The 72,089-nt window shown below is 41.0% G+C and overlaps 2 protein-coding genes across 2 annotated transcripts in view; one reads left to right on the forward strand and one right to left on the reverse strand.

Annotated features, from left to right (window-relative positions):
* Positions 1–264: 264 nt before the first annotated feature.
* Positions 265–56,399, forward strand: ABHD3 (abhydrolase domain containing 3, phospholipase). Its single transcript, XM_052660482.1, has 9 exons — positions 265–500; positions 984–1,147; positions 2,321–2,503; positions 21,703–21,748; positions 43,746–43,858; positions 50,360–50,533; positions 52,878–52,926; positions 53,006–53,171; positions 55,660–56,399. Exons 1-9 carry the CDS (start codon positions 339–341, stop codon positions 55,836–55,838), a joined length of 1,236 nt encoding a protein of 411 aa, XP_052516442.1. The 5' UTR covers positions 265–338; the 3' UTR covers positions 55,839–56,399.
* A 12,551-nt stretch (positions 56,400–68,950) lies between these two features.
* Positions 68,951–72,089, reverse strand: part of SNRPD1 (small nuclear ribonucleoprotein D1 polypeptide) — a 7,429-nt gene continuing 4,290 nt past the window's right edge. The window contains exons 3-5 of the mRNA XM_052660495.1: positions 71,455–71,646; positions 69,275–69,365; positions 68,951–69,118 (exon numbers count right to left, since the gene is read on the reverse strand). Of these exons, the coding sequence (XP_052516455.1) occupies positions 69,289–69,365; positions 71,455–71,646 (269 nt within the window). The 3' untranslated portion in view covers positions 68,951–69,118; positions 69,275–69,288. The remainder of the gene's footprint in view (positions 69,119–69,274; positions 69,366–71,454; positions 71,647–72,089) is intronic.

Here is a 72,089-nt window from a genome sequence, read left to right on the forward strand (position 1 = left end):
CCACTCCCACCCCTACTCCGGGGGTTCGCTCGCCCTGACGGCGACTTGGTCCGGAGACGCCTCCTCCGCCCTCACGGTGGCCCGGCTTGGCACTGCTCCTCTGGAAGCTTCCTGAGTGGCAGGCGGTGGGGGCGGCCCTGGGGAAACCGGGGCGGAGCCGGCGGCGGCCGAGGGGCCGGGCTACGCCTCCGGGGGCTGATCGACCGCGCCCGCTAGCGGAAGCCGCGCTTAGCCCGGCTGGAGCCGCTCGCGTAGAAGGTCCGAGGCAGCGCCGCGCCCGCTGTCGCCGGCTAGCTGGCCTCCCGCCCCAAGACCCGCTCCCCCGCGGTCCCCGCGCCATGCAGCGCCTAGCCATGGACTTGCGGATGCTCTCCCGGGAGCTCTCGCACTACCTGGAGCATCAAGTCCGGGTGGGTTTCTTCGGTTCAGGCGTGGGCTTCTCCCTGATCCTGGGCTTCAGCGTCGCTTACGCCTGCTACTACCTGAGCAGCATTGCCAAGGTGAGCCGGGGGATGGCGCGGGCGCCTTGGCGCAGGGCCGCGGGCAGCTTTGCCTGGAGTGACAAGAGCAGGCGAAGCCGGAGGTGCCGCTGGCAAGCCAAGGGCGAGTGGCCAGGGCCGTCCGGGGGGCCCCTTTCCCTGGCATCTGATGGATGCCCTCCGAGAGCGCGGGACCCTGCTGACCTCAGCGCGGGTGGCGCTACCCGGTCACCTTTCGCTAACCCGGCGGAGCTGCCCCCGAGATGCTCTCTTAACATTTTTCAGGGTGACGCCCGGGCGTCAACTCTCGCCTTTCCCTAGAGAGGTTTAATAAACCGCTCTTAGGTTCGTTGTGTTTGAAGAACTTGCATCAGGCTTCCAAGAAGGATATTAATCAGACGGGTCTCGCGCGCTGGGGGACTAGTCTGCGCTTGTTACTGGTTTTCGGTCGGCAGAAACTTTGCTCTGTTCTGGGCCCTTCACTGATACTGGCTCTCCCCACAGAAGCCCCAGTTAGTGACGGGGGGTGAGAGTTTCAGCCGCTTCCTTCAGGACCACTGTCCCGTGGTGACAGAAACCTACTACCCAACCGTCTGGTGCTGGGAGAGTCGAGGACAGACGCTGCTGAGACCTTTCATCACTTCCAAGCCCCTGGTGCAGTACAGGAAGTATGTAAATTTCCATTTTTCAGTTATTTCTTCAAAGTCACAGTGTTTTGCATACTTTCAGTGTTTGGTTCATAGAACCTCTGGCTTAGAAAGTATATAGAAGAGCAAGGAGGGATGAAGGTGGAAGGTACGTGTGCCACACACGCGCAACCGCAGGAAGATATTCACGTGTCACCTTTCATCACTGTGCGGGGGGAGGTGCTTTGGTGTAAACGGTTTATTTCTAAGATGACAGAGGTGCTTGGGACTTATCTTTTCCCAATTTGCTCTGCATCTGGCTCTGAGAACCTAGATTCTTTGATGATGTACATTGAGCTGGTGGTGGGGGTGAGATGGATGCCACTTAATTTGGACTTTCTGTGATGGACCCCAGTAAAATGCTTATCATATTGATAAGCAAATGGGTTTCAATGACAATGTCCTTAAGGTGTTAAAAGATGTGGTCCAGAATATATCAGTAAGCAGGAGATTTAAATGATGCCTATTATTAATTTTCCTGAGTCATCTATTCCTTTCTGGAATTTCTTTTGTTGCCTGGAACTTGCACCATTTATTTGGGAAAATTCTTCAAGGTTGTAGATACTGTGTGAGAAGTACTTGAAACCTTTAAGAAGCCAGTTTTGTAATATGCACTATAAGGAGACTGCATTATAGAATGAAGACAGCAAGAGCAGTGACCAGATCAGCAGTTTACTTATTCATCATTTCCCTGTTGAATTATTTGGGTGACCTCAATCAAATAGGGGTTAAATGCTGGGTATTTCAGAGTAATGAGGAAATGATTAAAATAAGTATGTGAAGTAGTCCGAAGTTCATTTTTATATACTACCTTTTACTGATCTTGCTGAAAATACTTATTGTACTAATTTCGTGACATCCATGCAATGGAAGAAAGTGATGTGTGTGTTAGCGGATGCAGAAAAAAGTTAAGATGACTAAATAATGTCAGGTATATATACGAAATTAAGAACTAACACTAAGACATGACTTGCGGGACTTCCTTGGTTGTCCAGAATTTAAGACTCTGCCCTTCCAATGCAGGGGTTGTGAGTTTGATCGATCCCTGGTCAGGGAACTAAGATCCCACATGCCATGTGGTGTGGCCAAAAAAGAAAAAAAAAAAAAAAGACTCGAAACACTAAAGGAGTATATCTTTTGTATTATTTCTTTCAGTGAACTTATTAAAACTGCAGATGGAGGACAGATCTCCCTGGACTGGTTTGATAATGATAACAGTAAGCGTTATATGGATGCCAGCACCCGGCCTACTGTCTTATTGTTGCCTGGCCTCACTGGAACAAGCAAGGAATCCTATATCCTTCATATGATCCACCTCAGTGAAGAACTAGGATACAGGTACCCATGAATGATTTCTTTTGTTTTTCACTTAATTCATTTTAAATGAGGCTTCACTGTGTCTACGTTTGTTTCTGAAATACTTGTTATTTCTTTCATGGATTAAGTAATCCCCTAAATTATTATTTTTCCCTGCTTCCTCCTTTCCCTCTTTTTTCAGGAAAATGCATAACTGAATCATTTCACAGAAAATAGCACTTCATCACTGAGTAACAGATTTTGGCCAAACAAATGAATGAAATTAGAATCACCTAGGAATTATAGGATCTAGGCCTGAGAAGCAGTAGGTCACAGTGAAGGGATTGCTGGGAGAACAGTGATTACAGACCCCTAAGAGACCACACAGGGGCCCTCATGTCAAACTTCATATTTGAACCCTGGATCCACTAATCTTCTCTCATCAGATCAGATACCAAGTGGTACAAAATATTCAGAATCAGCTTGTAGGTCATCCTTATTTTTCCAAAGGTGATCTGTGCCATTTCTGTCCACCTGAGTTTGCAGGTGCACAAGGCCAGGGCCTAGTTAATGATGGTGCAGCATTTTTAAGTAATTATTATTCAACTCAGTCACCAGATACTATTTAATTTTTCCGAGCAACTTAGCAACTTTAAGTTTCTGGTTCAGCTCTAAAATTTTAAAGCAGAGTCATGTGAAAGGTAGTGCTTTTTTGAGCCTTTGTCTTTTTCCACCAATGGTAATTATGGTTGTGGAATGCTGTGAGTTGCGGTTAAAGTAGAGTTGTTATCTTTTCTTAAACTTAGAAGACTTGTTTGTGTAAAAAACTGATGTTGACTTTATATTAATAAAAACATTTTCATATAAAGAAGAAAATGCAAAAAAAAAGAAGAAAATACCATAATAGCTGATTCAATTTTAATAAGTTGACTCTGATTTTTTTAATATATAAAGCTGATTTTGTTCATGAGGTGACAGTCTCTTGGAAGCTTTAAGATGGTATTCCAGAATTATGGTTCCAGTTAAATTTGTACTCAGAAATAGCAGGAATTTTATTATTATCCCATGTTTAAGCACCATTTAGTTAGTTCTGATTGATTCCAGTTATCTTGCTGAAACTTAGTCATGCTGAAAAAGTACAGATCATAAAGCTTTTTGTACATATTTAAATTGCTAATTCTATACTTTGCCTGAACTGTCTCCCAAGATTTAGAAAGTGCGTTTAAAAACAGTGACTTTTTAAAAACGGTTTACATCAAAAAAATCTTTGAAGAAAAAAAAAGGGGGGGGTACTTCTCTGGCACCTTAGTGGTTAAAACTTTGCCTTCCAATGCAGGGAGTGGGGTTTGATCCCTAATTGTGATGCTAAGATCCAACATGCCTTTTGGTCAAAAAACCAAAACATAAAAAGAAGTAATATTGTAACAAACTCAATAAAGACATTTTAAAAATGGGCCACATCAAAAAATAATCTTTAAAAAATGAAAACAATGTAATTGTAGGGAGATGGGGAGGAAGAGGAATGGACTGGGAATTTGGGGTTAATAGATACAAACTATTGCGTTTAGAATGGATAAACAACAAGGTCCTACTGTATAGCACAGGGAACTATATCCAGTCTCCTAAGACTGAGCAACTTCACTTTCACTTTTCACTTTCATGCATTGGAGAAGGAAATGGCAACCCACTCCAGTGTTCTTGCCTGGAGAATCCTAGGGTCGGGGGAGCCTGGTGCGCTGCCGTCTATGGGGTCGCACAGAGTCAGACACCACTGAAGTGACTTAGCAACAGCAGCAAGGTAAACCATAATGGAAAGAAAATAAGAATGTATACATGTATGTATAACTATATACATAAATAAACAAAACACAATGTAGTAAAAACTCAAAGACTGAATCTCATCAGCTGTAGAGTTGCCCGTAGGTGTGGCTTTTTCCATCACTTGTGAAAGTTTACAAATTTTATTACCATGGCTATCATTACACTGTGCTTCAAAGCTGTGAAAGTGAAAAAGTGAAGTTGCTCAGTTGTGTCTGACTCTTTGCCACCCCATGGACTGTAGCCTACCAGGCTCTTCCATCCATGGAATTTTCAAGAGTACTGGAGTGGGCTGCCATTTCCTTCTCCAGGGGATCTTCCCAACCCAGGGATCAAACCCGGGTCTCCTGCACTACAGACAGACATTTTAGGAAGGTTCTAGTTTCCTTAAGGGCTAAAATCTCTTCTACTGATTCAGAAATTTTATTGAGACTGTACAATAAAGAAGGCTTTACATTGTGAGGGGAAACAAAGAGTTATGGGCAATTGCCCTTATCACAAGGAGCCTAGAGAGCAACAGGCTAGACCAGTTCACTGTTGGCTGCTTGAAGACACAGCTTATTTGGGTTTCAGGAACTCTAATGCTGATCACACTGGATTAAAGGTAGCAGAATGTATGAATAAGCAATGACCAGTAAACTTTTCAATAGCCTTTGAGCCCAACCTCATTTGTTTTTAACTGCAAGGAATCTCTGACCCTACGTTGAGAGGGCTAGCTTTTGTTGTATAACAAATTATCCCCAAACATAGTAGCTAAAAACAGCAGCATTTCTACTCACAATTCTGTGCATCAACAGTTTGGGCTGAGCTCAGTTGGGTGGTTCTTCTGGCCTTGGGTGGAATGATTCATGCATTTGTGGTCAGCAGCCAGGGCAGCTCTGGGCTTGGGAGTCAGCTGTAGCAATGGTTCATGTCAGCTCCGTGTGATCTTTCACCCTCCATCAGGCTCACCAGTGTTCACTGGGTGGCAGAGGGTCCCGAGAGTCCAAAAGTCAGACCTCCCTGATGGTCCAGTGGTTAAGAATCTTCATGCCAATGTAGGGGACATGGGTTTAAAGAAGATCCCACATGCTGTAGGGCAACTAAGCCTGTGCACCACAGCTACTGAGCCCTTGCTCTACAGCCTGTGCTCTGCAACAAGAGAAGCCACAGCAATGGAAAGCCTGCAAACCACAATGCAGAGTAGCCCCCACTCGCCACAACTAGAGAAAGCCCATGCTCAGTAATGAAGACCCAGCACAGCCAAAATAAATAAATAAATAAAATTTAAAAAAATTTTTTTAAAGAATCTAAAGTGACAGCTGCAAGTCTTCTTCAGGCCCATTCCCTGGTGGTGGCTCAGACAGTGAAGAATCTGCCTGCAGTGCAGGAGACCCAGGTTCAGTCCCTGAATGAGAAAGATCCTCTGCAGAAGGGAATGGTAACCCACTGCAGTATTCTTGTCTGGAGAATTCTATGGACAGAGGAGCCTGGCGGGTGATAGTCCATGGGGTCACAAAGAGTCAGACATGACTGAGCAACCAACACTACGGTTTAAGCACTCTCACAATATTGTTTCTGCCAGATTGTATTCCAAACAAGTCATGTGGTCAGCCTTAAGTCAGCAGGTAAGAATTTAGACTCCACCTCCTATTAAGTATGTTTGCAATCTATTGGAGACAGTCAGGTGGTTTCAGTGCCGCTGACAGTAAAAAAAAAATGGATCCTGTGCTTTGGTACAAGTCTAGACTGAGTTCTTAGGTTGCAAAACAGATCTAAGTCACTGATGATCCCTTGCATGGGATGAAGTAGATAACAGAGCTTGGGGAAAGGTGTGTGATATGCGGGAAGTGCATGGGCTTTAAAGCCAGGTCTGGGTTCAAATGTTGGAACTGCCACTTGCTGAGGGACCCTGGGCAACTAATTTTTAGCTTCCCCAATATAGCTTCTCACTTACTACAGAGCTGAAACGAATTAGGTTGTAGCAGGTGGTTTCATGCCTTGAACAAAGTAGATCTGTAGCTATGTTTGTCTTCCTTCGTGAGCTTTCTATTCCCTGAGCAGAGTAGAACAGTTTTTTTTTTTTTTAAATAGTGTAAAGAGCAAGTATGAGCAAACCTGCTTCTTGGGAAACATCTAGTTTCCTCACAGGAATGTTTGTACATTATGATAATGTTTCTTATACAGTAGAGTTGCATGAGCACCCCAATATCATCAGGAGGGTGCATGTGCCTTCAAGCCTCAATTACTATCTTACAAAAAGTTCAAGTTTATAGGGAGGGTTGTGCATTCTGTCAGGTCACCAGGGAATCATTGGTGTTTCACTGGTGAGATATGATTTAGAGACAACTTACCTCCTCTCATGTGGACAACTGGGAAACCTAAAAATTTACTGTTACTCTTAAGTAGATGTCTTTTCCTGTACCCCAAAACTAACAAAGAGGCAGAACTTTGCTGTTAAAGTCCAGTAATTCAAAATTAATAATGAAAGGAAACTAAGCTGAGGGTCGTTTAAGGTAATGGTGAGCAAAGGAGGGCAAAGGTAAATGAAACTGAATGGGGAATACTTGGCCTGCCTTCACTGGCAGAGTGCACCATGTACTAGCTGAATTAACTTGCCTCTGGGAGGAGAAGAGAATTTGCTGAGTTGGACAACTCCAGTCATTCTTCCAAATTGTATCAATTAGAAAAGTCCTTCATCTCCCAGAGAGCAAATAAGGTAAGAAGACCAGGAGGCCAAGAGTGTGTTTAGAGAGAAGCCCTCACAGAAACCAGAGTACTGGAGAAAAAATTATTCCCTGTAATAAGTTATAATCATATAATTGATAAAGTAGCTGGAAATCTCATTCATTTCTCTAAGATTTCTTTAAAAAGAAATTCTATTCAATAACACAGCCTAAGAGGTATTATTTTATATACAAGGATAATATCCTGTTTTCTTAAATCTTTTTCCCATTCTCTGAATTAAGTTCCAACACTTTCCCAGTGGCTCAGTGGTAAAGAATCTGCCTGCTAATGCAGGAGGCATAGGACACTCGGGTTCGATCCCTGGGTTGGGAAGAGCCCCAGGAGGAGAAAAGGGCAACCTACTCCAGTATTCTTGCCAGGAAAATCCCATGGACAGAGGAGCCTGGTGGGTTATAGTCCATGGGGTCTCAAAGAGTCAGACATGATTGAAACAAACACTATACTGTATACTACTTCAAGTAAGGTCAGAGAGAAAAATGGTAACTCTAAGAGCATCTTAATCATCTTCTATTGAGACCATTCATCTATTTTATGCCACCCCCAACTAATATTTAAAAAGAGTGACCTGTCTAGAATTGTGTAATAATAAGTTCATTGACATCTAGGTCAGTTATTAAGTATTTTGGCACAATCAAGTACAGTATCAGAACCTCTGTTCCCAAAGAGCATAAACACAGTCTAGTGGAACTGACAGAGAATATTCAGTAATGAGGAAGAAATTCATTAGAGAGGACCAGGATTGGCTTCAAGTGACAGAAAACTCAAAATGACAGTGACTTAAACAAGATACAGGTTTATTTCTCTCTCATGTGAAAATATAAGAAGGTGGACTGAGATTCTGTAGCATCAGAAGAGCAAGTTTTGGGACTTCCCTGGTGGGCCAGTGGCTAAGACTCTTCACTCCCAAGGAGGGGGCCCAGGTTCAATCTCTGGCCAGGGAACTAGATCGCACATGCTGCAACTGAGACCTGGCTCAGTCGAATAAATAAATACTTTAAATAAATAAATAAATACTTTTTGGAAAAAAGTAAGTTTCTTTTCTCATGTCGCTTCATAACTTATGGCTGCTTCAGCTCCAGCTGTCACATCTGCATTCCAACCCCCAAGAAGAAGAAAAAAGGGAGACTAGAGAAAGCACCATCTTTTTTTAAGGATGCTTTGCAACAAATGTGCTTGTCAGTTTTGCCTTCCTCACATGGGTCTGCTCTTTCTTAGCTGGAAAGGATGTTTGAGAGTAAAATTTTTATTTGAAGCAGCTATGTACCCAGAGGAAACTTGGGGACTCTTACTGAGGAAGAAGGGGAGGGTGGATATTGAGAGATTCCCTGACAGTCTCCAGCACTGACTGATCAGAGCGTTGAAAGTGCCAGGATTCTGTACTACCAGGAAGCAAGCGAGACATTTTATAGAGGGAAGAAATAGGTCAGCATGGTTGGAGGCAACTGAAAGGGCCAGGAGAATGAGGGTGGATAAAGCACAATTTGAGAAGATGTAGCAGGGACGGAGGAGCCTGGTAGGCTGCCATCTATGGGGTCGCACAGAGTCGGACACGACTGAAGCGACTTAGCAGCAGCAGCAGCAGCAGCAGGGCAGGAGGAAGGAAGCCCAGCTGCTGGGCAAAAAAGGCCTCAGGAGACAAGAGCAAGAGTGAGTCACACATTTGTTTGTTTGTTTGGCCAAATGGCTTACAGGAGCCTAGTTCCCTGACCAAAGGATTTAACCTGGGTCCCCTGCAATGGAAGTGTGGAGTCCTAACCCCTGCACTGCCAGGGAATTCCTGGGTCACACAGTTAAATTTTGACAGAGAAATGAGGGAAACAGCAGAAGAGGACAAAAGGATCAATTGAGGAATTAGTCAAGATTGCAGGCTTATGTTTCAAAAAATTCCCTTCTTGCCACGCTTAAAAAAATACTCACAGGGGCTTCCCTGGTATCTTAGTTGTGAAGAATCCTCTTGCCAATGCAGGAGACCCAGGTTCGATCCCTGACCCAGGAAGGTCCCACATGCTGTGGAACAGCTAAGCCCTTGCACTGCAGCTACTGAAACCAGTGTGCCCTAGAGCCTGTGTTCAGCAACAAGAGAAACCAGAGCAAGGCAAAGCCCTCACAGTGCAGACAGAGAGTAGCCCCAGCTCACTGCTTCCGTGGTGGTAAAGAATCTGACTGAAATGCAGGTGACCTGAGCTCAAAAGCCTGGATCTGGAAGGTCCCCTGGAGAAGGTAATGGCTACCCGCTCCAATATTCTTGCCTGGAGAATTCCATGGACAGAGGAGACGGGCGGACCATAGTCCATGGAGTTGCAAAGAGTTGGACACAACTGAACACCTAACACACCAGCTCACTGCAACTTGAGAAAAGCCCACCCCCGCAGCAATGAAGACCCAGCACAGCCAAAAAGAAAGAAATCTTTTAAAAAATCAAAACAGAACATTAAAACAATACAGAAAGCACTGATTTTCTTCTGTGGTTTGACAGGACTGATATCTCCTGTCCTTCATGGCAGAGCCCACTATTGAGAGCAAGGATGTCAGTGTCCATCATTTATCTTTCTGAGATATTTAAAGTGGGTGATGACTTATTTTTTAAATTTTAGGATGATTAATAGATGTATGAAGTTGACAAAGAAGTAAAGGTCAAGTGTATCAAAATGCTTCAGCAAATGTCTTTTCAACATGAAAGTAATGCAGAAATACAAACAATTCCAGTGTCAACCTTTGACCATCAATAACTCTTTTACCTATTGGAAAGAAGAAAATTAGAGATATTTATGCTTCCTAGTTTAAAACTTACCATTATTGTAACTCTTAGAGCTATAAATGTTTCAGGAAGAATAAATACACATCACATGCAGAGAACTCAAAATTTCTTGACAACGCCACACAGTTGCTAATACAGATATATCAACCTAATATCTATGTTGTCTCCTTTTATCACTTTTTGTATTTTCTCTGTCTTTTTAATTTTCTCTCTTTGCTACTGTAGATTATTTTAGCCTAAGAGGTACTCCTTTATTCTCCTTTCCGTTAAAGTGGGAGATGATTTTCAAGAGGTTAAAATTTGACTAATTGTAAATGTTCCTTCACTTTCCAGTTTGGAGTTTGGGCTTGCGCATTTTTTTATGTAGAGGAAGTAGCACCAGTGGAGGCTAGATGGTTAGCTTTCCCTGAAGCATTAAGAGCACAGTGGAGGGCTGTCCGAAGACTCTTCCTGAGGGAGGAAGGAAGAGGAGAATGAACTATCGAAAAACAGGCACAAAAACGAAAGGATGAGCTTTGACTACTAGTCAAAGCTCTGGTTTTTCCAGTAGTCATGTACGAATGTGAGAATTGGACCATAAAGAAGGCTGACTGCCAAAGAATTGATGCTTTCGAACTGTGGTGCTGGCGAAGACTCTTGAGAGTCCCTTGGACTGCAAGGAAATCAAACCAGTCAATCCTAAAGGGAATCAACCCTGATTATTCATTGGAAGAACTGATGCTGAAGCTGAAGCTCCGGTACTTTGGCCACCTGCTGCAGAGAGCCAGCTCATTGGAAAACACCCTGATACTGGGAAGGATTTCAGGCAGGAGAAGAGAGTGACAGAGGATGAGATGATTGGATGGCATCACCAACTCAGTGAACCTGAGTTTGCACGAATTCATGGTTTTGAGCTTTTGAGTTTTGAGCAAATTCAAGGAGATGGTGAAGGACAGGGAAGCCTGGCATGCTGCAGTCATGAGAGTTGAGTTGGACACAGCTGCAGTCGTAAGAGTTGGACACAGCTTAGTGACTGAACAACAGTCTAAAAGCAGTATCTTAGATAAGACATCATTTTAAATTAACATCAGAATGTTTTTTATCTGAAAGTATGTTTATGATTTGTTGTTAAAATAATTTCATTTTTGAAGTTTTGAGAATGAGTCAGTTAACTTGATTATTCATGAGACTGACTAGGTGAGATAATGCTAAATGTTAGAAAGCACTGAATGAGGTACTTAGCTTATTTAATGGCATTTCTGGGAAGGGGTATGGTGGATGCCAACAAGTGATCCTGTTCTCTAGGGAACTCGCTGTTAGATGTTCCACTATAAAATGATACCTTAATTAACAAACTTTCAGGGACAAAGCTCTTTTTATCAGAGCTGACATGCACTCAAAGGGTACTCTGTGTTCAGAGCACCCATCTTTTTGGAAAAAGAGACTTTAATGTTACTAGCTTAGATAGCATGGGGCAGCATAGTGAGCTGTTTAATTGGATCACCAAGTCAAATCTGCCTGCATTCAGATTCCAGCCTTGTCACATACTACCCCTGTTTCCATGGACGAATTATTCAGTTACTCTGTGCCTCAATTTTCTCATCTGTAAAGACACCTATACTTCATAGGGTTATAAGGATTGCATGTAATATATATGAAGAACCTTGGCCCATGATGAACATTTGTTAAAGCACTAAGCTAGGAAAGTTAAAGAAGTGAATCAGGCCATGGTCTGGTTTAGAAAAGACCCTTGGACTTCCCTGGTGATCAAGTGGTTAAGACTCTGAGCTTCCAATGCAGAGGGCATTGGGGTGGGTTCCATCACTGGTCAGGGAATTAAGATCCCACATGCCTCACATTCTTTTAGTCTGGCCAAGGAGCATCATTCTTTTAGTCTGTTCAGATGGAAATGAGGTACTTACCTGTTATCAGCTGAGAAACCATCCTAGGAGGGCCCAGAGACAGCAGGGCCAGGCAGTGGGCAGAACAGGGAGAAGGAAGGTGAGACCTGGCTAAGGTGGAGCAGCCGTTGGAATCTACGTTGTAGAACACATACATGTCTGATTCAGTTTGGGGAGATAAAGTTGCCAGCAGTGAGCTGTGATGTAGAGTAATTCCTGTTAGTTCATTACTATTATTTATTTTATTTTTTATTAAAATATTATTATTATTATTGATGTAGAACTCTTTTGCTCTTAAATAGGATTTTCTGTAGGTTAGTTCAACTGGGTCTTAAGTTAACAGAAATACCAAAGAGACCCAGCTGGAATTCTAATTAGTAAGATAAAATATGAGAATGTCAGAAAACAACTGAGTAAATGTTAGGGAAAATGGGAGCACTAATGGGGAAAAAAGATTCCAATAAGACATTTTCAGAGATTGTTGAAAGAGAACTCTTGACACTGATGGTATAATAAGGTTTTCAGCTTCCTCACATCAAAGATAACTGACGTTTTCCCCTTGTGGCCCTGGTTTTGAAATATTTAGCCTAATAAATTGCGTTTAGTTAAATGTTAACTTGTTGGTCTCTTTTTGTTTTAAATTCACGAGGGCACTTAGAGCTTGTGATCAGCAAGAAATAATTAGAATTGCTATTTTTGTTTACCATAATTAAATTTAGCTTTGTTGAGTGCCTGCCACATAATAGGTGCTCACTCATTCATTCATTTCAGTCGCTCAGCCGTGTCCGACTCTTTGCGACCCCATGAATCACAGCACGCCAAGCCTCCCTGTCCATCGCCAACTCCCGGAGTTCACTCAAACTCATGTCCATCAAGTCGGTGATGCCATCCAGCCCTCTCATCCTCTGTCGTCCCCTTCTCCTCCTGCCCCCAATCCCTCCCAGCATCAGAGTCTTTTCCAATGAGTCAGCTCTTCGTATGAAGTGGCCAAAGTACTGGAGTTTCAGCTTTAGCATCATTCCTTCCAAAGAAGACCCAAGGCTGATCTCCTTTAGAATGGACTGGTTGGATCTCCTTGCAGTCCAAGGGACTCTCAAGACTCTTCTCCAACACCACAGTTCAAAAGCATCAATTCTTTGGCGCTCAGCTTTCTTCACAGTCCAACTCTCACATCCATACATGACTACTGGAAAAACCATAGCCTTGAGTAGATGGACCCTTGTTGGCAAAGTAACGTCTCTGCTTTTTAATAGGTGCTATACACAAGTTATTTTATTTAATATGAACTCAACTCCAAGATATATATTACTAACCCCATTTTACCAACCAAAAGCAGAACTATGGTATTAGTAATTTCACCAGAATTAAACAGTGTGACAGGGTTAAGTTTCCACTGTGCAGCCTTGCTGCAGAAAGATACATGACTTCTGTTCAGTTCAGTTCAGTCACTCAGTGTGTCTGATTCTTTGCGACCCCATGGACTGCAGCTTGCCAGGCTTCCCAGTCCATCACCAACTGACTTCTGTGAGGCTCTTTGAAATCTTGGTCATTTTTGAAATCTCTCCTTTACTACATTTTCACATCCTTGGATATCTCAGGCTCCCAACTTGGGAACAATTAGCTCCTCAAGTCCCATGATTTTTGCTTATAGACTAGATAATGTAGACCTGTAATATCACAGGACTCAATTTTATCAGGAAACTAAAGACACGACAGGCAAATAAGTCATGTTTCCTACTCAGAGAATAGATTTTATAGGGAAAGAGTTGAAACAAGAGAATGAGAGAATGAGGCTCATGATTTATGAATTAGCTTTCACTGTTCTCCATTACCATGTGATGATCAGGAGCTGGGCATTAATGTGGTCATTAATATATTCTTGTTAATTGTGTGTTTGATTTCTGATGCTTCATATTCTAGACGAAAGTATATGAATTATATTTATCTGTCTTGATGTCTTTCTGATCTTAGTGATGTTGGAAATATTCAGGTATTATCATTTTTTAATGAGAATGTATTACGCTATTGGATGTAGTGTTATACAAATGTAAATTGGGTTAAGATAGTTGATTAGGTTATACAAATGTGAATTAGGCTAAGATAGTTGTTAATGTTTTTCATATACTTTATATATCTTTACTAATTTTTTTGTCTTGCTGATGTGAGGATGTTAAAATCAATATGATTATGGATTTTCTATTTCTCCATTTAATTCCATTGATTTTTATGTCATGTATTTGGAACCTCTGTTATCAGTCACGTGTACATTTATGATTGTTAATCTTCCTGTGAATGAACTCTTACATCATTATGATATGTCTTTCTTTGTCTCTGGTTATAACATCCATCTGATATTACTGTATCCACTCTGTCCTACTCAGGCTTATCATTTATGTGATATATCTTTTTTTATACTTTAACTTTCAAAGTATCTGTGTTTATTTTCAAGTGCATTGCTTGTAGATAGCATATAGTTGGGTCTTGAAGGTTTTTATCCAGTCTGACAACATCTACCTTTTAATTAAAGCTTTTAAGTCCAATCACATTTAATGTCTTTATTGATATGCTAGATGTTGAGTTTACTGTTTTACTGTTTAACATTTTACTGTTTTATGATTTTTGATTCCCTCCTTCCCCTGTCACTTTTCTCTCTCTTTTTGAGTCTATGAATTGTGTCTTTTAAAATCAAATTTGTAAAAATTTTGGCCATTATTTCTTTAAATTTTCTGTCCTATTCTCTCCTCTCCTTCTGGCTCCAAAATTACAGGCATGTTTGATCTTTTGATAATGTCCCCCAAATCAATGAAATTTTATTCATTTTTTTCCAATCTTTTTTTTTTTTCCTCTCTCATCTTGAGATTGGAAGTGCAGTTTGCAAATCCAGTGAGTATTTTTTATTTCAGTATTGTATTTTTTTAACCTAGGCTTTCCATTTTTGATAGGTTTTATTGTTCTTCTGATATTTCCTTTAAAAGAAAATTCATTACAAGCTAATTTTCATCTATGTCCTTGAGGATAGTTATAAAAACAGCTTGAAATCCACACCTATTGATTCTAACACCTTGGGCTGTCTCAGCTTCAGTTACATTGATTATCTTATCTCTTGAGTTGGGCCACATTTGTCTGTTTCTTCACAGTATAGTAATTGTGGATTTTGTTCCCATTGTACAGACTCTGGATTCTGTTAAGTATTTCTAAAGAGTTTCTATACATTTTCTAATGACTGATTTTTGTTCTTCAGGCAGATAATTTGGGTAAATTCAAACTTCAAACTCTGCCCCATCTGCAGCAGACAGCAGCTGAGGTCTCTGTCCAGGTTTTCATCCTTACCTGGACTGCTTGGGGCCCATGTCACAGAAAACTCAGTCAGAGCTGTGCACCCCGTGTTTTTATCGAGAATTTAGGCCTCTGCCTCTGTATCTCTCTCTTTTCTGAGGTTTCCTCCCTCATTTTCTCTTATAGTTGCAGCAGATTCTGTTTTCTGATTTTCAAGCCCATGAAACTGAACATTTTTATTTGACCTTTATCTATTACTGGATAATACCAGCTGGTGCCTCCCCTCAGGCAAAAAGCTGTGAACGAGACTTACCCAATGCCATTTTTTTTCTTCCAAGTGTCAAGTCCCATTTAGTTTCTGCCTGCTTTGGGTGTTCTCCATTGCCTTTATAATTTAGCAAGCATTTAGTTATTATTCTATGGAAGGGCTGGCCTTGCAGGATCTACCATGACATTTCTGGAAGCAGAACTTCCTTGTCATTTTTCCTTAGCCTGGCAATCTGCACCCTAAGCCTATTTTGATCCTAACTTTTTTTTTTTTAATTTTCTTTAGTTTCTATCATTAGCCTAGTATCATGTTTCAACTAACATGATCTATTTTCTCATCCCTTAGAAACTTTTATACATTCCTACATAGCGGCTCAGATGGTTAAGAATCTGCCTGTGATGCGGGAGACTTGGTCTTCCCGATCCCTAGGTCGGGAAGATCCCCTAGAGAAGGGAATGGTAACCAACTCCAGTATTCTTGCCTGGAGAATACCATGGACAGAGGAGCCTGGAGGGCTACAGTCCTTGGGGTCACAGTTTGACATGACTGAGCAGCTAATACTTTCACTTTTTCTTCCTGAGGCCAGGAACCTTATATTTTTATTTTGTTTTTCTCCTACAAGCACTAACTGAATCTTTAATTCAGTAACTAGTCTGTTCAATAAATTTTTGAATGAATGAGTCATTCCAATATTAATATTCATGTAAAATGCCTAGAAGATGATCTAGCACATAGTAAACACTGATAAATATTATCTGTTGTTATTATCTGAAATCAAAATAGTGATCCCTTAATATTCTTCTCACTCCAGCCTTTGCTGATTATTCTTTTCATTCATAGACTCAAAGACTCGTGGAATCTTAGAACTGAAAAATAAAGTTGTATGATAAAAATTCCTTTGTTCTTGTGGATCACTGGGCTTGAGCAGATTCAAGGCTATCTGACCCATTTCTTTGTAACAGTGGTTCTCAATCAAGTGGTTCTCAATAGCCCTTCTACAAAGAAGTACTTGATCCAAAATGCCCATAGTGCCCAACGTTGAGAAATCCTGCCTTGTGGGTAGCTCTCTGCCTCTTACTTAACCTTCTTTAAGAGCTTTCCTAGTTAATGTGGTCTGTTGTCATAGAAAATTCTCAATTCCAGATTTTATTTATTTAGTGTCTCCTCTTTATTTGTATTTTACCTGTTTTAAGAAGAAAATTTAAATAGTTAAAATGCATAGGAAAAATAAGTTTTACAGAAAAATTTCCCTCATATACATACCCTTTAAAATTACTTGGAGGGAACTTCTCTGGTGATCCAGTGGCTAAGACTCCATACTCCCAATGCAGGGGGCTCGGGTTTGAACCCTGGTCAGGGAACTTGATCCCAGATGCCACATCTAAGAGTTTGAATGGATCTTGCATGTTGCAACTAAGACCTGGTGAAGTCAAATAAATAAAACTTAAAAAAAAATAAATAGATAAATAGTTTGGGAGAAATTGTGAAAATAATTTGGATAGAGCAGTTATAAAGTTAACAGGGGCCTATCAAATGTCTTAGGAAGAGTAGTTGTATTTCAACCAGTTCTTTTCATTTTGCTAAAGTGTCCCCTGACAATGATGAAGGCAGAAAAGGGGTTAAATGAGAGCAGCTAACTGATTGTCACCAATTGGATGGGAGAAGGGAGCCATGTGGAAGCCTTCAGGCTTCCTGCCTCCAAAGCTGCTCTGTCTTATCCTCCTGTATCTCTCTGCCTCATTCCCAAGGCTAGAGGTAGACACTGTGGTGAACGCATAGCTTAATCCATAGAAGTACATACAGATGATTGAACAGGGTCAAGAACAAAGGCCTGTGGAAGGGTCAGTACACTTTCTCCTCTAGCGAGAGGTATTGGAGCTGTGAGCCACTGTTCAGAGTTGCCTAAAAGAAAGTGCAGACATCTCTGTCTGCAGTTTGGAAGAAAATCCCAGGTGCGTAGGCTGCTCTTTCCTGAGTGTGCAGACCATCGCTTTCTTTCTCCTCACTGGCTCTGTCCCCTTCTCTCAGGGGATATCTTACCCCGGAAGCCATTTTTTATCCTGAAGTGGTGTTTGCATGCTGAAAGTGGTTCTTTTCTCAATGACAGAAAGCTTCAAGGTCATAATTAAATTTAGCTCCAATTCCTGTGTTACTTAGGTGCTTATGCAATAAATACAGGTGGCTGTCTTGCCATTCTTTTTTAGCAAAGATTAACTGACCGTGCAGCACTTTAACTTTCCTGCATGTTTTTGTAGTATATTTAAAATCTTTCTCTGATTAATCAATAAAATTTAATATTTCTAGCCTTGTCTCAAATCAGAGTTCTGAGATTTTAAATAATTTGTCTTCTTTAAGTTCAGTTCAGTCGCTCAGTCATGTCTGACTCTTTGAGACCCCATGGACTGCAGCACGCCAGGCTTCCCTTCCATCACCAACTCCTGGAGTTGACTCAAACTCATGTCCATTGAGTCAGTGATGCCATCCAACCTTCTCATCCTCTGTCGTGCCCTTCTCCTCCCACCTTTGATCTTTCCCAGGATCAGAGTATTTTCAAATGAGTCAGTTCTTCGCATCATATGGCCAAAGAGTTGGAGTTTCAGCTTCAGCATCAGCCCTTCCAATGAATATTCAGGACTAATTTCCTTTAGAATGGACTAGTTGGATCTCCTTGCTGTCCAAGGGACTCTCAAGAGTCTTCTCCAACAACACAGTTCAAAAGCATCAGTTCTTCAGCGCTCAGCCTTCTTCACAGTCCAACTCTCACATCCATACATGACTACTGGAAAAAACCATCGCCTTGACTAGACGGACCTTAGTCGGCAAAGTAATGTCTCTGCTTTTCAATATGCTGTCTAGGTTGATCATAACTTTTCTTCCAAGGAGTAAGCATCTTTTAATTTAATGGCTGCAGTCACCATCTACAGTGATTTTGGAGCCCCCCAAAATAAAGTCTGACACTGTTTCCATTATTTCCCCATCTACTTGCCATGAAGTGATGGGACCAGATGCCATGATCTTCGTTTTCTGAATGTTGAGTTTTAAGCCAACTTTTTCACTCTCCTCTTTCACTTTCATCAAGAGGCAAATCTGAGGTTATTGATATTTCTCCCAGCAATCTTGATTCCAGCTTGTGCTTCATCCAGTCTGGCATTTCTCATGATGTACTCTGCATATAAGTTAAATAAGCAGGGTGACAATATACAGCCTTGACATACTCCTTTTCCGATTTGGAACCAGTGTTGCTTCCTGACCTGCATACAGATTTCTTAAGAGGCAGGTCAGGTGGTCTGATATTCCCATCTCTTTCAGAATTTTCCACAGTTTGTTGTGATCCACACAGTCAAAGGCTTTGGTAGAGTCGATAAAGCAGAAATAGATGTTTTTCTGAAACTGTCTTGCTTTTTTGATGATCCAGTGGATGTTGGCAATTTGATTTCTGGTTCCTCTGCCTTTTCTAAAACCAGCTTGAACATCTAGAAGTTCACGGTTCACACATTGTTGAAGCCTGGCTTGGAGAATTTTGAGCATTACTTTGCTAGCATGTGAGATGAGTGCAATTGTGTGATAGTTTGAGCATTCTTCGGGATTGCCTTTCTTAGGAATTGGAATGAAAACTGACCTTTTCTAGTCCTTTGGCCACTGCTGAGTTTTCTAAATTTGCTGGCATATTGAATGCAGCACTTTCACAGCATCATCTTTTAGGATTTGAAATAGCTCAACTGAAATTCCATCACCTCCACTAGCTTTGTTTGTAGTGATGCTTCCTAAGGCCCACTTAACTTCACGTTCCAGGATGTCTGGCTCTAGGTGAGTGATCACACCATCGTGATTATCTGGGTCATGAACATCTTTTTTATGTAGTTCTTCTGTGTATTCTTGCCACCTCTTTTAATAACTTCTGCTTGTGTTAGGTCCATACCATTTCAGTCCTTTATTGTACCTATCTTTGCATGAAATGTTCCCTTGGTATCTCTAATTTTCTTAAAGAGATCTCTGCTGCTGCCAAGTCGCTTCAGTCATGTCCGACTCTATGCGACCCCATAGACGGCAGCCCATGACGCTCCCCTGTCCCTGGGATTCTCCAGGCAAGAACACTGGAGTGGGTTGCCATTTCCTTCTTCAATGCATGAAAGTGAAAAGTGGAAGTGAGGTCGCTCAGTCGTGTCCGACTCTTAGCGACTCCATGGACTGCGGCCAACCAGGCTCCTCCGTCCATGGGATTTTCCAGGCAAGAGTGCTGGAGTGGGGTGCCATTGCCTTCTTCAAGAAGGTCACTAGAAGCTGTTATAACCCGTCTTTCTCAGTCATCATAGCCAGGGAGCTATTGGTTATAAATAAGTAGTTTGGTAGGTCCATACCATTTCTGTCCTTTATTGAGCCCATCTTTGCATGAAATGTTCCCTTGGTATCTCTAATTTTCTTGACGAGATCTCTAGTCTTTCCCATTCTGTTGTTTTCCACTATTTCTTTGCAATGTTCACTGAGGAAAGCTTTCTTATCTCTACTTCCTATTCTTTGGAAGTCTGCATTCAAATGGGTATATCTTTCCTTTTCTCCTCTGCCTTTTGCTTCTCTTCTTTTCATAGCTGTTTGTAAGGCCTCCTCAGACAACCATGTTGCCTTTTTGCATTTCTTTTTCTTGGGGATGGTCTTAATCACTGCTTCCTGTACAGTGTCACAAACCTACGTCCATAGTTCTTCAGGTACTCTATCAGATAGAATCCCCTGAATCTATTTGTCAGTTCCTCTGTATAATCATAAGGGATTTGATTTAGGTCATATCTGAATAGTCTAGTGGTTTTCCCTACTGTCTTCAATTTAGGTCTGAATTTGGCAATAAGGAGTTCATGATCTGAGCCACAGTCAGCTTCTGGTCTTGCTTTTGCTGACTGTATAGAGCTTCTCCATCTTTGACTGCAAAGAATATAATCAATCTGATTTCGATATTGACCATCTGGTGATGTCCGTATGGGGAGTCTTCTCTTGTGTTGTTGGAGGAGGGTATTTGCTATGACCAGTGGGTTTTCTTGGCAAAACTCTGTTAGTAGGGCCTTTTAGTAGGGGCTCTTCTTTCAGTAGGGCATAATAAAGCTGTCTATATGACCTTTCAGATGCGAGAAAGAATTCCTTTGCAAAAACATCCTGAAGTAAAATCTAACCCCCTACCCGGTCCATCCAAGTCATGAATATTTATTAGTGAATATTCAATTCATTGGTGCTAGAACCCATACGGTGATCAACAGTACCTTGAAAGAAGGCAATTAGAGTATATACACAATTGTTCTGTATATTCTTAATTATAGGCTTTTTGTATTTGTTTCTTCTGTGTTAAATACATCATGAAAACAAAGATAGTAAATGCTTTAAACAGACAAAAGGGATGTAGGGTTAAATTAGAACCTTAAATAATCTTGATTGATTAGTTAAGTAGATAGACAAAAAGAAAATGAATTTTAATTGACATGAATATAGATTCACTAAGCCAAAGAGAACCTATGCAGATACAAGTCAGGATTTTGTGTGAGGATGGCAAAAATACATATCTGGGGTTATGGTTGATGGAAAGTCTTGTCAGTGCAGAATGACTGTGTAAAGGTAGCGTGGTGTGGCAACTATCGTTGCTACTAATTAGCTAATGGTCTTTGTATAGTTACTGTCAGCCGGTGCTACTCTGAAGCCCTTCACTTATGACCACTGACCCAGGACAGGCAAACAGGATTGTAGTACACAGAGCTATTCTTTCCTCCCCTAGGTCAGCCGAACACCAAGCAGTAGCGTAGTGGGGTCCCAGCCTTCCAGCTCAGGTGCCATGTCCCTCGCAGTTCTACCTGTCATGATGTTTTCACTGCAGGTAAAATTCCAATCTCTCTATTTGCTGGGCTTTGAGGGGACAAGAGCTATTTCTCAGGATAGGAATAGATGCTCATTCCCTAGTGGATCAGATGGTAAAGAATCTGCCTTCAGTGCAGGAGATGTGGGTTCAATCCCTGGGTCAGGAAGATCCCCTGGAGGAGGAATTGGCAACCCACTCCAGTATTCTTGCCTGGAGAATCCCATGGACAGAGGAGCCTGGCGGGCTACAGTCCATGTGGTCACAAAGAGTCAGACACGACTGAGTGACTAACACTTTTATGTTACAAATAGAATAGTTAGAAGACATTTTTTAATTTGAAGCAAAAACATTTAAGTTTGACTTGTATTCAGAATTGTTTTAATAATACTTATTGGAGGCCTACACATCTACATAGGAAGAAGTTGTAAAGATTCTGCTTTTGGTAGGAAAATTTAGTACCACTTTGATATATAGTTTTCTGGTTTGAATCCATATGTTGACTTTAGAGAACTAGAAATGTATTTTAGTGCATTTAATGACATTATCAAGCGTCCTTGTTTCTTTGGAATAGATTTCTAAGAACCTTTTAGTGCTCTAATACAGGCCCAAGAAGAGGATGTTAATATTATATTGTTAAGATCATGCATAAAAAATAACAAAAATTATTTTCTTGGTTTTTAGATATGTGGTTTTTAACAACAGAGGAGTAGCTGGGGAGAATCTCTTGGTAAGTAAATTTAAAATGACAGCAGCTTAATTTTTAAAGAAATCCAGTTTTATAACAAAAGATATTCTTTTTGATTTAAGATAACTTATTATATCAATAATACAAGTTCATTGTGGAAAAATACGGGTAAGGGGAGAAAAAAGAAACTTGTAAAACCCATAATTATACAACCAGGGGAATCCTCTTAGCCTGTGTCCATCCAGATCTTATATTTAAATTTTTAAATGTTATATATTTCTATTTTTTTAAATAAGGCTTTATTTTGTAACTTAACTTTTTATACTTACTGTAGGTTAGCATCAACAAATATTTATCAACATCATTTTTAATGAAAAACACATTTTCTTTAAAAATTAACTAGTGCCAAAAAAAATTAACCAGTAGAGTAATACTTGATTTACATAAGAAATTTACTATTATTGTAAAACAGACTGACTGCATGTTATATGCTTATTTGCCTGCCAAAGTTTACATAGAAGAGATATTATTTTAAATCAGTTTTTTTCCCCCTTTTCTAACCCCTAAGCTTTTGCTAGGGTAGAATTTCTTGCATCTCTTGGAAAATCATCACTATCTGGTGTTTTACCTGTGAGTTGGAATGAGAAATATTACACTCACTGAAATTTTCTTGAAGCTTTTCGACTGTTAGTCCCTCACCACTTCAACAGGTCAAAGGCAATTCTATCAGAATAGAAAGAACCTTTTTTTTGAGTCATTGATAGAGATTGATATTAAGACTATAAATAATTGTCATGCTTTAAATAAACATTTATGATCATGTTACTATGTTGGTACATTATGAGAATTTGTGAGGAGAAAAGAGCTCTTGCACTTTGCTTGATAAATCCTGGAGGGGATTAAGATCAACCTGATTGCAAAAGCTAAAGTTATAAAGTGTTTACAGTCTTACTCCAGTTCCTTGTGAAGGTGAAGATCCCGCTTTCCTTATTTGGTCCAACCCTGTAGGAATCTCATAGGTAAGTTTGTAGGTACTCTGAAAGGAAAGATTTGAATGTGTCACTGGCTCTGGACCAAGCAAGTCATTTCTGAACAGCTATGTGTCCTTCCAGATGCTTAGAGGACACAAAGCTGGGAAAGGCATGGTCTTAGGCTCTCAAGAAAATAACGCGCTGAAAAGTAAAGGCCATTTGGTCCCATAAAATGAGAACAAAGGATCTGTTTGTTCAGCAAAGCTGTGTTGTATGCCTATTAAGTCAGATACCTGTACAAGGCCATAGTGAGGAGTGCACACATTATTACACACAGCCCTAGCCCTTTTTTAGGAAACTTGAGTTGCAACAGAGGGTACATAAGTTGCAAGAGATATATAAAAATACACATAGTACAGTGCTAATTGTGACCAGAAAAAGGTATATTAAGGCTACAGAGATTAGAGGGAAGGAGTAACTAACTCCTGGGGGAGGTGGGAGAACATAACATTGGAGGTGGGTTTGAGCTGGATCTTGAAGGTTATGGTATTGAACCAGCAGAGAGGAGAGAGAAGTTTTCTCAGCATCAAGAACGAGATGGTAAAGAGCGTGGACAGCAAGTCCTTATTCGTGGAGGGATAACTATGGTGATCATTTTCTCTAATGTTTATTGAGTCCTTAGAGTATATCAGTTATGTCTTTTCCTATTGATGTTCAGCCTGTGATTTAGAAACAACCCTGTGATTTAGGTGAGCATAGCCACATGATCCCCATTTTCTAGATGAAGAAAATAAGGCACAAGCAGGCTAAGAATGTGCCCTCACCAAGAAATTCAGAGCCAGGATTCAGACCAGGTAGGCTGACTGTGTGCTTACGTTCTTGACGTTTGTGCTGTGCTCCTTCTTATTGCTCAAGGAGTGCTAGGAATTCTCCCAGAAAGGGAGGGCCAGATTTTGAAGAATCATGTGGAGGACCCCAAGGAACCTACTGTTGAACCGTTGACTCTTTCTGAAGTTTCTTTATGGATGTATAATTGACATATAAAATAACTTAGTTATGTTTTAGAAAGAAAACCACAGCAGAAAAGTGATGGAGGGGAAGGAGGCTTGAAGGCTTGGCAATTACTAAAGATCTATTCAGAGAGTGAGGCGCTTCCCTGGTGGCTCAGTGGTTAAGAATCTGCCTGCCAGTGCAGGAGATGCAGGTTCGATCCTTGGGTCGGAAAGATCCCCTGGAGAAGGGAATGGCAACCCACTCCAGTATTCTTGCCTGGGAAATCTCATGGACAGAGGAGCCTGCTGGGCTACAGTCCATAGGGTTGCAAAAGAGTTGGACAGCAAACAGCAAACGTCAAGAACATAAGCAAATAGTCAGCCTACCTGGTCTGAGCGACCAAACAACAACCATCCAGGGTGTAAATGTAGAGGTAGGGGGAGAGAACAGAAATGAGGGGTTTTTCTGGGGCAGAAAGAATAGTATTCATTGTATTGTGGGAAGTGGAGAGAAGGGAGTCAACGTCAGCATGTCTAGTTTTGCTGAACTATAAAAGGCTAATTTGGTGAAGGGTAATATTTGCTGGAATAGGAAATGTAGGACAGTTTACAACATTTTGGTGTTATCGAAATACCAAGTTCAGTTTTAGATGTTGGGGATGCTTTGATGTCATCCGGGTGGAAATTTCTCGTAAACACTCAGATGTACTAGACTGGCTGTCAGAAGAGACATACAGGCTGGAGAAAGGCATCATGGATTATGGGTATACAGTGGAACCAGGAGGTCAGGAGTAGATGAGATTGCTTAGGAACCGTTGGTCTAGCAAAGGATAGAGTCTTCGAATACAACAGACAGGAAGGAGGAGAGAAAAAGATGAAGAGGAGGGAGCCTGGGAAGACTTCTGCCCTGAGCATTTACATTTAATTGGAAATTTACTTTGAAAGAAGGCAGCAACCCAGTAACTTTGAGCCATAAATTTGCACCTACATGCTCAGTCATGTTCGACTCTGCCTGCCAGGTTCCTCTGTCCCTGGGATTTTCCTGGCAAGAATGCTGGAGTGGGTTGCCATTTCCTCCAGGGGATCTGCCCAACCCAGGGACCAAACCTGAGTCTCCTGCATTGCAGACAGATTCTTTACCTCTGAACCACTGGGAAAGCCCCATAAACTTGCATAGATTTTTTAAAAAGTCTCCACAAGAATACTTCGGGAGATTTTACAAAGGGACAGTAATTAGACAATTTTTTTTTTTTTTTACTTGTAAATAACTCACTGAGTTCTAAGCAGGACAACAACAACAGGATAAGAGAAGCTTGGTCTCTGGCGTCTTTTACAGTGCCTTGGTTAATTCTGATGAACTGATACCCCCAGCAAATATCTGTATCCTAAACACTAATTCAATCTAGCTTTAAAAAGAATAGGATATCAAATGACTTAAATATAATGACTAAGATCATGGCATCTGGTCCCATCATTTCATGGCAAATAGAAAGGGAAAAAGTGGAAGCAGTGACAGATTTTATTTTCTTGGGTTCCAAAATCACTGCGGATGGTGACTGCAGGCATGAAATTAAAAGATGCTTGTTCCTTGGAAGAAAAGCTATAACAAGCCTAGACAGTGTATTAAAAAGCAGATACATCACTTTGCTGATGAAGTTCATATAGTCAAAGCTATGGTTTTTCCAGTAGTCATGTATGGATGTGAGAGTTAGACCATAAAGAAGGCTGAGCACTGAAGAACTGATGCTTTCGAACTGTGGTGCTAAAGAAGACTCTTGAGAGTTCCTTGGACAGTAAGGAGATCAAACCAGTCAATCCTAAAGGAAATCAACCCTGAATTGGAAAGGCTGATGCTGAAACTGAAGCTCCAATACTTTGGCCACCTGATGAGAAGAGCCGACTTACTGGAAAATACCCTGATGCTGGGACAAATTGAAGGCAAGAGGAGAAGGGGGCAACAAAGGATGAGATGATTGGATGGCATCACTGACTCAGTGGACGTGAGTTTGAGCAAATTCTGAGAGATAGTGAAGGACAGGGAGGCCTGCTACAGTCCATGGGATCAAAAAGAGTGGGACATGACTTAGTGACTGAACAACAACAAAAATGAACTATAATTTAATATACATTTGTAGCCAAATGGATCAAAAAAAATGAATTGCCAATATTGATTGTTAGAGCTGGCTTTGATACTGAGAGCTCTTGAGAGCCTTTCTTCTTTCTGCCTTAGAGCTATGAACAATGACTGTTTCAGACTAGAGGAACTCTATGAGTATTTATACCTTCCCTGTTCCAGAAAGAACTGGATATAGCCCAGACCAAAGTAAGTAAGACTTTAGGGTAGTCATAATAAAGAACAAGAGATGAGTCAGCAAAGATCAAACTGGGAGAGGAACTGACTCACTGAAATTAATCCAAGAGAGTTAGCAAAGGTGACATGGAATTTAGGGTAAGCCATTCTCTTAGGGGTGGAAGAAAAGCAAGAGGAAAAGATTTGCTGAAATAAGTTGGTGATATACTTAGAATTTATAGGGGTGGTTATGGCCCCTGCAAAGCAGAATAAGAAAGTAGAAATCTTCCAGCACCATATTGTCCTTATTTCTAATTAGTCTTTGCAGGATTAAGAGAAAGCCAGAAGCCTTGCTTGCTGGGAAATGAGAAGCCTGCACTTTTCCCTCTCTGGGCCTCTGAGCTGTGGAAGACAGAGAGTCCCAGTCTTAGTAGACTAATCCTGATATCCCTGCAGGCACCCTCAAGGTGGACAGTGCCTTTTCTCGAATTTCTGCAGGTTGGTTTTCAAGGTCAGGAATCCAGGAAGCCAAGTTATACACAAACTGCCTCAGATTAGTGATTACTTTGGGAACTGTCATGTTTCCAGCTTAGTTTTGGAATGATGATTTACCAAGAACTCAGTGAAACCTGAGTTTGTTAAAGGTTACACTCCCTCTCCTTTTATTTATAGGGTTATGAGATTTCCATGTCCCTAAACCCAACCAGAAAACCCTCTCAGCCACTTTGGAACATATTCTGGGAGTTTCTCAAAAACTGAAAAATTGAGTTGCTGTATGATCCAGCAATGCCGCTCCTAGGTATATATACAAGAAATGAAAATATTTATTCATACAATAACTTGTACACACATGTTTATAGCAGCGTTATTCATAATAACCAGGCTTCCCAGGTGGCACTAGTAGTAAAGGATCCGTCTGCCAATGCAGGAGATGTAAGAGATGAGGGTTTGATCCCTGGGTTGGGAAGATCTCTTGGAGGAGGAAATGGCAACCCACTCAGTATTCTTGCCTGGAGAATCCCATGGAGAGAGGCGCCTGGTGGGCTACAGTCCATGGGGTCTCAAAGAGTCAGACGCGACCAAGCACACACACACATTCATAATAACCAAAAGAAGGAAGGAAACAGATGTCCATCAACAGACAAATGGATAAATAAAATGTGGTATAGCTAGGTCATGGATTGCTATTCAGCATTAAAAAATGAATAAAGTACTGATACATGCCACAATATGAGAGAGACTTGAGAACATTATGCTAAGTGAAAGAAGCGAGATAAAAGATCACATACTATATGATTTCATTTATACAAAATTTTCCAAATAGACAAATTTGTAGGATGGAAAGTAGATTAGTGGCTGCCTTGGGCTGAGGAAGCAGAAGCGACTGCTAATGGTGGAGGGTTTCTTTGGGGAGTGATGAAAATGTTCTAAAATTGTGACGATAGTTGTACAATTCTAAATATACTTTAAAAAAGCACATCTTAAATGGGTGAAGTGTATGCTAAGTGAACCACGCCTCATGAAGTTCTTAAAAAGAAAAGCCTTAGGACTTCCCTGGTGGTCCAGTGGTTAAGACTCTGTTTTCCTATTACAGGGAGCCTGGGTTCCATCTCTGGTCAGGGAACTAGATCCTACGTGCTGCAATTAAGACCTGACATGGCCAAATAAACAAATAAAAATAAATAAATATTTTAAAAAAGAGAGAAAAGCCTCCTTCAAGTACTTTCCAGTTCAAGTTAGATCTGGTTCAGTGGGTTTGGGGGAGGGTCAACAGTGGAGCAGAAGCCAGAAAATACTTTTAAATACTTTGAGTGAAAGTTGTTCAGTCATGTCTGACTCTTTGCAGTCTCATGGACTGCAACCTGCCAGGCTCCTCTGTCCATGGGGATTTTCCAGGCAAGAAAAGTGGAATGGGTTGCCATGCCCTCCTCCAGGAGATCTTCCCAACCCAGGGATCCAACCCAGGTCTCCCGGGTTGCAGGAGGATTCTTTACTGTCTGAGCCACCAGGGAAGCCCAGAAAATGCTTTAAAACCATGCTACTCCAAACGTGGTCTCTGGGCCAACTTCCAGTTTTCAAACTATCAGACACCATCGCTGACAGGATGAGAGAATGTGAGCCAACTTCAGCTCTGAGGTGAGCTGATTGTTTTTTCTCATAGAAACACTCTCCGGGTGAGAGAAGCAGCACACTGATTTACATTCTGACATCAGCCCCTTATCTCACCCTGGCCTGGCACTTTAAGTAGCTCTGCTTCAGGGATCCTCTAATCAAAAAAAAAAAAAAAAAAAAAAAACACACACACACACACACAAAAAAACCCTCATTTAATAAATGAGGACACCTCTGGAGAAGTGGGCTGACAGGCCTGAGGTTGTAAAGCTGATTAATGGTCTTAGGGCAGGAACTCCAACTGTCCATTGTCTTAACATTTCAGCTCTGGCTTTTGGTCAAATCAGGCTGAAAAGCTGGAGGTTGAGATAAAGAAGGTTTTCAAAGAGAGGGGATCTTGCCTCAATCTCCGATACTTTGGGTGGTTAATTAAGGACTCAGATCTAGAGAAATCTGTTCTTGTTCCCTGCTGAGCTTTTCCACCTTGGAAGTTAATGGGGTAGGGCAGGATTTAGGAAATTCACAAGGGCTAAAGGACTTGCTAGTCTGAGGGAGGAGGAACATACAGTGCAGGGCTGGCCGGGGCACAGTTCAGACTCTCACCTTCAGGCACCTCCTTTCCCATACCCAGCCATCGTGTGCCACCCACGTTTGCTCTTTCCTAAATGCTTCCCCAGATAGCCTCTTCTGCTACCTATCACAACAACCCCGGAAGGTCATCAGTCAGCTGTGGATATGAGTGTGTTGAATCCTTTAGAATTTTCTTCTAGCACTGATAGGTGCAGTTCAGTAATATCTTATAATATCTCAGTATTATCAATGTTATGAGGTGATATCACTCACTAATATCAACTCTTGGTGGGTGTGCAAAAGATTGTACACTTCTCTATATTTAAACAATTTTCAGTGAACTATCTAGAGGGAAGTTGCTCTATAACACAGGGCGCTCAGCCTGCTGCTCTGTGACAACCTGTTGTTCAGTCTTTTAAGTAGTGCGCTACTCTTTGTGACCCCATGGACTCCAGCATGCCATGGACTGCAGGACAGTGACAACCTAGAGGGGTGGGAAATCCTAAGGACAGAGGAACCCAACATGCTGCAGTCCATGGGGCTGCAAAGAGTCAGATACGACTTAGCTACTGAACAGCAACTAAGGGGAGTGGGATGTGGGGGTGGGGTGGGAGGAAGGTTCCAGAGGGAGGGGATATATGTACACTTACGGCTGATTCATGTTGTTGTATGGCAGAAACCAGCACAATGTTGTAAAGCAATTATCATCCAGTTAAAAATAAGTTTAAAAAAGAATTTTAGGAATGGTATATCTTTAAGGAATAACAGTTATAATTTTAGGAGTAACAATGATGTGCTAACCAGCTACCATTTATTGAAGTGTTTCTCTGTGCCGTGTTAGTCAGTCATGTTTGACTCTTTGTGACCCCATGGACTGTAGCTGGCCAGGCTCCTCTGTCCATGGGATTCTCCAGGCAAGAATACTGGAGTGGGTTGCCATTTCCTTCTTCAGGGGTTCTTTCTGAGAGAACCCGGGTCTCTTGCATTGCAGGCGAATTCTTGACCATTTGAGCCGCCAGGGGCTTGCTGTGAGCTGTTCAGCAGTACTTCTCCGTGCGCTGCAGGCAATCCCTGTAGAACTAGACATTCCTCTTACCCAGTCACTCTAGGTAGGCTTTGTCATTCTTGTCACTGCAGCCTCCTCCTCTCTTGGCTCAGCTCTCACCCTGGTTCTTTATTCCCTTTGAGCAGTTGCTTCTCAGCCCTGGCTGCACAGTAGGATCCTCTGGAGAACTTCAAAAAATCTGATCTCTGAATGCCATCCTCCAAAGATTCTGATTCGTTTGAACTGGGGTGGAGTCCCCGGGTCTGTTTTTGTCCTAACGCCCTCTTTCTGTAGGCCGGGCTGAAAATCACTGTGAGGTGGTGGGGAGTCCCAGGTTTCTTAAGATCCTGATCTGAGAACTCCTGTCTGTATGGCTGACCTGCTCTAAGCCACTAACAAACTGTGCTCATTTATCGGAGTTGCTTTGCAGCATGACGGCATAAGCATGTGTGATAGCCATCCAGAATGTTAGCAGGAACAGGGTGTACAGGCTATCTTGGCCTCAGAGTTGGCCAAGATATTTCCTGGGGCCCTTTGTTTTGTGGTTGGTTATTTTAAATAATTAACGAATTCTCAGGCATATTTAACTATCTGGTGGTTTTGTATGTCTATCCATGGAGGTGAAATGATTATTCATTACAGAGCTGGTTTTGCTTAGAGATGCACATACATTTGTTTTCTCTGACTCCTTATTTAACAAACTCAGCTTCCAGAAATAGGGTCAGTTTTCCTAAGAATGATTTGGGCAGCTCACTAAGTACTGGACTGGGAGTAGGTTGAGTGAAAAGAAAACAACACAACAACAAAAACGTGGAGAGCAGTTCAGAAGTGTCAACTAAAAATGATGTACAACTTTAGAGTTGTGAGTTAAGTTTTATTTGTGGCAAAATGAGGACTGCAGCCCGGGAAGCTGCATCCCAGATAGCTCTGAGAGACTGCTCCAAAGCGGCTAGTGGGGGAAAGTCAACATATAAGGTTTTGGTGAAGGGGGAGTTCAGTACCATGAAGCACGCATTTTACAAAAGGTTTTTTGTTAGTCATGAGAGTCTGATGTCACCATGAGGGATTTAGTGCTCCTCTAGATATGAGCAGATGCAAGGACGGAGATCATAAAATCTGTTCCTAAAAACATCCAACTATCTAAAGTCCACCAGATTCCCTGGAGCCCAGAGTGCCTCACTCCCCTGAACTCCCGCAGGGGTTGTTGCAGGTCAACAGCTATAGCAACATGGGGCTCAATCTCCGTAGAGGCAGTTGGCAAATGCCTTTGTTGTTCAGTTGTTGGCAATGTCCTTAGTAAGTGCCAATTTGTAGTTGACAGAAGCATAATTAGTCCTATTATAAATGGATTATCCCTTTTAGGGTAGCCTACATCCACACAAGATTTCACAGAGTTTATTTAAGCATCATCTTATCAAATATTTAAGTACAGACCTTTAAATACTAGTAAGAAGAAGACTGTAAAATGAAATATCTTAAGCTCTTGGTGTTTACCAAGACATTAGAGTAAATGTGAAATGTAAGTGATTTAAAAAAAGATATTTGTGTACCTTTTCCAGTTTTATTTTTTTCTGGATAGAAAACTGAACTCTTTTTATGAGCTGGCCTGGTTCAGTGTAGGAAACGTGGCAGGCATTGAAAGGTCCCGGGTTATGGCTTTTTCTTCAGATTAACAAATTAATCTGCTCCCAGAATAGCTAGGGAGAGTCAGGCTATCCGATTAACAGGGTGAATTTTAATTTTTTCTATACTCTCCACATTTTTTAAATGAAATTTGCATTTTATAAAACAAATGACTTAAATCAGGACAAGAAAATTCTCTTTCAGGATAAGGGGAAATCACTGTGTCTACTTTTTGGAAGTTATGGGTAAATTAGATATCATTCAGAGATAAATATAAAATCTATGCTTTATTCTTTTCTGATCTATTATGTATAATTTATAATTAATTTTACTACATTATTCTCATCAAGGCTTTTTTTAAAAACTAACTTCTGACAATCATGTACACACTGCTTAATTTAAAATGGATAACTAACAAAATCCTATTGTATAGCATATGGAACTCTGCTCAGTGTTATGTGCCGGCAAGGATGGGAGGGGGTTTGAAGGAGAATGGTTACCTGTTTATGTATGGCTGAGTCCCTTCCCTGTTCACCTGAAACTATCACAACATTGTTAATCAGCTATATCCTAATATGAAATGTTTTGGTGTTAAAAAAAAAAATTAACTCTAATAGCCATTTAAGAAATTACTATTGTTTCTCTCTGATCATAGTTGCAGTTGAATAATATGAATAATCTTGGTTTGTAATTATCATCAAATTATTCTGTCTAACTTGTAAAAATACTTGTGTCCAATGTCTGCTTGAAGGTTATCCTTCCTTTAGATTTTTTCTGCATTTTTTAAGAATACCTTTCTCATCCTTTTTTTTACTATAAAAGGAGTTCATCACTCAATTGAATCCTGCCAGGTCATTCTTCCTTCCTTTAGTGATTAGATGTGGCTTACTTTACCTCTTTTCTGGAAGCATGAAATAAGGCAAGAATGACTGCAATATGATAGTTGCTAGTGGGATTCCCTGGTAGCTCAGATGGTAAAGTGTCTGCCTGCAATGCGGGAGACCCAGGTTCGATCCCCAGGTCGGGAAGATCCCCTGGAGAAGGAAATGGCAACACACTCCAGTACTCTTGCCTAGAAAATTCCATGGATGGAGGAGCCTGGTGGGCTACAGTCCATGGGGTCGCAAAGAGTCGAACACGACTGAGTGACTTCACTCAGCAACTGGGGCTTCCCTGGTGGTTCAGATGGTTAAGAGCCTGCCTGTAATGCAGGAGACCTGGGTTCAATCCCTGGGTTGGGAAGAAGAGAATTAACTAACATGTTTTATCTAAAAAGATATTAATATCATTTATTAACACATATATGTGTTATCTAGAAAGATGGTACTGATGAACCTGTTTGCAGGGCAGTGAAAGAGACAGAGACATAAAGAGCTGACTTGCAGACACAGCAGAGAAAGGAGAGTGAGGCAGATTGAGAGAGTAGCACTGAAACGCATGCATCATCATATGTAAAATAGATAGCCTGAGGAAATTTGCTGCATGAAGCTTGGAGCTCAAATCAGATGCTCTGTGGCAACCTAAAGGGTTGGTATGGGGTGGGAGGTGGGAGGGAGGTTCAAAAGGGAAGGGACATGTGTATATTCATGTTGCTGTATGGCAGAAACCAATACAATATTGTAAAGTAATCATCCTCCAGTTAATTTAAAAGATGCTATAAAATTATATCTTCAAATCTGAATAAAATTTCTGCCAGACCTACCAACTTGATGTATTACCCCCAAAAAATGTCTTCGCTGTGTGTCCTAGATGAATTCTTTCTTTAGTGGGAGTGAAGTCCTATGAAGAAAGCATATGATGTTTCCTGTTGGAGCCCCATCAAGTAGTGAGAGGTTGTGTGATATAACTACATAATTTTGCATGTCTGAAGTTACCAGATCATCTCACTTTCCATCCTGTGTATTTCCGTGTAATCTGACAAGTGTTTAATGACTGTTCAAGACGGAGAAGAGCAAGATAGTAAGAGAGAGAACCTCACATACATCACAAGGGCTGGGAGCAGGCTGGCCAGGACAAGTCGGGATAGAATTGGGAAAGGCTGTGAGTTCCTTGGGATAATAGGGGCCAAGTCTGACCTTTGGTCTGACGTTTTTTGAATTAGTTCAAGGCATGATTTCAACAGGCAGAGCTGACTGTGCAGGGCATGTGGCAGAAGTTTACACAGGTTGCAAGGGTATTGAGAGACTTAGCAGACAAGAGAGGGGCAGGGTCCATAGACCAGAATCCATACAGATGGAGGAATAGTGAAACACAGGGCTGGAAAAGTGACTGGGCATATTATGAAGGGCCTTAACAGGGGACTTTGTATTTAATTCAGTCAGCAATGGAAAGCTAATGGAGCATTTTAATCAGAAACTCTGTCCTGATTAGAGCTGGAAATGTTCTCTAGGAAGATTAATCTTGCAGTGAGTGGGATGTGTGATTATGGATGGTTATTAGGAAAGGCTGGGAGTTAACCATGTCAGAGGGTATCACCTCATGGTCCAAGTGAAAGATACAAAGGCCTGGGAGCTGAGAAGGCTGGTGCCACACACCTCCCACGACTTTTTCCTCTTGATACGTACCATTCCCACCTAGCCTTCCTGATGGCTTCCCACTGCAGGCACTCGCATCTCCAACGGGGGCATTCGGGAGCGCCTCCTCTAGCCACAGAAGGCTACTGAGGGCAGACCAGCTGCCAGGGGGTTAATCTCTAGGATGCCTTCCACCAATGGTGAAGTTAACTGGGCGTGCTTAGTCGCTAAATCGTGTCCGCCTCTTTGCGACCCCATGGACTGTAGCCCGCCAGGCTCCTCTGCCCATGAGATTTCCCAGGCAAGAATACTGGAGTGGGTTGCCATTTCCCGGTGGATCAATAACCCAGCTCCCTTGCCACTCGGTTGAGATGACTTTCAGCTTTGTTCAACAGTCTCCCAAAGTGCCCCAATGGGATTGAGTCCCAGTCAGGCACCGCCACAAACTGCTGGCTAACATTCCTGATTGCTTCCTACCCTTCCTGACTCACTCACCACTCCCTTGGTCCCACTTGCTGCTATATCTTCAAATGAACCACTCACCTTTGTCCCAGGGGCCTTCTGAGAGAATCTAACATACCAGGTCTTTACTCGAGTAGAAAGAAGGGCTTGCCTGTGTGTTCTGCAAAGATTCTGGAGAGGAAGAAGCTATAGGACTTGGAAGTGTATTGACTGCGGGTTAAGGGAAAGGAAGAAGGCAATGTCACCTACAGTTTTAACTAAGAAAATGCAGACGTCATTCACAGGAAAACGGGAAGTTAGGGGAAGCATTCGGAATTTTCATGAAGAGATAAAAGGGTTTGCTTTGGGGCAGTCTGAGTTTGAAGTACAGATAGTACTTTACTTCTAGAACTTTAGAATTTGCATCTGGAGCTCAGGAAGAAGGAAGAGCCTGGAGATTCAGGTTTAGTTGCAGCCGAAGGCAACAGGAGAAGGGGGCGGCCGAGGATGAGATGGTTAGATAGCTTCACCAACTCAGGGCACGTGAGTTTGAGCAAACTCCAGGAGGTAGTGAAAGACAGGGAAGCCTGGCGTGCTGCAGTCCATGGAGTCGGAAAGAGCTGGACACTACTGAGTGACTGAACAAGAGGTAGTTGGTGAAGCTGTGAGGGTAAACGGGACCTCCAGGAACTGGGTGTGGACCCGAGAATGAGCAGATGCAGGCCTATGACAGAACTTCCGGAACTGAATTCTCCCTTTTGGGGTGGTAGGAAGAATGACAGGAACTGGCAGGAAATGGAAAGCCCGCAGCCGGAGGAAGACGGGACACAGTCATCACGGGAGCCTAGGGAAGGGCTGGAGCCAGGCAGGTGATGCCAGAAAGGCTCTGGGTGTGCTGAGTTTCAGAATGCTGGGAGCTTTGATCTGTTAGGGGAGTGTAATTTCCTCGGTTTTGTTTAGATAAAGGAAAATACGTCCTCGAGGCGTGAGGGCATGCGGACCCAAAAGACGCGAAGAGAAGAGAGAGAGCGAGCATGCACGCGCGGGAGAGAGACCCCCGGCCCTTTGGCTCCTCTTTGTATATGTTATTTCCTCCCCATGGGCCTGCCCTGTGTAATTGGGCCAGCCAGGAGTGCTGTTTGTTTACCTGAGGTCCTCGCTCCGGTCCTTGGAGCTTGCTTTCTTCTATTTTCACGGGCTTTTCCCTTCCTTGTCTTGTAGCCACCGCCATTCTGGACTCCTTTGTCCTATTCTAACTACCTAACATTCCCCCCTCAAGAGATGGGAGGCCCAGTTCTTTGGGAATAGGGGCGTCGAGGTCTTTCTGGCTACTTCCTGCTGAACTGGGATGGCGAGGGGCATTGGGCCTCCCCCCTTTTCCAGTCTCAGGCCTCAGAATCCTTATAGTAGTGTCCAGCTACCGGTCAGTGATATTTTCCGTGGTCAGCGGTAGTTTTATATCCCCTTGTTGAACTGGCACTGCATATTGTAGCTTGTTGACTTGGGCCAAGACAAAACAGGTTAGACAATTGATAATACATGGAGCAATCATAAGCAGCATCAATATGGCATAACAAGAACTAGTAGGGGCATTAGTCAACTCCAAATTCCCATTGCCAGGATGGCTCAAGTGCCTTCTTATTCAGGGATCAGAAGATCTATCTCCTGTCTGTTTTGGAGTACAACCCCTGCCAAGCTGTTGGCTCTTTAGAGCAGTCCTGAGAAATCTTATCCCCAGAAACCAGATGTTGGGGGTGTTCATTAGAATGGCACTCATTTGTAGTCCTGAATAGGCATCTGAGATCCCCCAGGGGCTCACAGGTGTATTGAGTGTCCTCTTCTGTTTTCTTCCACGGCTTGACTGGTGAGTAGTGAATCCAGGAGTCATGTCCTGGTACCTTGACTGCTGTGGGGTAGAAAGTATTACAGGGTAGGGGCCCTTCCATGTGGGCTGGAGTTGAGGCCATCTTTCCAGACTTTAGTTAGGACTTGAGTCCCTGGAGCAATAGTGGTGACTGGTTAGAATCCTTTGGGTCCTGGTTCACATCCCACAAGTGTATATCCTGTTGGAATTGACCAATGGCCATGGTATAAGACTGGAGAGTCTGAGCCTCTGGATCTAGGAAGAGGTCATTGACATAAACAAAAGGTCTTCCATATAGCATCTCATAAGGACCAAGACCAACCTATTCCTTAGGGGCAGTACGGGTGCGGAGGAAAGCTATTGGTATGGAAGCTCCCTTCCATCCCAGGGAAGTCTCCTGGGTTATCTTTTTTATCACTGATTTTAAGAATTGGTTGGCTCTTTCTACTTTTCCTGAAGACTGAGGCCTCCAGGTACAATGGAGATAAGTAACGTCCAATGCTTTAGAGACCCCTTGGGTGACTTAGAAGTAAATGATGTCCTATTGTCACTTTGTAATCACCTGGGAAGACCAAATCTCGGAATGATTTCATGGAGCAGATTTTTTTACCACCTCCTCAGCCCTCTCAGTCTGGGTGGGAAAGCCTTCAATCCATCCTGTGAATGTATCTATCATGACTAATAGGTATTTATACCCTGGAGAAACTGGCATCTGGCTGAAGTCCATCTGCCAGTCCTCTCCTGGGTAGGTCCCACGTCGTCGGACGGGATGGACCAGCTGGGGTCTTTGAGCTCCTTGGGTGTTGTTAAATTGGCAAGCGGGCTAAGAGGAGACCACTTGCCTTATAGTCATTTGGAGGCCTGTTCCTCTAAAGGACCTTTCTAGTAATCTTTGGAGGGTCTTTTCCCTTAAATGAGTGGTGGCATGTAAGCAGTTAACCAACTTCCATTGGAGGTTCCCAGGCAGAAAAAGGAGTCCCTCCTTTTGGAACCACCCCATATGATCTTGAAAGCCCTTACTCTTAGTTTTAAGAGTCTCACCTTCAGTATATGAAGGAGTTTCTGGCAAATTAGTCTGTGGAACTAAGGTGGCAACCCCTATTGGTCATTGTTCTGTAATGCTGCTCTCTTAGCTGCCTGATCAGCTGCTTGGTTTCCCCGTGCGACTTCCATGCTCCCTTTTTGGTGTACATTACAGTGGGAGACTGAAACCTCAGGGGGCAGATGGACTACCTCCAAGTCTAAGGATTTGATCACCATATTTGATTGGGGACCCTCGGGTGGTCAAGTGGCCTCTTTCTTTCCAAATAGCAGCATGTGCATGTAGCACCAGAAAAGGATACTTGGAGCCAGTGTAAATGGCTACTCTTTCTTTCTCCCAGCTCTAAAGCTAGAGTCAGGGCTATGAGCTTAGCTAATTGGGCTGAAGTACCTGGTAGCAAAGTACCTGGTTTAGCCTCTATGGTCTCAAAATTGGAGACTACTGCATATCCGGCTCTTCTTTCTCCATCCAAGACAAAACTGCTTCCATCAGTGTACCAGATTTTCTCAGGATTGGTCAGAGGATCTTCTGACAATCCCTCTTGGGGTTTTGTCCATTGGTCCAAGGTTTCTAGGCAAGAGTGAAAGGGGAGAGAGCCCTCGGGGGTAGGCAGGTGGGTGGCTGGGTAAAGAACCTCACAAGGGGATATAGTGAGGCCTGGATTTTCCATCAGCACTACTTGATATCTGAGGATTCTTTGATCAGTTCAGTTCAGTTCAGTTGCTCAGTCGTGTCCGACTCTTTGAGACCCCATGAATCACAGCACTTCAGGCCTCCCTGTCCATCACCAACTCCCGGAATTCACTCAAAGTCATGTCTATCGAGTCGGTGATGCCATCCAGCCATCTCATCCTCTGTCGTCCCCTTCTCCTCCTGCCCCCAGTCCCTCCCAGCACCGGGTCTTTTCCAATGAGTCAACTCTTCGCATGAGGTGGCCAAAGTATTGGAGTTTCAGCTTCAGCATCAGCCTTTCCAATGAACACTCAGGACTGATCTCCTTTAGTATAGTATTTATAGCAAGCTGTTTTAGGAGACTTGTCATGGTTTGGACACTCTTTGGCCCAGTGCCATCTGTCTACAGATTAGGCATTTGCCTCATGCCTTGTCCTTCAAGGACTTGGGGTTTGCCTTAGGGCTTCCCTAGAAGACGGCCAGCATCTGGGCATGCCTGGTCTCTTTCCTTTTCTCCTTCTCCTGGGCCTTAGCCCCCTTCTCCTGTTCTCTGTTATAAAAGGTATTGATGGCTGTCTAGACCACCTCATCTAAAGAGGCAGCAGAGGCCTGCTGCTGTAGCTGCTGTAACTTTATTCTGATATCTGATGCACATGGGACAGGAATATGTCCTTTAAAATCACCTGTCCCTCGTAAGAGTCCAAGTCCAGATTGGTAAACTTTTGGAGGGCCTCTTTTAGCCTTTCCAGAAAGGCAATGGTGTTCTTGTTGGGGTCCTGAGTTATTGCTGAGACTGGGCACAGTCCCACAAGTATTTCCATGGGTGGACTTCCTTAGGAGTGAGTCTTTCTGAAGCTTATCCTACCCAGTACTGTTGCAGCCTGAGAGCCAGGGGTCCCCGGGTCAGGGTGCAGATCCCCAGGCAGACCAAGGTGTGACGGCCTCCTGGAGATCGAACCCCTAGGCAGGTTGAGGCAGGTCGGCCTCCAGAGAATTGGGTTCCTGGGCAGGTTGAGCCGTGAAGACCTCCTGCGACCCCTGAACTGGCAGATCCCCAAGCAGGTTGAGGCGTGACAACGTTTCGAGGTCCAGATCCCTAAGCAGGTCAAGGCAGGTTGACTTCCTGGGACCCCCAGACCGGAGTTGGGCATCCCCAAGGTCTCCAGTGTGACCAGTGCTGGGTAAGATTAAAGGGTTGTAATTTTAACTCATTACCAGTTTGTTCACCACAGGTGGGAATAGATATCATGACATAAAGCAATCCAAGCCTGTGCCCTGAGACCAGGAACCTGGTGAAGTGGTCATAAGCCTTATCCTCTTACTGCTTTAAGGGATTGTAAGTGACTGATTTCCTCCCCTAGTCCTCCGTAAGAGCAGGTTAGGGTGTCTCCAATGGTAAACATTTCGTTGTCATAGACCCACTTCAGGTAATAACAGAAGTAATGACAAAGGAGTGGGTTGTCTGGCCCTGTTAGGGGCATTAAAATATTTTAATAATTAGGCTGGGTGGAGCGATGTTGCCTACATGGGGCCAGGGTCCTGGTTGTAGGAGTTAATAATTGGCTTAAGAACAAATTGGTAAGAGGCAAAAGACCAGATGTTCCATAAAAGTGGAGTGGATATTTGATCCGGAGGTATGATTATAACTTTAGGAGAAGGGTGGTAAGGGTTTGGGCCCAAATGGCCTGCAGGGCTAACTCCCAAAGTGGCAAACATTGTCCCTGGGAGCCCAGTTGCCTTTGAAGGGATGCCAACTGGTGGACTTCTAGCAGGCATTGTGTGCCTGTCGCCCACCCTAGTGGGTTCACTGAGAGATGCTGGTGTTGCACATGTTGTAGGAAACACGGAAGATAAGGCCTGAATATCTAGAGGGATTGGATATTACACAGTATTTCCCTCCCAAGGGCCAGCTATTTTCTGGTTGTCCCTCTAGAAGATTGTAGAGGCAACACTGTGGGCCTGGATGGGGTTCTGGAAAAGAGCATGAAACAGGAGGGAAGGGGGCTGGGCACAACTTTTGAAAGAATGATATAGCACAAGGGCATAACATAAACCAATTAAAATCAGTTGGGTCCAAGCTGACATGTCAAATTAATCTTGTAAGGAAATGGCAATCCACTCTAGCACTCTTGCCTGGAAAATCCCATGGACGGAGGAGCCTGATAGGCTACAGTCCATGGGGTCGCAAAGAGTCGAACACGACTGAGCTACTTCACTTTCATTTTCACTTTCAAGCTAAATGTAACCCAATCTGTAAGCTAAATGACACACCCAGAGGTGGCAGAACAGCTCCAAGGCACTGTCAAAAGACAGAAGAGTGAGTGGTTCCCCAATGGTTGGGATGATCCTCCCACTCATTAGCATATGAGTTCACCCAGCTTGCAAAACCTAGCCAGACCGAATTCCATGATGGAAGCACTTGCCCTCTGCAATGGCCCACACTCTGCAGAGTGTGCTTCTCTCTGAATCCTATCAAATCCACCTCTTACCTGTTGGTGTGTCTCTCACTGAATGTTTGCAATGAGACATCAGAGCCTGAGCTTCATTAGGTCCTGAATCCAGGCAACATGGGTTTTGGCCAGGCTCAAGTCCCAGGAGAGAGGAGCTGAAGGACGAGAGGAAAAAGGAGTGGAAAAAACGTGCCTTCATAGCCTGCCAGAAAATCTGCTGAATACCTGACCTGTGCTCACAGTTTTCATTGGCTTGATCCTTGGCACAAAGAAGAATAAGGACAAAAGAACCCCCACCAGCTTGGGTAACAGCTACTGGGGCTCAGCAGAGAGTGGAGCCTTTGGGACATACTGAGATATAGCCTCTCCAGAGTCCCCCACTTGTGCCCACTGCCGCTCGCCTGTTCGTGGCGGGGTTCAAGGAGACAAGAAACGAGAGATTTTAAAGGAATTAAGATTTCGTTAGGCATATGTCCCTCCAGCCATAGCAGCGAGGACCTCCTACCTTAACCGGAGGTCTTCTGGAATCTGAGACAGCCATGTGAGCTTTCTGCTGAGTTAGTTTTTCGCTGTCCAGGTTTCCAGCACGCTGGGCTTCTTGTCACTTCCCCTGCGCTGGGTTTTCTTCGCGTTCCGCTTCCACCATGGGAGCTTTCGCTGAGTTGGGCTCCTGCTTTGCTTGGCCTCCTCCTCGCGGGGGGCCGCATTGAGGTTGTTTCAGCCAGGTTAAATCCGAGTCACGGCACCATAGATGTTAGGGGAGTGTGTCATTTCCTCGGTTCTGTCTCGTCACGACAAAAATCTGAAGTGATGGACGTTAAAGCCCTCGGCGCGTCACAGCTCTCAGACAGTGTTGCAGCTCAGTTTTATTTAGAAAATAAAGGAAAATACATCCTCGAGGTGTGAGGGCATGCCAACAGAAAAGATGCGAAGTGAAGAGAGAGTGCGCGGGCACAGGAAAGAGAGCGTGTGCTCTCGGGAGAGAGACCCTGGCCCTTTGGCTCCTCTTCTTGTATCTTTCTTCCTCCCCCCGGGCCTGCCCTATGTAAACTGGGCTAGCCAGGAGCGCTATTTGTTCTACCTGAGGTCCTCACTCCGGTCCTCGGACCTTCCTTTGTTCTATTTTCGCAGCCTTTGCCCTTCCTTGTCTTTCAGCCACCGCCATTCTGGACTCCTTTTTCCTATTCTACCTACCTAACATTTCCACACCAGCGTTATTGGTTTCCAACTCAGTGTAATCCATTGGGAGAAAAACATTAGGGAAAAAGAAGCTCCTATCTCTGAGGGCCCCAGATAATCGATTTGCTTATTAAATATCTCATGGAATCCTAGCGCTTTATGAGAACTAGTTTACTTACTACAGACATAAACCCTGGGCTTTGCTGCTTTGTGACTTTTGGCAAATTACTCATTTCAGTATGCTTGCCTGGAGAATTCCATGGACAGAGGAGTTTGGTGGGCTACAGTACAGACCATGGGGTCGCAAAGAGTCAGGCATGAGATTAAACCACCACCACCAACTCTGTGTGTATGTTTATGTATCTGTGTGTGTGTGTGCATGTGTGTATACACTTAACTTCACTTGAAGCCTGCATAACAAGAATATGTGTTGGTAACTGTTGATATTAAGTAATATAGAAATTTTAAAGCTATGCAATGTGAATAAACACAAATACAGTAAAAATGCTAAAGAAGGATATTTTTTTCACCTGAATTCTTGTGACAAATTCTGCAGTCACTATGAATAAGCATGGTAGTAGACATTGGTCTGTATAGATTTTACATTGAATTTGTGCCCCTCAAGTGCATTTAATCACAAAGCATTTTTGGAAGTATCTCAGCTTCATTGTGTATTAGCTGTTCATGAGTTTACAGGAATTATTTAACCTCTCTAAACTCAATTTTCTATTAATAACTCAGTTTCCTAAATAGGATCTTCCTTGGGGTTTTGTGGACACAAATTTAATTATTCAATAAATGTTAGCCATTGTAAATACTGTGAGGTTAACATTTGTCTTTTGGAGAGTTTTATATTTGCAGATCTCAAAAAGATGGTAGTAGGCAATAGGAGTGTTCTAACCTTGAGTTTAGTTGGAGGGATCAGTGAAAATTGCAGTTTTCTAAGACTACACATTAGTGATTGAATGGTGGGTGACACATAACCTTCCAGTCATATTTTATTGGTATATTACCATCTGGGTTGTACAGATAACTGGTTTTGGCATTTTTTTAATTAGGGCAGTGTTACCAGATTTATCTCTTTGTTGTTAAATTTCTAGTTATTTTATCTCATGCATACTTTATTCACGCACACACTCTCACATACATTGTACAGACAGGAGTGCCCTCTGCTCCCAGATCTCAAATAAAGCATCTGTGAAGCTGTTCTGCTGGAAACAGAGCCCTTATTGATGGGGTTCACATGAAAATCATTAGTTTTAATGCATTATGTATTGAGGCATAATCAGCTTTACATATTTTAACATTTTAAGTGTCTGTTTTCAGTGTAGCACAGCTGGGGTCATATGGAAGTATTATTGAAAAAGAAAATATCTCATTAATAAAGCAGACTGCATGTTGCTTGATCTAGAGTGATGGCAGTGTCAGAAAAAAAATCACACTCCTTCACTGGTGGACAGCACTCAGGTTATACCTGAGCAGGAAGGAGTTACAGTTTAGATTTTTTTGTGGATTATTGAAACCTTTTTTGTTTGCTTGATTGTGTGTTTTTTAAAATAAGAATTACTTTGGGGCTTTCCTAGTGGCTCAGCGGTAAAGAATATGCCTGCCAGTGCAGGAGATAAGGGTTTGATCTGTGGTCCAGGAAGATCCCACATGCCATGAAACAGCTAACTGTGCCCCCACCCCCGCCGCCCCCCTACCCCCGCCACCGTATGCTGCAACTACTGAAGCCTGCACGCACCTAGAGCCTAGCTAGAGTAGCCCCTGCTCGTCACAACGCGAAAAAAGCCTACTCAGCCACGAAGACCCAGCACAGCCAAAAATAAAAATAAATAAATAAAATTATATATTAAAAAAACAATTGCTCTGGCTTTGTCAGGCCTAAGTTGTTGTTGGTTTCCTATAAAAAAGTATCATTCTCCACTTTTTCTTCCTAAATTGACTCTGTTCTTTAGTTAGAGACACATTTGAATAGAGTACTGCATATCTATCTAGTTTAAGGTATTTATATTGGTCTTGTCCCATTTCCCTCCAGGCTTCCTTGTGTGATCAGAGTCTTTTGTTAGTGCCAACTCGGGTAGTACTGACTCTAAATGGCATCAATTTGAACTGCAAGACAGAAAATTGAAAAATATCCTGACTCATATAGTATGTGCAAACAAAGGTCATTTTCTCCTAGTTATGACTTTTTGCTCTTTTTTACATCTCTGTGTTATACAAATGATTCCCCTCCCAATTTTAATTTTTGTGTTTTACCTGTCGTTGCTTGCAGACACCAAGGACTTACTGTTGTTCTAACACTGAAGACTTGGAGACAGTCATTCACCACGTTCACAGTCTGTACCCTTCTGCTCCATTTCTGGCAGCAGGAGTGTCAATGGGAGGGTAAGATTTTTCCTTTCTAAAATGTCCTTGAGGGAAGTGGTCCTAATGCCTGCCTCTTTCTGATGACCATAAGCTACATGGGCATTTAAAAGCAAATGTTTGGGTTTCTCATATTTCATTGCATGTGGTTGGATGAAAATGTTAGTTGCTCAGTTGTGTCTGACTCTCTGCGACCCCATGGACTGTATGTAGCTCACCAGACTCCTCTGTCCGTGGTATTCTCCAGGCAACAATACTGGAGTGGGTTGCCATTCCCTTCTCTAGGGGGATCTTCCCAAGCCAGGGATTGAACCCGGGTCGCCCTCATTGCAGGTAGATTCTTTACCATCTGAGCCACCAGGGAAGCCTAGCCTCATTTGTGCTAATTTTTTTTGTGTTTGTTTTTTTGTGTTTTTTCTTTTTTAATTGTTGTTGTTGTACTAATAGTGAGCTTTAATAAGAAACAAAATTTTTATTATATGGCATTTTGCTGTGCTTAGAGGATTGTCCAAAATCAGCAAACACATGGAAACAGAAAATATGTTTTCTTAATTTTATAGTCAATTTATCTGTCAATTTTCAAAATGTCTTGGGAGCATGCTTACTTGAAAATGAACAGCTTTACAAATGATAGGCTCTGAAAGATTGGCTCTAACCGTAGTTTTTTAGATTCTGATAAACATAAAACTAAGAAGGAAAGAATACGTTTCTTACATTAGCATGGAAGGTCGGGCTTGACCTACTAAAAAGGAAGAAATCTGAATCAGTACAGAAAACCCAGACAAAATCTGTGAATCGTGCTTAAAGGAAAGTATTTCACATTTTCCTTTGCCCCATAATGAGAACCTTAAAGGACAGGGTGGCAGCTGAACTTTCTTCCCTTAATCATATAAATTGTTGAATTTGTAAAAAGCCAGACTTTATGTAAACAGGCCCTGATTCTTTATTCACAGGCTCCAGGGAAATGCCTATTCTTGTGAGTTGAAGTCTCAGTGCCTGAAGGCAGAACTTGACCATTAGCCTTTGCAGCTGGTTGAATAATAATGTCTTGTAAATTGTTGAAAGGGAAGTCCCCTTTCTAGTTGCCTAGCACTGTGACATGTTCCCAAGAGGGTTTACCACTCTGGGATGTGGTTTACAGCTTGACACATTTTTTTCCTTATGGAGATGCAGTAGACAAAAGCATCTAAGACCCTTATGCCCAGACTGGGTAATCCCCACGCCTGTTATGCCTGGGGCCAAGCAGCAGTTTGAGCCAGAACTAAGTTTCACCAAGGAATCAACGCTGCTCGAGACCTGGTCACATTCCAGTCTCCCAGTGGGTTCCTAGACTAGCTTTAAAAATGTACAGAAATTTTCAAGTATGTATGAGTAGAAAGAGTATAATGATTCCTCATATATATTCGTCACCCTAGCTTCAGTGACTGTTAGTTCAAGGATAATCTACCCTCCATTCCGTCTTAACTCTGATTACATTAAAATAATTTTCAGACATCATTTATAGAGATTTATGTGTCTCTGCAAGTAGATCCAACCAGTCCATTCTGAAGGAGATCAGCCCTGGGATTTCTTTGGAAGGAATGATGCTAAAGCTGAAACTCCAGTACTTTGGCCAACTCATGTGAACAGTTGACTCACTGGAAAAGACTCTGATGCTGGGAGGGATTGGGGGCAGGAGGAGAAGGGGATGACAGAGGATGAGATGGCTGGATGGCATCACTGACTCGATGGACATGAGTCTGAGTGAACTCCGAGAGTTGGTGATGGACAGGGAGGCCTGGCGTGCTGCTATTCATGGGATCACAAAGAGTCGGACATGACTGAGTGACTGAACTGAACTGATGTGTCTCTGACAGGTAGAGTCTCTTAAGAAACAATAACAGCAACCCACCACAGTATATTATTACACCTGAACAAAACTAACAGTAATTCCTAAATGTCATCAAATATTCAATGTCAGTATTTCATTTCACTGTCAATCTGTTGGCTGGTTTTTACAGTTTGTTTGAGGCATGCATGAGCCAGATAAAGTCCACATATGGGACAGATTATGTCTCTTAAATCTCTTAATCTGTGAGTTCTTTATCTTTTCTATCTGCTTTTTTTTTTTCTTGGTGAAAAAAGGGAGTCTTTTTCTTATCAAAGTGACACGGCCTTTTTATGGGGTAATATCTTGATGTTATTTTACTCCTGAGTAATAACCAAAAGTGTCCCCACCTACTTGGTCACAGCTATTCTTGGTGCTTCCTGCTCCTACGAGGTTTGTTTCTAGCTCTTTCAATTTGCCCATTACACTGGCCTCACAGAAACCTCTTGACTGCCAGCCAAAGAACTGGGCCACCACAACTAGACACTAGAATGACCCCTTTGCAGGAGAGAAGCATTATCCTTTAACTAGCTTAGGGAGCCATGTACTATAAAAAAAGGAATGCATTCATTATGAAGAGTTGTTCTCAAAAGGGAAATCTCCAGCCTGAGGTCTCTGCCCTGGATCAGGAAATCACTGAAGGAGATTCTGACATGATGGAAATGCTGAAGCTGTTGGGTTTTGGCATCTGTCCAGCCTGCAGGTCACTCAGTCTACAGCTGGGATGAATTTCAAAACACAGTGTGGAGCCATTTGTGTCTTTCTGCTGTTAACATTTCCAATAAACCTCATCCAACAACAGCAAAAATACCCCAAAAAACAGCAAACCCTGAAATCTCCATTTTTGATCTAATATCTTATCTCATTCACTCTGTAGTCCATCTGGGTTGGAAAAAAAAAGTATGAGAGAGAATTTTTACTCATTTCAGAACCTGAGAAATTAGAGAAATAAAGGATGCAAAATAGGAGAAACAGAACTTATACTATTATCCTTTCTCTTAGTTGTCAATGTCAAACTTGGATTTCTGGTGTACTGTGTTAAATTCCATCCTTGTCCCTTTTACCAAAGTAAAACTAGAGTAGAATCTGGAAAAATGATAGAACAAAAGGAAAAGAGGAAAATATGTGAAAGGAGATAGGGACAAACAGCCGGAGGGAGTAGGAAAAGAAAACTAGTGACTTTGGGTTGACTGCTCTACCACAGTTGAGGAAGTCTAACTCCAGACAAGGAAGTCAAGAAACACCTGGAGTAACAGGCAAATTTGGCCTTGGAATACGGAATGAAGCAGGGCAAAGGCTCATAGAGTTTTGCAAGAGAACGCACTGATCATAGCAAACACCCTCTTCCAACAACACAAGAGAAGACTCTACACATGGACATCATCAGATGGTCAACACCGAAATCAGATTGATTATTTTCTTTGCAGCCAAAGATGGAGAAGTTCTATACAGACAACAAAAACAAGAACAGGAGCTGACTGTAGCTCAGATCATGAACTCCTTATTACCAAATTCAGACTCGAATTGAAGAAAGTAGGGAAAACCACTAGACCATTCAGGTATGACCTAAATCAAATCCCTTATGATTATACAGTGGAAGTGAGAAATAGATTTAAGGGACTAGATCTGATAGAGTGCCTGATGAATTATGGATGGAGGTTCGCAAAAAAGCAAAATGACTGTCTGGGGAGGCCTTACAAATAACTGTGAAAAGAAGAGAAGCGAAAAGCAAAGGAGAAAAGGAAAGACATAGCATCTGAATGCAGAATTCCAAAGAATAGCAAGGAGAGATAAGAAAGCCTTCCTCAGCAATCAATACAAAGAAATAGAGGAAAACAACAGAATGGGAAAGACTAGAGATCTCTTCAAGAAAATCAGAGATACCAAGGGAACATTTGATGCAACGATGGGCTCAATAAAGGACAGAAATGGTATGGACCTAACAGAAGTAGAAGATATTAAGAAGAGGTGGCAAGAATACACAGAAGAACTGTACAAAAACATCTTCATGACCAAGATAATCACGATGGTGTGATCACTCACCTAGAGCCAGACATCCTGGAATGTGAAGTCAAGTGGGCCTTAGAAAGCATCACTATGAACAAAGCTAGTGGAGGTGATGGAATTCCAGTTGAGCTATTTCAAATCCTGAAAGATGATGCTGTGAAAGTGCTGCACTCAATATGCCAGCAAATTTGGAAAACTTAGCAGTGGCCAAAGGACTGCAAAAGGTCAGTTTTCATTCCAATCCCAAAGAAAGGCAATGCCAAAGAATGCTCAAACTACCACACAATTGCACTCATCTCACATGCTAGCAAAGTAATGCTCAAAATTCTCCAAGCCAGGCTTCAGCAATACATGAACCGTGAACTTCTAGATGTTCAAGCTGGTTTAGAAAAGGCAGAGGAACCAGAGATCAAATTGCCAACATCCACTGGATCATCAAAAAAGCAAGAGAGTTCCAGAAAAACATCTATTTCTGCTTTATTGACTATGCCAAAGCCTTTGACTGTGTGGATCACAACAAACTGTGGAAAATTCTGAAAGAGATGGGAATGCCAGACCACCTGACCTGCCTCTTGAGAAACCTATATGCAGGTCAGGAAGCAACAGTTAGAACTGGACATGAAACAACAGATTGGTTCCAAATAGGAAAAGGAGTACATCAAGGCTGTATATTGTCACCCTGCTCATTTGACTTATATGCAGAGTACATCATGAGAAACGCTGGGCTGGAAGCACAAGCTGGAATCAAGATTGCTGGGAGAAATATCAATAACCTCAGATATGCAGATAACACCATCCTTATGGCAGAAAGTGAAGAGGAACTAAAAAGCCTCTTGAGAGTGAAAGAGGAGAGTGAAAAAGTTGGCTTACAGCTCAACATTCAGAAAACGAATTCATGGCATCTGGTCCCATCACTTCATGGCAGATAGATGGGGAAACAGTGGAAACAGTGTCAGATTTATTTTGGGGGGCTCCAAAATCACTGCAGATGGTGATTGCAGCCATGAAATTAAAAGACCCTTACTCCTCGGAAGGACTGTTATGACCAACCTAGATAGCATATTGAAAAGCAGAGATATTACTTTCAACAAAGGTCTGTCTAGTCAAGGCTATGGTTATTCCAGTGGTCATGTATGGATGTGAGAGTTGGACTATAAAGAAAGCTGAGTGCTGAAGAATTGATGCTTTTAAACTGTGGTGGTGGAGAGTCCTCTTGAGAGAGACAGCAAGGAGATTCAACCAGTCCATCCTAAAGGAGATCAGTCCTGAGTGTTCATTGGAAGGGCTGATGCTGAAGCTGAAACTCCAATACTTTGGCCACCTCATGCGACAAGTTGACTCATTGGAAAAGACCCAGTGCTGGGAGGGATTGGGGGCAGGAGGAGAAGGGGATGACAGAGGATGAGATGGCTGGATGGCATCACCGACTCGATGGACATGAGTTTGAATGAACTCTGGGAGTTGGTGATGGATAGGGAGGCCTGGCGTGCTACAATTCATGGGGTCTCAAAGAGTCGGACATGACTGAGCAACTGAACTGAACTCAACTCAACTCAACTCAACTGAACTCTAGACAAGGAGCCCTGAGACACTGCTGTAGAGAGCAAGGTGTGCATGTGTGCCAAGTTGCTTCAGTCATGTCCAACCCTTTGTGACTCCATGGACTGGAGCCTGCCAGGGATTTTTCAGGCAAGAATACTGGAGTGGGTTACCATGCCCTCCTCCAGGGGATCTTCCTGAACCAGGGATCAAGTCTGCATCTCTTATGTCTCCTGCATTGGCAGAGCAGTTCTTTATCATTAGTACCTGGGAAGCCCAGGGAGAAGGATGCATAGACAATTGGAATGGCCACCCAGACCAATTACTCCGAATCTCCAGGTGAGACCCAGAAATCAGTCAGTTTTTAGAACTCCTCAGGTGACTTCAGTGTGCAAACACATTTGAAAACCACTTGTGATCTTTCACCTGTGCCAAGCCGGAAGCCAAATCTGACTGTTTTTGTGCAAGAGCTAAGAATGGTTATGATATTTTTCAATGGTTGGAAAAGAAGGATTATTTCACAACATGTGAAAAGTATATGAAACTCAAATTTCAATGTCTATGTATATTTTATTGAAACACAGCCATGTCCATTCCTTCACGCATGTCTACAGCTGTTTTAAAATACAGTCACAAGGTTAAGTATTGATGGTTGTGACTGAGATTTTAGGGCCACCAGAACCCATTTGCTTTGTGCCCCTTTATAGAAAAAGTTTGCCTGAAACACCCCTCCCATAGTAAGTTAAATACTCAGCTAGGGGGCGGGGGGCCAGGGAATTGCAAATTTTTAATAGACCCCAATATAATTTTCAAAAAAGAAAAAGAAAACCACTCTTATGATGGATTTTCCTGATGTTTTACCTCCAAGAAAGATGCACATTTAACTAACAACAGTATGCTTTGTCCCATTCTCAAATTCTCTATCCATATTTATCCATTCTCAAGATAAATATGTGAACAGAAGGAAAGAAAGAAGATATTTTCATGGTTTTCCAAGATAAAGGGGTTAGACACACTGGTTTATATGTTTCTTCTCCATAGTTAAAAGTCCACAATTAGAAATAGGATGTCTTGTGATATAGTCACTGTTTTGTTTTTCCTCATTTTAGAATGCTGCTTTTAAATTATTTGGGCAAAATTGGACCAAAAACTCCTTTGAAGGCAGCTGCAACTTTTTCAGTTGGTTGGAATACCTTTGCTTGCTCGGAGTCATTGGAGAAACCACTGAACTGGCTGCTTTTTAATTATTATTTGACAACTTGTCTCCAGTCTTCCGTGAATAAGTAAGTCATTTTAAACACCTAGTGTCTCCAAATTTTTTGGAGTGCCACAGTAAAATGTTTTAAAGGACAACACTGCTAATGTGTATATATATTTATTATATGCACTATTATGTTATATACTGTAACAAATTAATCTTTCTATTGTCAATATGTACAAAAATAAAAAGGGTTTATGTATAAGCTAAAAATATAGATAAGAGCTCTGATGTTTTCTTTCTGTACCACGATGTACCTTGTACAACCTCTAGTCTCTCTGCCCCATTTTGAAGATCACCATTTCATCACAGTTCTAAATTATTCTAAGAGAATAAAAACAATAGTACTGAATATATTGAATAACTATGGGCTATTTCCCTGGATTTTCTACTTGGCGCTAATCTTATTAGTACCTAATTCTCCCCTGGGTAGTAACTAATGTGTTAAGTGTTTTCAGAGCTAAATAATATGTTTTTTAAAGCTTGTGTTATGAACATAGTATGTTTTAGAGACTTAGGAGCATGCCCCTAAAATAAGGATATTCTCAGCCCCCACAATTCTTAACATTACCAAAATATTATATGTGAATTAGTTTTTTTCTGAAATTGTTTCAGTTCAGTTCAATTGCTGAGTCGTGTCCAACTCTTTGCAACCCCATGAATCACAGCACTCCAGGCCTCCCTGTCCATCACCAACTCCCGAGTTCACTCAAACTCATGACCATCGAGTCGGTGATGGCATCTAGCCATCTCATCCTCTGTTGTCCCCTTCTGAAATTGTTTAGTTGTCTTCTAACAGTTAAACAGTATGATAACAAAGAACATGGAATGTTTCTGTTTATTTTTTGATGACTGTTACTGTGCATTTTAAAGTGAATTGACAACTTTAAATAAAAAGTAAATTTGCACATAACTTAATTGAAAACCATTGTTACCCTGAAAGTTGACATGAGACACTGTCAACTTTTTGGGGAGTTCCCAGGCAGTCTAGTGGTTAAGATTCTGTCTAGTGGCACAGCCCAATTTTTTTTTTTAATGAAAGAACAATGTACATACCTTAATTAAAAATTACTTTATTTAAAAAATACTTAACCTATTCTTTTTTAAAATTAAAAAAATATTTAAAGAACAACCTCTTTGTTACATCACGGATGTTGACTATAAAATATTGCTAGAAATACTACAGAATCATATTTTTATTCATGGTCACTGAAATGGAGGACAGTAGCAAGAAAAGTGAAGAGAAAGATTTGGATTAAAATGTGCATTATACAAGAAAAATGACCAACATTTAAAAATAGGTACACAAAAATATAAATCCTAATTTTCAGTACACCAATTTAAAGAGTACAGTAAATCTTCAATTGATTTACCCAGTTGAAAGCTTCTGGCTTCAGTGGGGGCCTTTTTGGCCAAATTGGCTTCATAGCATCAGTGTGTAGGTACAGTTTGTTATGAAACAACACTTTTGTTTATTATTGCGCAACTGGTCGCTTCTTCCGTAATTAAGAAAAAAGTACCTTTAAAAAAATGTCTTCAGGTGCTTCATATACTGTATGGTATCACTTATGTGTGTAATCTAAAAAATACAACAAATAGTTGTACAACAAATAAAACAAAAAAGAAGCAGACGTACAGACAGAGAACAAACTAATGGTTCCCAGTGGGGAGAGGGATAGAGGGAGGGGCAATACAGGGGTAGGGGATTTTTTAAAAGATGCAGGAGACACAGGAGACATGGGTTCAATCCCTGGGTCCAGAAGATCCCCTGGAGAGGGAAATGGCAATCCACTCCAGTACTTTTTCCTCAAAAAATCTCATGGACAGAGGAGCCTGCAGGCTACAGTTCAAAGGGTTGCAAAGAGTTGGGACATAACTGAGCACACACAGTATTATATATAATGAAATCATATGTATGAAACTTGTCAAAATGGTAAAGCCCTATAGAATTTAAAGATTCATTCAATAAAAGAAATAATCTTTAAAAAGAGTCTTCAGAACAATTACCAATATATTCCCGCTATGTCTGATTAAGTAAATATTAATATTTTGTTGTTGTTTATCGTTATTTAGTTGCTAAGCTGTGTCCAATTCTTTGCAACCCCCTGGATTCCTCTGTCCATGGGATTTCCCAGGCAAGAATACTGGAGTGGGTTGCCATGCCCTCCTCCAGGGCATCTTCCCGACCCAGGGATCAAACCCACGTCTCCTGCACTGGCAGGCAGATTGTTTACCACTGAGCCACCAGGGAAGGTCAATAAACATTTTATTGAGTAATAACTTTATGTCCTGTGCTAAATTACTTATTATTAGGTGTGTTTGAGATGGGAATGACCTTAATTTTTTTATTTTTGAAATTTTGTTTCCAGGCACCGGCATATGTTTGTAAAACAAATTGACATGGACCATGTCATGAAGGTAGGAGAGAAACTTTATGTAATACTTTTATTTCCTCTTTTGATTCCAGGAACATATATAGTTGTTTTCTGTTTTTCAGGCTAAATCCATAAGAGAATTTGATAAGCGATTCACTTCTGTCATGTTTGGCTACCAGACAATTGATGACTATTACACTGATGCCAGTCCAAATCGGAGACTGAAGTCAGTAGGGATTCCGGTGTTGTGTCTGAATTCTGTGGATGATGTTTTTTCACCCAGTCATGGTAAATTAACATCTTTGTATACATTTTGACATGAATCAACTGTTTACAAATAATGTTCTTTGTGGGAAAATATAATAATAAGAACCAAAATGTCACTCATATACTGTTTTCCACTGTGATAAACAGAAAAAAAATAGCTTGATACTCATAATTTAGTATCTAAATGCTTCAGATCACTTTAAACATTTTCATGTATTCTTCTCTAGTCTACTGTGAGAGCCTCAGAACAAATTATGGCTCTCAGTATTTTGCTTGTATTCATTCTTACAACCTCTCTTTCTTATCAAATATGTGTTCTTTGGACAGGCTATGTTACAGTACCTTTACCTCAAGAGTACATTGACATAGTTGGCCTTTTCTTCCTGAGGTTCTTATACAGAAAGCTTTGTAAAGGGGAATATTACTCCCCTTTTAAACTTAGAAGAGAGCTTGAGACTTTATTAATAAGATGTCCTTGGATAACTCAATGAATGTAGCACATTCAGACAATAAAGTCATATCCGAAGGGAAAGAGTTTGTTTTACCCCTGGATACTGTATAGAAGAAAATTATGCCCAAATTAACTTCCTCACTCTCTTAATTCAAGATATATATAATTTTGTAACAAAAATACACATGCCTGTGTTCATACATTAAAGCAATGTAAGATGCCTATCAGTAATCATACCTATCTTAAGGATAAATAGATTTGACCTCTAATTTATTTCTAATGAAACTTCACAAAGCTTCTTATAAAACTTTTTTCTTATTTCTCCCCTAAATAATTTAAAAACATTTTCCCCAAGTACTTTATTAAAATAAACTATTCTGAGTACAAACACAGCACATATGTATTGCCAAAATTTCATAAAATCCCCCAAATTTTTAAAAAATGTCACTTTACCATCTCTCTACGGGATATCATTGTGTGATTTATGATTAAATCCAAGTAGTTTTAGACGGCTGGAACTCTTGGCCTTTGACCACAAATCAGAAAATTAAACCATGAACTTTTTTTTGGCCACGTTGTGCAGCCTTGTGGGAATTTAGGTCCCCAAACAGCAATTGAACCTGGGCACTTGGCAGTGAGCACGTGGAGTCCTAACCATTGGACTACCAGGAAATTCCCTAAACTGTGAACATTAATATCAGTTGAAAATCATGGAGATTGTTTAGCCTATTTTCATTGGATTAAGGAAGTCTAGTATTTCTCCATCTGTTTTTATATTTCACAGGCTCTTCTTCCACCAACAAAAATTTCCCAGCATTTAACTTGTTTTGACCTTGGTTGAAGTTTAGACTCATTATTTCTTATTCTTTCCCAAGCCGCACTGAATATAGTGGACAATTGTCTGCATTCTGAGAGCACAGGCAGCCAACATCTTTCACATGCCTCCCATGGCCCAGCCTTTTGTTCTGCTGACATGACCGTAACTATCAGTGTGTTAGAAATTCCTGAGTGCATCCAGAATGTGAAAGTGGGGCTCTTAATAATTCCATCAGAGACAAATGAAGCACTTTAAATCTAAGCCCTTAATGTAAGATGAAAAAGGAAAAGCAAAAATAGTATCAAGTCATTTCATCTGCCCCTCCCCTTAAGTTCTCACATTTGATCCCAAGATAGATGTTCCGTTTTAGGTGTAGCTGGCCGGATAAGGATCTGAGTTCAGGACCCATTTAGGACAAGGACTTGGCTTCCTAGGCCTTGATTTAGGGTCTCTAGGTTTATTCTTCAAAGAATGTAGTGAAAGGTCAGGTTAGAGTATCACCTAAACAGGCAGTTGGGGTCCTGCAGTAGCCCTTTCTTGAACTGGTCTCAGTTGTTCTACAGTAAAATTACCTTCCATTCCATTGAAGGGTGTGGAGTAGGGAGAGCTTAACTATAAATAAAAATTCAGAGAAGAAAACATATAATCACCAATGTTTTACCACCCAAAGATAAACACTGTTACCGCTGGGGAGTATTTTATGCCATTTTTTTTTGCTATCTATATATGTTTTTATAAATCGTATCTATAATTTTGGATTCTTAACACAGCCACCAACTGGCCTCAGGAATCTAACTTCATGTAAAGTTAACCAAGTCATACATAGTGAATTTATAACTCTCACAAAGGTAATAAGATTTGTTTTTTTTTCCCTTGGTGTAACACCTAAGTGGGAATCTTATAGCATAGTGGAAGTATTTACCATTTCTTGAATTATTTAATTTCTCAAAAGAAGACTAGGCCTGTACGTTTGTTATAACCAATTGATTGATTCTTCCAAAAATGATGATCCAGTACATGAACGTGAACATGAACTGTTAGAAGAATATGGATGGTTGATATAAATTAGACTTATTTGATTAGCCATACTCATTATGAATATTTGTTTAACAGTATTTTGGTTTAAATTGATTAGAAATGATAAAGTTGCACACTTTTCCTAACAACAGTTGATATATATTTTTCTCTCTCCTTCTCTCTTATCCACCCTCCCGCCCGACCATCCCCCATTTTTCATCAAGCTATTCCAATAGAAACTGCTAAGCAAAACCCTAATGTTGCTTTGGTCCTTACTTCTTACGGAGGCCATATTGGTTTTCTGGAGGGAATCTGGCCAAGGCAGTCCACCTACATGGACCGAGTCTTCAAGCAGTTTGTGCAGGCCATGATTGAACACGGACATGAACTCTCAAGCATGTAGTTCTTCAGGTGCACTTTGTCTGAACTACCGTATATAAAGGCAGCTCAGCTTAGTGCACAACTCTTGACTACTGTATATAAAGCAAATAAGCCAGCAGGTGGTGAAGAGGTCCAGAATGACGTGCAAAAACTACTTTTTTGGAGAAACAAACAACTTTGTTGCAAGAAATAAAATATAGATTTAGATGGTAATTTAGGTAGATTTTATTTTTACTATGCCTTACCAAGTATGACCTTAAATAAAGTAGTACAAACATGGAATTGCACTTAACCAAATCTATGGTGTATGTAAAAAGATTTTAATTCCTCAGGGTTTTAATTTAGGCTAGTATTTTTTTAGATTACTTATTTTAGGTGATTTATCCTACTTCAATAATTGTAATAGGACTTTGGTTATTTGAATGTAAGTTATAAGTTGGCACATTCCTAAGGGTATTTATACCTAATGACAGTAACATGAAAACTGAACATAAAATAGAACGTGCTAAATCTTTTATGTATCTTAACTTTGAAAAGCAAATCCAACAGTGTTTGACTTTACATGCTCTTTTACTCTGATAATATTAAATTAAGGCTGACTTATGTTTTATAATGATTATAGTTCACATGATTATTTTTTAAATAGTATATGTGCATACATATTTATCATTATATGAAATAAATTCTACCATTTTAAATTGTTTCTTTGTGAGTTTTTATCCACCGAAAAGTAATCCCGAGAATGTAATTTATGATCATTTCATAAGTGTGCTAGTAACAAATATTAAAACTGTTTTGTTTCACTGATTCCAGAATATTGAGCTCTCACCATTTCCATCTGACACTGATTTAGGAATGATATTTAATTATCTTCCATCACAAGAAGTCTCCAGGTAAGCAGGGCAGGGCTGATACAGATGTTCATCAGTGTCATCAAAAAAACAGGCTCTTTCTGATGCCATATCCCTGGCAGTCAGGATAGCTAGTTATCTCCTAGACACAAGATACAAAATGAACTCTAAAATTCATATGTAGGCAAATGACTGTGATACTCAAGCTACCAAACCTTAATGTTGGGCTTCCCAGGTGGCACTAGTGGTAAAGAACCTGCCTGCCAATGCAGGAGACGTAAGAGACACGGGTTCAATCCCTGGGTCAGGAAGTTCTTCTCCTGGAGGAGGGCATGGCAACCCACTCCACTATTCTTGCCTAGAGAATCCTATGGACAGAGGAGCCTGGTAGGCTTTAGTCCATAGGGTCGCAAAGAGTTGGACATGACTGAAGCGACTTAGCACGCAGACACAGGATGGCAGCTCACACATTACGTTTGTATTCTGAGAAGAAAAAGGCAGAAGGAGTGGGGCCAGACACATTAAAATACAAGAGAGACCATGCTGAGGAATCTATCCTATAGAAAAACCAGCACAGGTATGTAAAGACTGGCTGCAGCTTTGGACATTCAGGATAACCTATTTCGTAAGGGAATGGGCAAATTCTGACACATCCACATGGTAGAGCCATCAAAAATAATGAGGTGGCCCTATATGTAATAATTTATAAAGATATTTCTGATAGGTTATTTAATCTAAAACAATTTGATTCATATATATAGGGTCACATTATGAAAAAATGCAAACAAACTTTGTGGCCAGTCCAATATAAACAAAAATAAAATATAGCTCTACATGCATGCGATAGTGTGTTTGTTTTTGTGTGTTAATCATAATGAAATGAGCATTTTTAAGTGCTGATGTGGAGGGTCACATTCTCCCCAGTATCTCCACACACTAATATGCTCTGAGAAAGAAAGGCTGTAGTTTATTTCTACATCCCAAGCACTTATCATATTGCCTGGAACAGAGCAGGTCAACAATAGCTGAATAACAGAGGTCTGTATAAGAATGAAAATACTACCGTGTAAGCTAGATCTCTGATTTGAAAAGTTAATTTGAAGTATACTCTGAAATTCTTTCTAGCCATCTCCTCAGTTTCTGCTGGTTATTATCATCATTAAACATTTATTCAAAGCCTCATAGAGCATTGTTTTAGAAATAGGGATACAGAGGATACACTGGCTTTCTTTTTCTTTCATTTTTGACACTGTCCTACACTACACATTTTGTTACATCTTGAACCCAGTACTAACACATATATTTTGTTACAGATCCTCCCCAGCTGGTCCCCAAAAAGGCACCTTCTGCCTGGTGTCTTTTGAGCCAGTAGATCAAGACCAAGCACGGTTCAGTCTGCTTCCAAAGAAAAGTTTTAGTCTTTGATCAGAGAGCCAAGAGATGCAGGTTCTGCTCTGATGGAAGGGTACATCTTACATACAGAACAGGAGCTGGGGAGAGGAGAGGTTTTTGCAACCTCATTCCAAATCAGAACATCTGTTAAAGCAGTGTCTGTTTCCCCTGCAGACTTCAGTGCCAAAATGGCAATAAAAAATCTCACTGTTGCTCTGAACCTAAGAAAGTGCTGGTCATGAGGTAAGCACTTGGCTTCTTGGAACTTAATTTGGAGTCCAAATTAAGTTCAATTAAGTCCAAATTTGAGGCCAAACTGCAAGGTCAGGTGATAAAGAATACTTAGGAAATATGCTATTTTAACTACAGTTCTCACTTAAAAGAGTCTTTCAGTCCTAACCTTTTCTACAAACAGGCCAACGTATACAATAGAAGCTGGTGTTTCTTGTCCTAAAATACGTTATATAATCTTGTCCTAACGATATATTGTTGATATCAATATTGATACCTAAAGAGGTAAAAATTGTTGTATATTTGATTTTATTCTTTTATTTCTAAATATTTATATATGTAGAATATACAATATTTATATATTTTATTTCTTGAATATTTATATATTCAAGGCCTTGTGATAAAAAAGTTTTCACTTTGTCACATGCATTATCAAGCTGTGAATTATTCAACCGTGCTGTTTGTTCTATCCTAAAATTAAGAGAAGCTTCTTCCAGTTCTATCCTTCATCCACTTAAATGTGGGAATTACTTTGAAAAATGTAAATGGTGAGAATTTGACAAGACTAATTTACCTCACTGAGTATCTCTTTTAAATAAAGACAGTAATTTGGACCAAGTAAGAAAGAGTTCACTGTCAGTTAAGACCATGACTCAGTATTAACTTATTACAGGACAACTGTTTATTTGTGCCCTCTATAGAGGGTTGTCTTCCCCCGGAGTTAGATACTGGTACCCAAATTTTGCAAGCAGTACAATGATCATATCTACACCATCTGTACTTTCAGTTTATTGTGAATTATATTATCAAGCATTCAGTACCAGCTGCATATGAATAGACAGGCTGTCAGAATATTAATAGAGCAGAATGATCACAAAAGAGCATTACTCTTTTAAACTGTCAACTTACTAATTGGTTTCTGCAAATTTTAAGCATCTTATCTGCTTTACTCTACCTATGGGCAGATAGCTTCAGATTTTTTCCCCTATCTTTCCAGCCTCAAAATGGAACATGCATAGTGCTTAATTCCTGGACTCTGATGGTGGTTTTTTTTCCTTTTAATGCCATATAGAAGTTATCCAGTATGGCCTTTGAAACCTCTAGGTTTTCTTACTAGAATTAAAGAGACTCTGAAAAATATGACAAACAATAAACTATCATATATGTTTTCATGATATGTATTCTAGAATATATGAATAGATATTATAGATATATAAACATACGAAGTAAAAATGCCTAATATTTTCTATATTTACCTAGAGCTCTTTATAATCATTAACCATAGTTCCTACTATTTTGTGTGTGTGTGTAATAAAGTTTTATTAAAGCATAAAGGAGATAAAGCTTCTGACATAGGCATCAGAAGGGGGCAGAAAGAGTGCCCCCCTGCTAGTCTTCAGCTTGATGTTATATAGTCACTAGCAGTCTGTTAATGAAAGAAAGGAATGTCTTAAAACTCAGAATGGCACCAGGCCCCTCACCCATAAGATGCATTTGGGGATAATCTTGGCACTAAATGGTTCATCTTGGGCCATAAAATGATTAACTTGAATCTTGAAGAAGGGCAGATCACCATACAAATAGTTTCATTTCGTGTCCAACTCTTTGCGACGCCATGGACTATAGCCTATCAGGCTACTCAGTCCATGGGATTTTCCAGGCAAGAGTATTGGAGTGGGTTGCCATTTCCCTCTCCACCTACTATTTTTAAGATCATTTCTTGGGAAAAAAGTTTGGGCTTGAATTCAGAGCACATGAGGTTGATTCTTGGCTCTGCTATTAATTCACCATTTGACCTGAAGGAAATCATTTGTCCTGTCCAGACTTTGATTTCATCTAGAAAATGCAGATGGTTAAAAAAATATATATAGATGGAAATATCAATGTTACAGAGTTATTATGAGGATTAAGGAAATATTAATAACATGTGAAAATACCTTATGAACTGTGACAGTGCTATATATAAAGTACTATGTTGCTTTGAAAAGGTGTTTACTATTAGAAACCAAAACCAAATAACATTTTATTACTAATACAGCTTTCTGTATCTAAAACGCATTGGGTTTAGGGTAGGGGAAAAAGTACATGTTGATCTCTGTGGTGATATTAACCTTGATCCCTTGGCTGAGGTGGTGTCAGTCAGGATTCACCACAGAGAAGTTACTAATTTTTCCTTTGTAATTGATTCAAGAGTGGGGTGGGGAAGGGAGGAGGGCCTATTTTGAGACTATGCAAATATCCTATTTGTTTAAATTTCTTTCTACTCATTGGTGGATCTTATCTCGCCTGTAGCAAGGTACTGTTGTATTCTGGTGGTCTTTTTCTATTTCTCACATTCCTTCTGTGTTTGTAACTGAAATCCTTATGAAAGAAAATGCTGTCACTTTTCTCCCCCACTGGCCCCATTTCTTTGTTTAGGTGTTGACATCAGTATAGATTCATGAGTATTGTTCTTTGGCTTGTAATTAAATATCAATATTATCCTTATTTTATTGTTCAATTTGTTTCAGTTTGGGCATTCTGGATGGCTTCTGTGTCCCTTTGATATGCCTTTTTTTTTTTTTAAGTGGGTTGGCACCACCAGATGCTCTAGTCTCATCTTTTATTTTCTCTACTCCAGTCCTGGAATCAGTACAGTTCTTCAAGGAGTCCTGATTTCTCTTATTAAAGAATGATATTTAAAAACCAAGATACTGGGACTTCCCTGGCAGTCCGGTGGTTAAGACTTTGCCTTCCAGTGCAGGGGTTGTGGGTTCTATCCCTGGTCAGCAAGCTAAGACCCCACATGCCTCAAACTGCCCCACCGCCAAAAAAAAAAAACAAAACAAAACCCAAAACATAAAACAGAAACAATATTGTAACAAATTCAATAAAGACTTTAAAAATGGTCCATACAAAAAAAAAAATCTTAAATAAAAAATAAAAGTCAAGATCTGGATGTACATATGCTCATTGCTACAGGGATCCCAGTGCTTATAGCCCTTTTCAATGGAGGTAGGAAAAAATTATATGCAAATATAATGCATGCACATGTCTATATTTATCTATCATCTATAAGTAAAGGAGTCCATCCATACTGACACCTCTGATTCCAATTCAGCAACAGAATGAATTCCCATTTCTCATTTGTAATTTCTTTCTCTAAGTTAGAAACCTGGCTCTGATGGTCTATAATATATTTATTTACTGAACAGTACAAATAAAAGTAGACAAAGTCATTTCAGAATTTCTAACCTACACTCCAGTGAAAAATTTACTTAACTTCACTCAGTGAGGTTATGAGACTCACTTGTAATACACTTAGATTCATTTGTCATGATTTGTATTCTATCTTTCTTACCACATCCTGATGGATTTTTAAAAATATATGTAATACTCTCTGTGATGAACAAGTCCATGAGTTTTAACAAATGCACAGAATTGTATGTCCACTACCACAGTTCCCTATTCAAACTTAGTATCACCTGCCTAATTCCCCCATGATACATATTAATAGAAACCCATTCTCTTCATCCCCACAGACTCTGGCAACCACCAACCAGCTAATATTTATTAGCTGTGCTTTCTGAAGGCCAAAGAAAGGAATTAATTTATAGTGACTTTTCTTTTTTTTTGCCACGACACATGGCTTATGGGATCTTAGTTTCTTGACCAGGGTTAAGGCAGTGAAATGCCAAGTCCTAATCATCGGGCCACCTGGGAATTCCCTAAGACTTCGCCTTTCAATCACTGAGTCATACTGTTTAAGAAGCTGTGAAAAACACAGCAATGAAAAAGAATACCATCCATGAAAAATCACTGAGAAAAAATTAAACTTGAAGTAGGTGAACTTCAAACTTCTAGTTTATAGGAAGTTCAGGGGTCAAAGGAACATGTTAAGAGACCAAATGGGGTGCAATCAGTAAAATGAAGAAGTCAGGAAACTTTACAAGTTGCATGGAAAAAAAAACAAAATAGGGTAAGAAAACAAATCAACTGCAAAAATGTCATCTATAAAACTTTATTTTTTTTTTGCCACACCATGTAGCTTGTGGGACCTTAGAAACCTGACCGGAGATTGAACCTGTGTCCTTGGCAGTCAAAGTGTGGAGTCCAACCCTAACAGTGATCCTGTGGTTATATTTTTTAAAACTGCCCTTATGTTTCAGGAATACACACTGAAACATTTGTAGATGAAATATCTCACATCTGCTTCAAAATAATCCAGTGGGTCATGGCAGGGGGCAAGGGTGGGGAGATGGGTGGCAGTACAGATGAAACAAGTTTGACCAGAGCTGACAGTTGTTGAAGGTGGGTAGTGACTATAAGGGAGCTCAGTGTACCAGTCTATTCTGCGTACGTTTCAAAGGTCAAACAGAATCAAAGTGGAATACAATTCCACTAGGAAATACTTACTCTAAGATGAATATAATCAATTACTATCTACCAAACCACTTCAAAATCCTGCTGAGAGTAGTCAGTACAGCAATACATTGCAAACTGTTAATCAAGCAGAACATTCCTGGTTTTTACAGGTGACTCATTCCTTAAAGCAATGGAGGATACACTGTGACAACCAACTTGCCCAGTTATAAATTCATAGGCTCTTTGTCACAAATACAGACTGGCCAAATTCCATTTTAAACCTCTAATAATGTGTAGAATTGTTACCTTTACAATTCATCGTATCCTTACCAAGTCAACTGAACAAAGCAGGAATAATATTGTAGCACAGGGGCTAAGCGGTCTCTTTCATTAGAAACTGTATCCCACAGGAATGGCATTTGGCAACAGATAATACAAGAAGCAATTTACTATAGTTTGTTCTAAAGTAGTATTTTTTTCTTGCAGAACAGTAAATTCAGGGGAAGACAGTTGCTGGCACTGGTTAAACATCTTAAGAATGTGAAGGTCTAGGTCTTTAATTCTCTTGGACTTTTCCTCATTGTAAAAAATAGTTGCCTTAGCTCCAGTTATCCCATCTGTGTTCCAGGGAAGAAAGTGGAAGGGATATAGAGTAAAAGACCCAAGACAGATGATTCTGTTTTTTATCTGAAAAGAATAGCTTTTCCAGAATCCCTGTAAGAGATTTCTATTTACATGTCATTAATCAGAACCAGGCCAAATGGATCCTGATAAGCCCAAATTGAGCGGGAAAATAAAGCTTTTAGAGCTCGACATATTTCTATTCTCCTGAAAACTGGGCTCTTGTAAGAGTAGAGCATGAATATTGAGTTGGTGACTAACCATGTATGCTAACAAACCCATTTAACCCAAGGTCTTCAAAATTTCAGATTTTTAAAATTTCAAAGATGACCATACCTCATCTCTGGGTTTTGAATAAAACTGAGAAGACAGGTAGGTTCAGATTATCTACTTTATTAGCGGTTAAGACAGATTAAAGAACATAACTTGGGTTGGAAGATAAAAATTAATGCTTTTCTTCCCCTGAAGCACACTTAGAACAAGCTTATGGGAATAAAGAGCACTCTTACTCAGTCCATGGATCACAAATAGAAGAGGAAGTCATAGGCTGGAGGACCTCTTAGAAGATGCCTCTAAGGAATGTCAACAGAACAGTCTTGCTTGGGGAGATAAAACGGCCAGGCCTCTTCTACCCTCAGTATCTGACCAAAGTGTTTGTTGCTCAGTCCTGTCTGACATTTTATGACCCAATGGACTGTAGCCCACCAGGCTCCTCTGTCTATGGGATCTCCCAGTCAAGAATACTGGAGTGGATTGCCATTTCCTTCTCCAGTGGATCTTTCCAACGCAGGGATCAAACTCCTGCATTGCAAGTGGATTCTTTACTATCTGAGCCACCAGGGAATCCCAACAGCTAATATTTTATGGACCCAAGCAGGAATATGGAGAGAGGAAGAGATACCCTACCCCTATATGAGAGAGAATATTTAGGTTTTCATTTTCAGGGATACTCCCTGAGAGTTATCATTTTATGAGAACACTGAGTAAAGGTTGGCAGCCTATTATAAAAATATGATTAGCAAATTTAAGCACATTATTTCTTACTGAAAGATAAATCTGAAGGAAATCACAGTGTAAGATCCTGGTTTAAATAAATCTGCTTCTCACTGAAGCACAGTATGTTCTAAGCAGAGTATTTGGTTTTTCTAAGTTGGGTGCCAACAAGAACATCTACACATGGACTTTATCAATGTTACCCAAAAGAAGTATAAACAGACACAGAAGGTAACTCCCAAAGGGAAAACTACAGCTTAATGAATGGGAGAAACTGGATTAGAGGTGAGGCTGACTAGCAGTAAGGAGTAAATACAACAGTGAGAAGATGATTAAGACAGTTGTAAAGCCCTGTTCTCATGAGGTTGATTTTATGTGTCAAATTGACTGGGTTATACAGGTGTGGGTATTTGCCTTAACATTGCTCCTGGGTGTGTCTGTGAAGATGTTTCAAATGAGATTAACATTTGAGTTGGTGGACTGAGTAAGGCAGATTGCCCTGTCCAGTTTGGGTGGGCACCGTCCAATCTGTCGAGGGTCTGAACAGAAAAAAGTAGATAAAGACAAGAGTTTGCTCTGTGAACTGGACTGATTGATATGCACTGATCTTCTGCCCTCAGACTGGAACTTCCAACCATCAGTTCCCTCAGTTCTCTGGACTTGGACTTCCACTGTTGATTCCTGGGCTTTGGGCTCAGTTGAGAACTTTCTTGGGTCTCTATCTTGCAGAAGGCTGATCACTTCTGGCTATCTGTCTTTATAATTGTGTGAGCCAATTCATTATAATACATCTCTTTGTATATGTAAATATCTTTTAGTGGTTCTGTTTCTTTAGGGAACACTAATACAGTTTCCCAAGAAAGATGAGTGGTTTTCTTTCACCTACAAATGCATTAAGATTCATATCAGCCAAATCCCTCAGGTGACATTTGCTATTTCCGGTTAGGAAAAACAAAAAGCAATTGTCATAAGCTTTATCTGTGTACAGTTAAGGGGAAAATACCCAATAAAAACAAATGTGAGACCCTGGCTCAAATCTTAAAACTGTAGAATGAAATACACATTCAGATTGCACAAGCTGTAGATCAGTCTGTGATGCAGAGGCTCTTACTGGGCAAAAGCAGCAGCCGAGGGAACATTAACCGGCCCGTGGGTCGACACAAAACCGAGGCCACTGTCTTGGAAGTTCTTGTCACTTGCCTTTGTATATTTTATTTTGGCTTCTTTGTTGTTTAGTCACCAAGTTGTGTCTGACTCTTTTGCGACCCCATGGACTCTAGGTAGCCCGTCAGTCTCCTCTGTCCATGGAATTTCCCAGTCAAGAATGCTGAAGTAGGTTGCTATTTCCTTCTCCAGGGATTGAACCTGGGTCTCCGGCACTGCAGACAGATTCTATACTGTCTGAGCCACCAGCGAAGCTCTTTGTAAACTAAATCTCATATTATATACTAACTTTACTCAAAATATAGGAAATACACAGAACTTTAAAACTTTTACTTAGGGGAAAGACTGATTCAGATAAATGGAACACTACCATGGTCCTGCACAGAAAATTTAAAAAAAAATGCAAAATTTCCTTCTCAAAAGTACACCTCTTGTTTTATGAATCCACCAAGAATTTTCACATTAAATAAAGACCAATATTAGACATATTCTTTTGTTGTTTTAATTGGCATGTCTCCAGAAATGTCTGTTGTTGAAGATAGAAAATTCTTCCTCAACATAATAAGCAAAGTCCATTTTAGGTTTTCAGGAATGACGTGTTATTAAAGGTTATTCTGATACATTGGCCACCTGATGCAAAGAGCTGACTCATTGGAAAAGACCCTGATGCTGGGAAAGATTGAGGGCAGGAGAAGGGGATGGCAGAGGATGAGATGGCTGGATGACATCACTGACTCAATGGACATGGGTTTGGGTGGACTCCGGGAGTTGGTGATGGACAGGGAGGCCTGGAGTGCTGTGGTTCATGGGGTCACAAAGAGTTGGACATGACTGAGCAACTGAACTGAACTGATTCTGATATTATGGAAGACCATGTGAATTTTGACTACTAAACACATTACATTTCACAATACTAAACCATCCTTGCTTGACCAATCTAGTTGTAGTAAAACAAAACACTCTGTAAAATATAATTTCTCTATTAGCTCACTTACAGTTTCCTATATAAACTTATTAATTTCTTTAAACAAACCCCCAAATTTCACAAAATCTTAAGCTTTAAAAGATATCAAATTGGGAATTCCCCAGAAGTTCAGTGGTTAGCGTTCTGTGCTTTCACTGTTGACGGCTTGGGTTTGATCCCTGGTTGGGGCATTAAGAACTCACAAACCAAGTAGTGTGGCCAAAAGGGAAAAAAACCCACCCCAAAACATAAAAACAGAAGGCAATCCTTTTTGTAATACAGCATGCCTGGTAAAGCCTGCCCTTGAAAACCAAAGAGGACAGGACAAGGAGGAAAGTTCTACAGTCCAACTGGCCAGCTTCACTTCGAACCCAGTTACTTCTAACATTTGGAGATGAGGGTGATGCCTATTGGCTATCCAATAGGAAGAAAACCATCTGTTGTCCCCTGGGTAGCCCAGCCAATCAGAAACTGTAGTTACCCAACCAATGAGAGGCCTCTTCCTGCAAAAGACTCTGCTTATTACTGCCCCTCCCCAGCCCCTCCCTGCCTCCCTCCCCCACGCCCTATCAAAAAAGGTCTGCTTCCTGGTTCTCTGGAGTTGCCTGTGCTCGGCCAGTTTGCTGCCAAATTGCAATTCTGGGTATTATCAAAGTCACTGTATTGATACAATAACTGGCTATTATTAAAGTTGACAAATTCAATCCAGTACCCACTAGGTTTAGCCTTATATTTAAACTGTGTCCCCAGACTGGTTTCACACTACAAACCTTGAAACACTAAAATTCACAAAATAAGACACAGTTAAGGGACTTCTGAAACTCCAATACTTTGGCCACCTCATGCGAAGAGTTGACACATTGGAAAAAGACTCTGATGCTGGGAGGGACTGGGGGCAGGAGAAGGGGACGACAGAGGATGAGACGGCTGGATGGCCTCACCAACTCGATGGACGTCAATTTGAGTGAACTCTGGGAGTTGGTAATGGGCAGGGAGGCCTGGTGTGCTGCGATTCATGGGGTCGCAAAGAGTCAGACACGACTGAGTGACTGAACTGAACTGAAGGGACTTCTCAGGTGGTCCAGTGGTTAGGACTCCACGCTTCCACTGCAGAGGGCACAGTTTTGACTCCCTGGTCAGGAAAGTAAGACCCTGCATGTCATGTGGCTCAGCCAAAAAAATTAAAAAATAAAAAGGCACAGTTAAAATTTTTTTTTTGTTATTGGCATTTGACTTAAAATGAGCTTCTAGTTTTCAAAACAGACAAGATAATACAAAGTATTATCAGAGTGTTCACAGTTTGCAATTATGTGTGTTTCCCTTTCAGCCTGTTAGTGCGGTGAGGTCAGGAGGCGCATGTTTATTCACAACTTGAGCTTTACTGTTCGTCCCCTCCTTGATGAACACTGGGTCCCTTTGCCTTCTGCTTGCATTCAACTAATAGGCTCAAAAACAGAGGATGGAGAAGCATGAGATGCACACACACGCGCCACCCACAAATGCTGTTGCTTTCTCAATTTACTTAACTTCCCAGAAGCAGTAAACTAGCTTTATAAGAAACTATGTACCGAGACGTTGTTCTTTAGGGTTTCCCTGATGGCTCAGTGGTAAAGAACCTGCCTGCCAATGCAGAAGACATGGGTTTGATCCCTGTGTCAGAAAGATTCCCTAGAGAAGGAAATGGCAACCCAGTCCAGTATTCTTGCGGGGAGATCCCACGGACAGAGAAGCCTGGTGGGCTACAGTCCATGGGGCTGGCACAGGAGGCATATACAACTTGGGGACTAAAACATTTTTCTCTAAATCTAATCTATTAAAACAATTCAATAAATCCTTATTAATGATCAGAAAGAATCCAGTTTTGCTGGCAAATAAGTCAGTTGCCTTTTTTTCATTCTTAAAGAACTACTTATAGAAGTATTTGGTACAGGAGCCAATGATAGGTATATTACACATTTACAAGTCTCAACACTGCTTATAACAGATAATCTAGTGAACACTGTTTACAGTTTCAGTGCAGAGAATGTACAACAGAGACTTCCCTGGTGGTCCAGTGGTTAAGACTCTGTGCTTCAAATGCAATGGACATGGGTTTGATCCCTAGTCGGGGAACTAGGATCCCACAAATTGTCTGGCAACCCCCCAAGAAAAACCCCATTAACAATGATGACAAAATCAACAACTCCTGAATTAGAAGATGAGCATCACCTTTTACTAAGAAACATCTCCATGGACCAAAACTCAGGAAAAGGAGAATCAATTTTAGACCTCATTCCACAGGACCTCAGTTTCTGAAGTATCAAAAAGGACTTATTTTACGTGTAGGAAGATTCCATGGAAAGGAATCAAGGTAAAACAAAACACGCCAGTGCCATGTGAAATAAAAAGGTATATATTCTGCATACATTCATAAAAGAAATATTTTAGTTCAAAAAAATTAAAAGCCTGATCTAAGATTGGAATTACTGTAGGACGACCTAGTAGTAATGCTTAGCTCTTACTGTGTTGATATCAAGTATATACACATGAACTTTAAAAACTTAATATGATATAATCAACAGACAAATGTGTTACATTTACGTTTATTAAAAACTGCTACAAACAAACAAAGCCTGTACAAAAAACTTGCAACATCCTCCCCTGTGGAACTTGTAAGCTCCAGCAACATTATCGCTTAGGACTTCACATTCCCCTGCCTTGGCCTCAGTCTTCCTCTGTCACGTATCCGTCTTCCTGCCCCACCTGCCATAAACAAAACCAGGACAAAAAACATCCCGTAATTCTTAATCGCAAAAGACATTATCACTCAGGGACTCCCTCTTTCTCTGCCTTGGCCACGCCCTCTTCCTTGGTTGCCATAAATGAAACTTGTACGAAAAAACATACCGTAATACTTACTTTCTTGGGAGACATTATCGCCTAGGACCCCCTCTTCCTCTGCCCCTGCCTCGGCCTCGTCCTCTTCCTCGGCCTCGGCCTCTTCCTGCAACTGAGGGAAGAGAAAAACAAAGTAAAGTAAATTCTCTTCTGTGTTGATGTGACCTGGCCACCACCAACAGCACCTACAGTAAAGAAAACTTTAACTCAGCTTCTCTCAAATGTAACCTCAGAGTCACCTCTTCCTATACTTTATCATACAGAACCAAGAACTGCTGGCCTAATACCTTAATATTTGTTTCATTTGACTTTATTTATTGAGAAATTCATCAAGGTTTAAAATATTTTTTCTTTGTATCATGCCTCAAATTCACCACAAAATGAAACACAAATGATCTGAACTTCACATAAGATGAAAGAGATTTCATACTAATGGAACAGAAACACTATGTGCCAGTTTTGCTACTGAAGAGAATCCAAGTAAGTTAATTCACGTTAAGAAAGTTTAAGATACATTACATCAAATAACAACCTCGTGATTTTTCTGAATCTTAAGTCGTGTGACCCAATCATAACTTAGTACTTTAATACAGTAACAATATCCCTGTTACCTGGTCATCCTAGCTCTGAGCTTCCTATTTTCAGGTATCTATGAATGTTCTTAAAACCCTGACATTTCTACTCATCATTCGGAGTCTTATCATTCAAAGCAATAGAGTAAATCTAGCACTTCTCTTGAAACAAGGCAGATTAACCACACTTATCTCCAATTCGCTCTGAGGTTCTATTCACGAAAGAAAAGAAAGAAAAATGGCAAATATCCATGGAGCGAGGGCACAGAAAAAATGCAGCAGTTTAAACATTTCAACAAATTTCTAAGTCAGAAAACAGACTGAGAACAGCAAATTTTTAGTAAAGGAAGAATAGCCTCAAAAAGACCTAGGACCTTAGAAGCCAAGGGTAAGGTGAGGCAGGAGGCTGAAGACATGGGGGAGAGGCTGACAACCCTTGTGTGGGGCAGCAGACTGGCTCGCCGTCTTCCTATCCTGCAATGCTGATGCCTATTTCCCTGACAGGTAGGCAGGAAAGGAAAGAGAAACTTAACCTAAAGACTTTGAAGCAGAAAGGGTCTGGATTTGAAAACAGTTGCAAAGTGGATGGCAGCAAAAGTCACAGAGCCAGAGGGACGAAGAGAGGGATCAAGTCAGTGTTTTTCTTTTGAGCTATGTGGTACAGCCTGAACGGTTTTTTTTTTTTTAACTGAAAGAGAATAGGACAGGAAACTTAAGGGCATCTGCATGTATAAAGACTAAACAGTTCTTTGTGAAACTTTGAATGAATAGGTCATGATGCAAAAAGTGTATTTCTTAGTGTGGGTGGGAGGAAAAGTCTCAAAATCATTGTGCTAAGTTCAGTATTAGTCCCTTTCTCCTGTCCTGCTCCTGCGATGCTGGTTGCCAGACACGTCTCCCATGTGACTACAATCTTTTTCTAAGAAAACCAGTTCCAGAAAAGATTTCCACATCCTAAAATTTGGGGTTGCCTCGGTGGAGAAGCAAATTTACTTTGAATCCACCAGCGAAGGAGTCGAGCCTCCCTTCCCAGAAGTTCTCCTTCTTAAACCATGGATGGCCAAAGTGCAAGATACTACAGTAACGCCTTCAACATAAAGAGCATATACACCAAGTTTAGAATAAAAGACAGAGAGAAAAGTAAGAGAAAAGACTCAGAGTCAGTCAGAAAACTCAATTATTAAGAATTCCAGGAAGAAAAAACAGAATAAGCAAAACAGAAGAAATTTATCAAAGGTACACAACTAAATTTCTTAGCTCTAAAATACAAGAATATCCATACTGAAAGGGCCCACCAAGTACCCAGAACAATGAAATGGACAAAAAGCTAAATCATTAAGGAATTTCAGAATAGCAGGAATAAAGGGTTCATCCCCAAATGTTCCCAAGTGTGCAGGGAATGAGGAACCAGGCCATGCACAAAGGACCAGCAGGTAAAAACACACAACACTGGTCTTTTGAATAGCAATACCAGGAACCATAAAAAACAGTAGGTGTACTCATGACAAGTATGGGCAATTAAAAGCAACCAACCAACCTGTGTTGTTGGCAGATATAAACATATTTTGAATAGTGCATTAGGTTATAAATATACCATACACAAAAATGTTTATAATCCTTCAAACTTACCAGCTTCCCTTTTCTTAGATTTCACCTTTGGTTCCACATCCACGAGCAGTGTATCCAGAGGTAAGCTGTCTGGCAGAATAAAATACCGAATGTTATTTCCTCGAATACTCAGTGTTTCCAGCTGTACAGGTTCTCTGTTCTTCAGGGTCATTTTCACTGCTTTAAGATGTGTATTCATACTGACGTCTACACCTGGAGGGAAAAAAGAGGGCAATTATTAGCATAAAAAGGAAGGCAACCGATTTATCTATCAGGTCACAGTTGGTACTATATTAGATTTATGAGCTCTGTGTTCCAGGAATGGTTCGCTAAGGCATTTTAGTTTAATCCTCAATGTCCCTATGGTAGATGGTATGATTATCCCTATTGTGAAGACTAAAATATATAGCCAGGATATAAGAAACATAACAGTGGTTGTCAGTGAGGGGAGAGAACTGGATTTTTACTAGATTTTGCTCCCCCAATTTACTACATTTTTATTAAGTGCCTACTGTCTGTGAGGCAGATCTTGCACTGTACTTTTGTCTTCTTCCACCACTGTATTTTGAATTCGTAAAAAGCAGGAAGAACACTCAGCCTCCTCCACAACATGTAACACAAAGCTCAGAAGTGAAAGTGAAAGTCGCTCAGTCCTG

Source organism: Budorcas taxicolor, chromosome 22 (genome assembly GCF_023091745.1).
Source record: "Budorcas taxicolor isolate Tak-1 chromosome 22, Takin1.1, whole genome shotgun sequence".
Classification (NCBI taxonomy): domain Eukaryota; kingdom Metazoa; phylum Chordata; class Mammalia; order Artiodactyla; family Bovidae; genus Budorcas; species Budorcas taxicolor.

Bases quoted from the DNA above. Each gene is read 5' to 3' on its own strand.
- ABHD3 (XM_052660482.1), top strand. From the start codon at position 339: ATGCAGCGCCTAGCCATGGACTTGCGGATGCTCTCCCGGGAGCTCTCG. The intron at 1,148-2,320 runs GTATGTAAATTT...TATTTCTTTCAG, and splicing joins CCCCTGGTGCAGTACAGGAA to TGAACTTATTAAAACTGCAG. The intron at 43,859-50,359 runs GTAAGATTTTTC...TCCTCATTTTAG, and splicing joins GCAGGAGTGTCAATGGGAGG to AATGCTGCTTTTAAATTATT.